The sequence below is a fragment of the Chironomus tepperi genome, unplaced genomic scaffold (assembly GCF_022539635.2).
Source record: "Chironomus tepperi strain 1889 unplaced genomic scaffold, CSIRO-AGI_Ctep_v1 contig_386, whole genome shotgun sequence".
Classification (NCBI taxonomy): Eukaryota; Metazoa; Arthropoda; class Insecta; order Diptera; family Chironomidae; genus Chironomus; species Chironomus tepperi.
Genome location: NW_027226508.1, coordinates 341,171 through 413,259, shown reverse-complemented (window position 1 = coordinate 413,259; position 72,089 = coordinate 341,171). Strand labels below are relative to the sequence as shown.

At 33.2% G+C, this 72,089-nt stretch overlaps 1 protein-coding gene across 1 annotated transcript; it reads right to left on the bottom strand.

Annotated features, from left to right (window-relative positions):
• Positions 1 to 33,009: 33,009 nt before the first annotated feature.
• LOC139096344 (lachesin-like) lies at positions 33,010 to 68,672 on the bottom strand. The gene is made up of 8 exons (XM_070648041.1): positions 67,694 to 68,672; positions 40,464 to 40,601; positions 39,999 to 40,390; positions 39,705 to 39,855; positions 39,107 to 39,261; positions 35,761 to 35,907; positions 35,176 to 35,641; positions 33,010 to 33,654 (listed from the first exon to the last, which is right to left on the bottom strand). Exons 1-8 carry the CDS (start codon positions 67,764 to 67,766, stop codon positions 33,485 to 33,487), a joined length of 1,692 nt encoding a protein of 563 aa, XP_070504142.1. The 5' UTR covers positions 67,767 to 68,672; the 3' UTR covers positions 33,010 to 33,484.
• Positions 68,673 to 72,089: the final 3,417 nt, after the last annotated feature.

Genomic DNA, 72,089 nt, shown 5'->3' with positions numbered 1-72,089 from the left:
GTCTTAGATCGGAACCCGGTCTTAGATCGTTTAGTCGGAACCCGGTCATAGATTTCTTAGCTCGACAGGGCTTAATCGTTTAAAATTGTAAAACCTGGTCTTTTTGATCGGAAATCCTTTAGAAATAATCAACGTGTATTAGATCGAAACTTTACGGTCTTTGATCGGAACTTCGAATTAAATTTTCCACAAACTAGTTAATTCGTGAACAATGAATCGAAGTTGGTATCATTTTCATGGAAAAACAATGCTAAATCTTAAACCATGTTTGTATTTATTTTATGCTCATAAACCAAAATACGAAAAAAAAAATAACATGTAAAGTTTCAAAATAAGCACTCAAAAAAACAAAATCTTTTCATTTTCAACTTTATTCAATGTTTGTATTGCGATGAAATTCATAAACAAATACGTGAGACTACAGCGATGAAAAAAAGCTACAGAAATGAAAAAAATCTTTAAACATAAATTGAGATAAGCTTTTAAGAGAAATAATTTATTTTAGCGCCTGATAACGAGTTGAAATTGCAGCAGAATGCAATAAAACATGAGCTTTAAATTTTTTATTTCCACACGATTGCTGTTGTATCTTTTTTTTGGGGTGTGGAACCAAATAGAAAATAAAATGACTGCTGTAAATTATACTAGCAGATACTTTTTTTGGATGTTCCCGATCAAAGAATAGAGACTGTGAAACAAAAATGTCCACTGCATTTTAAAATGCAAATCTGCTACAACGAACTGAATATATGGATGTGTGTACGAGTGCAAGAGCAAGTCATTTGCAGAGATTATATGCCATAAAGCATGTGCTCTGAATACATAAACATTTATTATTTTTACTGTATAAAATTTATGGTTGAAGAACTCAAAATGAGGAGGTGCACAGCTTTTACTTCCAACATTTATTATTCGTCGTTTTAAACAACAAGTCAAAAAGTTAAGGAGATAAAGTTCTAAGGAATCAGTAGACTTGATGAGCTAGATAATTGCAAAAGTTAATGTATCCGTATAATGGATATTTTATAAGGTTGCACAGCAACAAATGAGGTCTAGTTGACCTGACATTATACTTACTTTTAAATTATTTATTTAGCTTCTATTTATTAATTAATGCAGTGGTGGACAACCTTTTATTTTCAAAGCACACTATGGTAGTAAGTCTCGACTCAAAAGGCATTCGGTTCAAGGTATTCCCAAATGTTTTCGTCAGCACACTAGTGTACCACAGTACACAGATTGCGTACCACTGAATTCAGACCGGACATTCCAATTACAGTCCACTCTAAGATGCCGACTGAACTTGGTCCTACCGATGGCTTCCGCATGCCAATTTCCAATACCAACAACACTGCCCTCAACTCAACTGTTTGGTCAACTCAAGCTGTCTAATGGAATCCGAAGTCAGCTCAGATTATGAATGAATAGAACGACTTAATTTTTGTGACTTCTACAGGAGGATACTTGTGAAATGGACCATCGAGGACAAACTGCAGAAGAGGTCATCTGAAAAAGAAAGACTGGCCTGCACCAAAACCCGGTTTTTGCCAACTCTGACTCTGAATGACCCACAAGACTCTCAATTTTAGAGAGATATTGATGAATGCAACCTCTGAGTTGAAAGTTACGTTTGAAAAAGAGTCTGAGATTCGAACTTATGATGGATATGCAACTAAACAGACAAATCACCAAAACCACTCTGTCATCTAAATTATAAATAGCCATAGGCTTATTCTCTGACAAACTGCTTAACATAACAGCATCGCATCCGCAAAAAAATACTCCAAAACAGTAATTGAGTTTGTTGTACGATAAGATCCTTTTTTATGTCTTTGATTATCGGCACTTTGTTATTTATGCATCAATATATTCAGTCTTTAATCAACAAATATTCTATGCATGGATGGAGAAATCAATAGCCGACATTGTGAATAAAAACGGAAAGCGGAAGCTATTTGAAAATTCCTTAATGATTTTGTTTATGTAGGGCTTAGTCGTTCGAAAACAGTGTCAGAAATGTGATGCAATTGGCTGGATATTTAGGGTAATATTTAAATAGATCTTGTAAGATCTAAAAAACCATTTTTGTATAATATGTTAAATAAAACACTATAATTAAGAAATTTGAAAAACAAACTCGATTTCTGACACTGAAAATTTGTTACTTTCTGATGGACAAAAATCTTGTAAATTTATGATAACGAATTCTAAGGTACAAAAATTAGTCGTAATTTTTCAATGCTCTACAATGCTATCAAAAGTTATGAAAAACTGGTTTATAGGTAAATTAATGGTTTTTTGTAAAAACGTTAAGAAAATTTTGAATTTTTTCATACAAATTTTTTTGTGTTTAGCAACAACAAAAATATTCCACAAAAATTGAAAAAAATTTAAATTAATAGAATTTGTTAATAATTGAACGGAATAGAACGGAGGCTATATTTAAGTCTTTAATCTTTTTGTGTTGTGGTACTCCGATTATTTAACAGAAGTCATTTTTTAAGTTTTGAGTGATTTTTAAATTTTTTTTTCGTCTAAGCCCTGTAACATTTCAATCCCCGTTTCATGTCTAATCCCAAAGAGAACCACTTAATAGCGATGCCATTGAACAAGAAAGAGATATTTTCAAACAAAGACATTTTTAGCAAGCTTTATGTTATATCAACAGGCTGTCGGACGCGACATGACTGGAATTCCTTACAGCATTTTTCATGTAATCGACAAAATTTTGTTCTGTGTAAAATTCGTGTGGGAATTTTCAATTTATTCTTTTGACTGACGGCGAAAGTACCACAAAAAAAATAATAAAAATTTACGTTTCAATATAAGTTGAATTTTGATTGGGGTCATGGATACTTCCGTGACTTCATGCTTGTTCCATATTTTGCATAACATTTTTGTATCAATGTATTGCAGTGGTGGGCAACCTTTTATTTTTACGGCATACTTTGGTATTTCCAGAAGCGTACACTGCAAAAGACACAGAACATGTGATTCATTGTATATCCAGTGTACCGTGGCACACAGGTTGCTCATCACAGTTGTATTGCAGTGTTCTCTGAATTGTTATATGCCATGGCTACGACACGGCACACCTTGGATGGTATGGTTTGATAAAAACCTGGTTGGTCATTCGACCTATGATACATCCAGTGTGTCGCGAGACACAGATTGCTCATCACTGTTGTATTGCATTGTTGTGTATTGTTTTGTCACCAAGAATTTTTGTGTCACTACACACTTTAGCGGTGTGACATTGAAACCGCAAGCGACATATGATTCATAGCATTTCCAATATGCCGCGGCACGCATGTTACTCAGAATCAGTCTATTGCAGTGCTGTCCAAATGTTTTTGAGCCACGGCACGCCTTTGGGGTATGCACCGATTGAAATACGGTTCACGACATATCCAAACATTTATTATGGCACACTAGTGTGCCGTGGCACGCAGGTTGACCATAACTGTTCAATTGCATTAAATTAATCCATTTTCTCTATCCATTACAACACATTTCAGAAGTTCATACTCCCGAACATGAAGGAAGGAATAAAATGTCCTTGTTTACTCACCATGACATACAGGATATGACATGAAAGTTTTTTGAATTTTAAAATTAAATCTGTTTTTCAAATGTGCTATTTACATGAACAAAAAACTAATGCACTTTTGCGTATTTATTTGTATTTAATTCTATTTGTAAAGCTCTCACAGTAAAAAAAGGAAGCGAAAACAGGGAAAATTCATTAAAGTTTTATGCAAATTACAACAATGAATTGCAAAAACTAAAATTAATTTTTCAGACTATTTTTGCAACACACTGCAATAAAAACTCCAGACCAACAATGTTGGATGGAGGCAAGGAACGAAAAAAGAACCTCAATGTTATAGCTGTTGAACAAACGAATTGAAAAGTTTTTTTATTTGTATTTTCCCTTTTATTATTTTGAGTACAGAAGTTGAAATCCTTTCACTTTATGTCATGAAATTTGTTGCGCAAAATAAAATTTTTTTGCATGTTAATGAGGCATAAATGCATGTTTTAGCATGTTGAATCAGTTTCAATGAAATTAACGGTGGTTGCTTTATGCATACAAAATGATATTCATTAGATGCATGCCATCCTACAGTCTGTTTCACATGTGATCGCAGCATTGGTCTACATGAAACGTTTAATGTAATTTTTTTTAAACTGAATATTTTGCTGTTTTATGTTCACATGATAGTCGTTTGATGGGACGTTATGTGATGATGCTTTGATGTAGGTTAAAACATTTGGATCAGTGTTTCTCAAACTATTTTGAGCGCGATACACAAAAATCACTGCATAAACATTGAGTGTCGTTTTTCTTTGTCACGTCACAGTGGTATGTCAAGGACACAAAAGTGTGATATCGAATCAGAAATGAGACATGAACACAACAGTGTGACACGAACACATTAATATGACATGGACACAGTAATGTGACATGGAAACATTAACGTCACATGGACACAATAGTGTAACACAAAGACAGTTGATTAGCATAGAGACACTAGATTGGAACGGAGACAGGAGTGACACGAATACAGTAGTGAGTTATGGACACAGTGTTGTGACATGGACCGAGTAATTCGACATAAACTCAGCAAAATGACACGGACATAGTGGTGCGACACTGTAGTGTGGCATAGACACAGGAGTATGTTACGGTCACAGTAGTGTGTCACAGACACCGTTGCGTCTCACGGACACAACAGTGTGACATCGATAAAATAGTTCGTCATGGACACAGGAGTATAACACAGAACAAAGTAGTGTAACACAGATATAGTAGTGTTCCGCGTAGCATAGTTTAAGAAGCACTGTGTTAGATAGATGAATGCAATGCAAGCAATGGTATATAAAATATATAAAGGAATGCAATGATTCGTAAATCGTATGACATGCATGGAGCTCAATAATTATACATTAGATTGTGCAGGTTGCATTATCCTTGTCGACAAATCTAATATAAACTATTTTAATCCTTTGACAATCATGTGATTCGTAAATATTTATACTCGGCTATACCATATTCAAATGGAGTAGTTTCCTCTAAAATCTAGTTTTATAGTAGCAATCACATCAATCACATAAAAGCTTCCAAAAAATGACATAAATTGTATCATTAATGTAATCACCTCAATATCAAGCTTCAATCAATACAGATATACATCATAAAATCAGAGTTAATAGTTATATATTGTAAGTATCCTGTATCTCATGCCTACCTATTTCACAAATGCATGTATCATTAACTAAAATGACTGTCATTTAATAACAAAACTATATGTGTCCGTAGGTAGGAACTAGCAGTTATCGTAAAACAAACAATTTAACATAAAATCCATACACATAAGCATAAATAACAATCAAGTGCTTAACAAAAACATCAAATTGTGCCATTAACCGCAATAAAATTGAGTGGGCAAAAGTGCGAGAGCGTCCATAAAATAAGGAAAAAGTATGTTACAATATAGGAGATGTATGGGAAATAATCAGAGTTGATGTATCGATTTATGAGGGATAAATAAATTTATTGGCAGTTCCTTTAATGGATGTCGATACATTTTTACATCTAGTAAGGTAATATTTTGAATATTTCCAACTTAATTCTAGTTCAAGCTTCCTTTCTAAAGTATCACAGTTAAGGGAACAATAGCAGACCCTCCAGCACTTCCATCTATGACAACTCTGATGCACGCTATTGATTAAATGACACCAAACAATAACATAAATTGAAGATTAGATAATATGTAGCAGGAAATCAATAAACATACAATATGTACACATTTATCCAACTTTAGTGCATGTTCGATGTGCCAATCAACATTTTCTCAGGATTTAATTATCCATTTTATGATTTGGCATTGCTTTAGACGTTATAATGCGATTCAATTACTGAACGTTTTACGGAAAAGGCAAAGGTAATAGAAATGTACGAATGATCCATAAATCCAATGTTAAATTGCACTAATTGTACGTTCATTAATAAATTTCAACTGCAGCTGATTGTATCATTGGGAATATGTATGAATTTTTACTGTAATTTTGTTGTAGGTACGCAATTATGTCATTATAGTTGTTGCGACTGTGGACGTTTTGAGGAACGTGATTTCAGAAATAGACACAACAATGAGCATTAAAAGGTATAATTGCATTAAATTGGACTTGGCATGTGACTTTAAAATTATCCTCGATAACAGTTATTCCTTCATTCTTCTTTGATAAATCCACAACAATGTAATTCGATGCCATTTTTCCAATAATTGGTATTTTGAGATTTACTCAAAGAATTTCTTTTTTTCATCTCAATATCCTATCAATATGCATTATGCAATATGTTATTTGAGAGGATTTTTTTTGCTTGTTAGCAAGCTTGTTATAACTTGGATGACCATATGGAATCTTGTATAGAGAGTCAAAATTGGCTTATACATTTAAGGAAGTACTTATTGTATTTTATAAAGCTAATGACGATATACAACTTACTCGGAAGGCACATGACATAGAAATGATCGAATATCCGACCCCAAGCCATCATGTCACTGGCTTTAAGCCAAATTTGATGAAATCTGGGTTTAAGCCAGAGACAAGTCAGCCATTTCGTCGCAAGCCATCCGCCATATTTTTGGCATATCTGCTTAGTGACACCAAAAATTTGACTGAAACTTTGCAGTAGCTACAATAAACCATCTTAAGATACCTCGAGAATTCATCTAACTCTAAGCATCTATAGTACTTGTTTCGGCCTGAACTTTATTTTGATCTATTAATCTGTAACAGTATGTACTTCAGTTGAGCGAAGCTCACATACCTTAACGACTTAATGAAGTATAGCGAGTAGAAAATTACTCCGAATGAGGCCATTTAATTACTGTGTTTTCGTTTTTAGGACATTTTCCATATTTCAGATTTGAAAAACGCTAATATTCTCATTTTGTCGTCTTGGCTATTTTTAGTATTTCAGCAAATGTCGTAGACATTTAAAAGCATTTTAAATAAGATTTTCAAGAATCTTCACGAGGACGTCCAAAGAATTTATGAAGAGAAGTTGTTGACTGAAACGGTAGCCAGTGATAGGGTCAGTTTCAGGCGGCATCTGAGTGAGGACATGTATCACAATTGATCTATACGCACAGTGAAGCAAGGAAGTAAGCTGAAGTTTGTTTTTCTAAGCATAAATTTCGATTTCATGAATGGGAAATACGCTTCTGTTCCGCATCTATGAGGACATTTTTTACCAGATTTTTAATACAGACACCGACCACCGTGTTCCTGATTTAATAAAATTGATAAAGATTTTGGTAAAATGTCTACATTTTTCTAATTGTTCTCATATTTTGGTTGTTTACAACTTTAACTAAATCGGATAACTTTTTATAAACTAAAGCCTTAAGCTGTGATGAACTGACAGTCTTAAGAACAGTTCGAGTGCGATAGAAAGTAAAAAAATGTCAAAAATTTATTTAATTTTCTTGATTTTAAATCCAATTTTTTGTCAAAAGTTTATTATAACTGATCAAGAATCTTCATTAGTTTCTCAAGCACTTTGTGACATTGTGGACGAGTTTTTAACAAAACAAAATTTACCATTTTATATCGTCCTCACTAGGCCATTTTCTGACCATTCTGAAAGTGTTCTGACCAATTTTATTTCAAAATCCAAAGAACCGTTTAGTTATAATCAAATAAACATTTATAATATATATTATGTTATAATATTTAAGCGTCCAGCAGTTATTTTTGTTGATACCATCGACATGCTAATCCAGTACCATGAATCATTTGCATTTCTACGTTATGGCAATAATCCAGTTTTATATTTTATTTACATAGCAAATTCAACTTATAGTCAACTTGAAAATTTTGAAATTTTGAAGAAATTCCCGATAGTTACTGACTTGACAAATTCAATTGCTTATTATTCCTTTTATATCATCAATGAAGGAAATTTTGTGACTTTAGCGACAATCGAGTGGTTTGCGACATTTTGTGATAAACCACAATTGACCAGAATCAATACATTTGATAAAACTACTCAAAAATGGACAAAAAAGCTTAAATTTTATGAAAAGTTTATGAACTATAACGGATGTCAACTTGTCAAATTGCTACCAACGAACTTCGAAATGAATGAAAATCACTTTTATTGGGGATATGGTGAGGTTTATCGTAATCGAAGATGGTTTAACATTTATGGCTTGACTCCAGAGATCTTCGAAACTGCAGCTAAAAAATACAACTTTACAGCTGTTTATCAGCTAACAAAAGTTTTGGATCCCAAATACCTTGAAACTTTCAATCCTTCAGCATTACAATATGTAATTGTTAATTATACATTTAATAAGCCAAATGTTGTGTTTTTTGTCTACCCTGAAATGGAATGCCACACAAGTCTTAGGATGACAAATGTTTTTGAAAAAGTAAACCTTATTGTTCTGACTACACCTGCTGAGCTATTCACTCCTTATGAGAAGCTTCTACTTCCTTTTGATACTGAAACCTGGATTCTATTGATTTTTACATTCATTTTGACCTTTGTGACGATTATAATCATCAATCGACTGTCAAAAGATGCTCGGAATGTTGTTTACGGCAAGCAAGTTGAGAATCCAGTTTGGAATGTTATTAGCATCTTTTTTGGAATTTCACAGACAAAATTGCCGACCGAGAACTTTTCACGTTTCATTTTGACATTTTTTATCGTCTTTTGCTTAATTTTTCGGACATGTTTTCAGAGTAAATCATTTGAATTCATGACAAGTGATCCACGCAGATCACCACCAAAGACACGACAAGATTTAATTGATATGAATTATACAGTTTTGGTATCCAAACCAGCCGATAGTCAAATTTATGTTGTGCCGGTGATTTATAATTTGATGCTGGACGAAAAAGATGAATGGTAAGTTAACAGCCAAATGTTTAGGTGCTTGTAGCACCTACTAACCTCAGAATCTTTCTTCAAATCTACAGGCCCACAATCAAACCAATAGACATAAAAGAAGAAGTTAAAATAGTCTTCACTCAATCTCAAAATACATCTGCAAAAATTGCAATTATTGGAAACGACATTACGACTTCACAATATGATACTATATCCAAGGGCCAGCGTCCATGGAATCAACTTGACTATCAATTTTATACAGTTAATCTTGCAATTGCCACTCAACATTCGTCATTTTACTACAGAATGATAATGGATGTAGTCGAAAAACTCGTAGAAGCTGGAATTATTCAGCATTTGCTCAAAACACGGGTGCTGATTCGTCGCAAATACAAACAGGATCAGCCAGAACCAAAGATCTTATACATCGAAGATCTTTCGTTTGGGTTTAACATTTTTCTTGGATTTTGTCTAATTTGTGGATTGACTTTTGCTTTTGAGTTGATTTTGAGCATTAAAATTTTTCGGATAAATTTGAGTTTTGAAAAATTGAAGCAAAAATTGACAAAAAAGAGTGTAAAATTTGAAAAAGTTCATCAAATGACCTCAATTAGAAGTCTAATTTTGAGTAAATCTGAACAAAATGTTGACAATGTGCTTCACAAATTCAGAGTAAAGAAGAAAATTACTGACTTGGAAGATATTGAGTCAATTTAAAGGTTGAAGCTATTAAAATTGTAAGCCTTAAATCCAAAACTAATATTATTGATTCACTTAAATTGCTGCTATGCCGAACATACTAAAGACAAACGTGTAGATTAAGTGATATTTTTTTGTGTTCTATAAAATGTTTTTAGGACATTTTTGTATTCATACCAAGCATAGCTTGATTATGCTTACACGCTAAGTTTACTACAAACCTGAGTTTAATCCCCTTGATACAGTATGAATATATTCACATTGGGTTTCTGCCCATTGCCCATTGCCATTGTCCATTGCCGATTGCCGATTGCCGACTGCTCATTGCCATTGCAAATTGGCCATTGTCCATTGCCGATTGCCCATTGCCCATTATCCATTGCCATTGCCGATTGCCGATTGCCGATTAACGATTGCCCATTGCCCATTGATCATTGCCATTGCTAATTGCCATTACCATTGCCCATTACCATTGTCCATTTCCATTGTCCATTAAAATTGCCTATTTCCATTACCATTGCTTGGTTTGGAGAACGTTAGTAGACAGGTCTATCTTCGGTAACTTCTATTAGTTCGTAATATTGAGAATTCTAGCGTCCTTTTCAACACATTCAATCATGAAACAATTCGGATTTCTATCCAATATACTAGTTTCATCGCAACAGCTATTATATACCTTAGATTCAGCCATAATACTATGGTCACCCTACATCCATAGTTGTAGTATAAATTGAAAATTGACTTGTTTGAAATAATTTTTTTCTTCTTTCCTTTACTGTGTTCAAGTTGTTATAGTTATTGAAACTAATTGGAAACTCTTACCATTCAATTTTTACTCAAGTCTGATGATTACTTGCTCCATCATGGAAAAGTTATAGATATATATATATATTTTAAAGACTGCATTTTACCTTTTTTGAATGGAGAAATGTTATTAATTTTGAAACTTGATAAATCTGATAGACTATTAATTAAATCAATTTCATTGAAATCAATCAATAAAGTTTTGTTATAAATTTTTATGCTATAAAGTGAATTTTCATTCAAAGAGCCTTACATAGAGCATTATATGGAGTTATTTTAATAATTAAATTTCAAAGAAATTCTGTTAGTTAAGAAATTAATTTTGAGAAACTTATTCAATGGGATTCGATAAAGTTTTTAGTTTAATCAGTGATATCACTCAGTTATTGCACTAAATTGGTAACTGGAAGCCGATAGATTCAGTTTCAAGCGACTCTTGTGGAAGGTTATGAATCACAACTGATCTTTATGACCAGAAAACAACAACAGCAACAATGACTAACTACCAGGAGCAAATCTAGTAAAGATTTAGCTGTGTCGTTTGAGGTGCCTCAATTTAGAAAATATTTTCAGTTTTTAAGTTGAAAAGTCTAAACTTTATCAAACACCTAAATAAAGATAAATGCCGAGCTCGAAGTTGATTCAAGTCGACTTTTTCATACAAAATTTGAGTCGACTTCAAGCTTTAGATAATTGTATGCATTTGAATTACCATCATGACATCCACTTTAAGTTCTTAAGCGGCACAATGAGGAGATATTTTTATTTACTATCATAAAGACAGAGATAAAAGTGAATACACTTGAAGTCGACTTGAGTTGACTCAAACCGAAATTGGGCCTCATTTTCTCGACTCGACTTGACTAGACTTTGATCTCTGTATAAAGGGTAAAGAAGACCTGTCACGATGACATAACAATGAGTACATCAACGAAATCTTAATAGTTGTAGTCAACATGACAACGAAGTTACGACATAGTGACATATTGCGCCAATTGTGTTCTTTACATCTAAACCAACAAGATCTCTTAATTCCAAAAAGTCAAAAAGAATTCCAATCGGAAGCCGAACAACTCAAGTGACAACGTTTGTCACTTGTTGATAAGACACCTGTGTTGTCCGCCCTCGGTTGCAATCAATTTAGCAGAGCTTGAGGTTAACTCGTCTCCATACAAAATTCAAACGTAACTTCCAGCTCTGCAATCTTTTATTCAGTTCCAAATTACAAATTCTAATCTACAATTTTCTTCGGATTTATTCCTTTTTCATAATTCAGAGAAATAAAATGCAAGAAACCCATCAAAAATAAATGTCAATTACGTCTACATCAGAACTTGTTCCTCTAGGGATCCTTTTAGTAACAAAGTGTAACATTTTTTAGACTTCCACTTAAAAAAATTTCACTTTCAAGAAGGGAAAAGTAAATATTTTTAAGGTTATCAATTTTTAATGCAGTTCCAAATCTATTTTTCCCTTATAACAATTCTACCAATCACTCATTTATCCGTCAGCTCATTAGATATTCATAAAGGTTTATTTTTCTTAGATTTCTAGGAAGCCATATCCCTAACACATATAAATTATTCATGCGTATGGATAAACTCTCAGGAAAATAATCATAAAGAATTTTTGGAAATTCAAACCCAGAAAAATTTTATTTTTGAAAAATTCATAAAGCTAGAAACAATTTTTTTTGAATTACATTCATTTAACGCATGCCTTAAATTACACGATTAATAATTAATGTTATCACTTTTGAGAATTGCGTCAATAAAAAAAAAAATTTGTGTTTCGCATCTTTGTTCTTTGCTTCCACCCCTACTCATCTACCATCATTTAAATAATTAAAATGACAGCATTTGAAATTAGCAATTTAAGATTGTCACAATAGAAATCAGTGCTGATTGTGGAGGGAAAGAAAAGGAACAAAAACAATTTTCACTTTTCATTAAGAAAATGTGTGAGGGAAATTTTTGGGATTCATAAGGATTAGAGCGCATTTGGCATTATTACATGCTGTTATAATTACAAGATGACTTTCAGGAACTATTAGGTAGACCTTAGAGTTTTGAGTAGTATTCGTATACACAATTGTTTGCTTCACTAGCCGATTAGATCCATTGTGAATATGACCTCCGATAATTATTGCCTGAAGCTAAGTATAATGCTTCCTAGCATTTGCAAATTCTAGGGCAATTAATGATGCTGATCTTTTTGGCACTATGAAGTGTAGTAAGACAGCTTCTGAATCTAACGCAATTCAAAAAGCAGGGCCAATTGCCACTAACATTGTCTAAATTATTATTGGAAAACTTTACTGTAATGAAGCTTCTACAGGTACATTAAAGCCAGAAGGAAAGGCGTTAAATTCAAGCATACAAATTCATTATTATTTTTTAAGAAGAGCTTGAAGTCGACTAAGATATCATTGAATGAAAAGTCAACTAAAGTCGATGTCCATACCTGAACAGCAAAGCTACGTGCCGTAACCTGAAAGTAACGCTTGATAGCACTAAGGACCACTGATTTTGACTAATTTTTACCAAAAAATGAGAATCAGCATTGTGTTGCTCGGAGCTAAATACACTCGAGTCAAAAGTGATAATTTACATGCTGCCAAGCGGTGTAAATTTGGCTACCTGTCAGTGGATTTTGCGCCTTACTTTAAATACGTCAACGTATCGGTGAGTGAATATAATCCTTCAATTGATAATTTCTACAACAAAATAAAATCACCAACTAGTTATTGCTTCAAAATTCTCATTCATTAATAAACGCAGTCAACAGGACAATATAAATACAATAAAATATAAACGTGCTGAAATTTTTCTCCCTTCTTGAATTTGTAATGCGAGCATTAGAAATGTGTGATCTTGAAGACTTTTCTTTTTTTCGTCTACTTGTTCCTTTTCTGCCTCAATTTTTTCGCGTGCAACGCTAAAAGGAATTTCGTGTTATTTTTTTCTCTCTAATGAAACATAAATTGACAGTTGGCAAATGTTCAAATAGGGAAACATACTAAATATATTAAGCGCTGCTACATTTTTGCTCGCCGTGTTGTTTTTCAATTCCTCTCTAATAAATGTTCTCATTTCTCGGCATGTTAACGATGAATTCAAATGTATATACTTTTTACTTTATTTTTCTCTAGAATAAGCAAATATACATGCATTTACGGCTCAGCACGAAATCAGGAATGTCCGGACGCTCTCAGGACCGGGAAAGGCCTTAAAGTGCTGGAACAAAAGTAGAATCACTGCAGTTTTCAAGGTGGATAAGAAAATTTTGTCAGTGATGTCAAATTTTTGTTTGCGAGCAGCATGCAAAGCAGAGTTTAAGGCACGCGCATTGTGGACCCCGTTTGGAGCGAAAGAGTGATGATTGGAAGCCTGTGACGCTAGGCTATGTTTTGCGAGTTAAAGGAAGATTCTTTAACTTATCACTCTTAATGTGTATGCACCAACTAATGATGCGGCCAGACGATGAGAAAGATGCTTTCACTCGCTCCTCGAAAGGACGTATGCCATTGTCCGAGAACTGACATCAAAATCATCGCAGGGGATCTGAACGCACAAATTGTCAAGGGAAAGAGCATTCAGACCAACAATAGGTCCTCATTGCTTGCACCAAGAGTCAAATGAAAATGGAATGAGACTTATCACTTTCGCTGCTGCCATGTTGAATAAGTTCTTATTTTCGAACAACATCCACGGAACCCGCCAGGAGGATCTAAAAAGTGCCAAATTGACCATAACTTGATTGATAGTCGACATGCCAAATATAATGAATGTGCTAATTTACAAGTTCTGGACATTCATGATTCGGATCATTATTCAGTAGCTGCTTCCTTTTAGATTGAGCAATGTTGGTAGAAATTTAAGCCAGCAAAATATGATTGTTCAAGGATGAAATTTTAATACTGCAATTGAGACGAACTTGACAAGTCTGGATCAGGAGCAGGCACGTGGCAAATGTCATCTGCATTAATAACATGCTGCTACGCATTGGGTTCTCCAAACCGGGTAAAGATTATGAAGAGTGTACAAAAGCCGTTCAAAGTATTATTGATGCACGTGAGAAATGACGAGAATGCGTGATTAGAAGACTACAAAGCAAAAAAATGTTGCTCCGAAGAAAGAAGAGAGAGTATGACAGGAAATGTCTTGAAGAAATCGAGGAATTTCGATCATTGAATGAGTCGCGAAAGTACTTTAATGCTGTCAAACTTGCTCGTAAGAAATTCTATCCACGTGTGGCCATCTGCAAGTAAAAAATGGCGAGCTATTATGCAGTCAGAGTAGAGTTCTTGAGAGATGGAAAGAGCAACATTAAATGTTGGAGTAGCTGAAACAAGTGAAGGACCAAAAGTGTACACGAGGAACGATGGAAAAGATTGTCCAGAGCCTACACTGGAGGAAGTCCAGGAGGCCATTTCAAAGCTGAAAAACAACAAATCACCAGGGTTTTTGCCTTCAGAACTGTTTAAGACTGGTTGTAATGAGTTGGAAATTGAATTTCCATTATTGTACACATCTGGAAAGAGGAGAAGTTACCGGATGAGTGGACCATAGGAGTCATCGGTCCCCTTCACAAGAAAGGATGTAAACTTACTTGTAGTAACTTCAGGGGTGAACACTGCTCAACTCCTCGTAAGATCTTTTCAAAGATCTTATCGTCTAGACTGGAACCAGTCTATGAAGACTTTCTACATGACTTCCAAGCAGGATTCAGGAGAGGCCGTTCGACGATTGATCAAATCGCAACTCAGGCACTACACAGAGCGATGACAAAAACGTGGAAACCCTGCATTCGCTTTCTTCAAGCCTCGGATTCCAATTGAGAGAAGAACTATTTTAATGACGAGTTCAAGTTCCCGCACAAAATGATCCGCCTGCTGAAAGCAACACTAAGCAAAGTTTATAGTTGCGTCAAGGTACAGGGTCTTAATTCTGAATGTTTTGAGACAGTGACTGGACTGAAGCAGGGAGATTAGTTGTCAACGAAGCTATTCATCATTGGAAGGAATCTGTAGAAGAGCAAAACTTAAAACTCACAAATACTAAATTAACTACTAGCATTGCAGACGATAAATTGTCGGACGGAATATTCGATCCATCACAGAAACTCATGAGAACGAGAAGCACTTAAGTTGGGACAATGTAAACGAGGAAAAAACCAAAATATTAATGGTTGCTGAAAGAACCAAGCAGCTTATTGGCAGTCACCTTGCTGAATGGAAAGCGTTTCGTAATGCGGAGGAGTTCAAATATTGGATCTTGATCAATTCGACATCGGATGTGAGTTTTTTACAGTCGGGACTTGGTGCTACAATTCTCTGGCACCTGCTAACATTTTATCGAGAGGTAACCAAAAAGAAATTTATAAAACGTTGATCAGAGTAATTGTATTTATGGATCTGAGACCTGGAACACATGAAGAAGCAATTGGTGTTTTCGAGAGACGTGTATTGAGAACGATTTATGGCCCTATCAAAGATGGGGATGAATTCAAAGTAGACATAATAATGAACTTTATGAGTTAAGGAGACCGATATTGTTACAGTTCTGCGAATAAATCGTTTAAAATGGGCTGGCCACGTGAATAGAAGGCCAGAGGATGCTTCAATACTTAAATTGACAACTGGTAACTTTCTGGATGGAAAGAGATCTCGAGGTTCCAAAAAGCTCATGGGATTGCATGTTGAGCAACGATGCAAAAGTTCTGGGAATTAGAAACTGGCATTATCTAAAGACAGATTTTTCGACTTTAAATTGGGCCCCCGTGCGCCTTCGCCAGAATAAGCAAATATACATGCATAAAAAAAGGAACAAGAAAGATAGAACGATGATAACGAAAATGTCACTTTCGCTCAATTTGTTCCATTAAATAACAATTTCTTAAAGTGTGAAAAAAGGGAAGGAAGAAGAAGTTTGAAGAATGTTTATAGACAAAATACAGAATAAAAAAACATTCATCTAACTAAATTGAAGGAGGAAAACTTTTCTTTTTTAGCAGATGCTGTAACAAAAAAAAGTGAAAGACATTGATGGCTGCATTCTGTCAGAAGACACGTAAAATAGCTAAATCTTGTGGGATATCCATTTTGAAGTGTTGATATTGCAATATAGTTATTGTTACGAAACAGGCAATCAGGAAATAGTTTAGTGTATTTAAACACGGAATTTTTAGTGACTAGCCATGTTGCTGATTCCAATGAGTTTCCGAAATTGTGCTAGTAATGTCCATTATGACAGTTTGAAATTACTGTTATTTAAATAAAATATTTTTTCCGGCAGCACAATGCGATGAACAGCATTTTTCACGACTTACCGTTATTACGACGACAAAGCGGTGACCTAGTGAAAGCATTGTGCTGTTCGGGTTTAGATTTAAATGTTTCATGAAAAATACCTGTTAAACTTCTCACATATCCAATTAAATTTATGCAATTCTCATGCAATTTTAGTAAATAACAAGTAAACTAGTGCATAACAAGACTTCTTGGAACTTTTGTAGCAAAGTTATTTTCAGGTTTAGCGTGCATTCAGCCTTATTACAGAAATGTCAAAATAGCATGAATTACCTCTATTATAACGATTGGCCGTCTCTACTGAAAGCCTGAATCTGATTCTAGATTTAATAAAGCATGAAATGATCATCATTTCAATAATTTAGTATTTCCAGCCGAAGTGGCTCAGTTGTTGAATTGCTTAATACTTCACTATCTGTATACATAATAATCGCCTTGCGATTGAAACTCGACAGGATACGATTGAAACGTTGGTTTTTTATTTTTGTTCCATTCCTAATATCCTTTTGTAGCTTTCTTTGTACAGGTTGGGTTCGGAGGAATCAAGTTGTAAGCCTGCTTTCCCTAGCTTTTTTGCGGGGCTGCCACCCTACAAGCGAGGATTTGAGTAGAATTTTAATCTACTCTTTTAAGTACATATGGAGGAACAGCTTCGATCGTCAGTGGTGTGTTTGATGGTAACCATTTGAAGGTCAATCGAACAGACAGTAATTCCAATAAAGGATTCTGATTCCACTATAAACTTAAGTCTACTGAGTGCAGTAGTCTGAGAAATCGTCACTTTTCATCTGGATTTCAATGATCTAAAAAAGGATTTTGCGAAATCTCGATTTCAAGACTGAAACTGGAACCGATACCGAGATTAAAAGAGAATTTTTTAAAGTCTCGGTCTTAATGAATCTCAAGACCGCGACCAAGACTTCCCGATCCTGAACCTTTAGTTTGAATGTCTATAAGTTTCTCTTATTCTTGTTGTACATGGTTTATGGAGAGGAGCATACTATACAAGAATTTAGTAATACCAATGGTTGTTAAGTCGAACTTTATCAAACTAGAGCTCAGGCTGAGAAATTAGGCGGTATCGGCGGTATTTATATGGAATAATGCAGTATTTAGAATTTGTATGAATACCGCGGTACTATCGCGGAGTTTCTCAGCCTGGACTAGAGCTGCATTCTATGTATAGAATCACAAATGTTTGTATTGACCACCATTCACATTTCTCCTATCACAAATTAAACATTGATTCCATAAACAATCAAAATCATACAGTTGCCCCTTTAAAACATGAATGCGTCATTGTACATTGCCTTTAAAAACTCATTGTCAAATATTCTTGTTCTTATTTCACTCTCTCTCATCTCAACATCTCGGCATATCACGTTTCAACTAATGGAAAAATAGGAAATACACATCCACACACACCCACACATACTTACTACAACAAAAAAAAGAGAAATTGTCATGATAGCGAAGACATGTGATGGCAAAAGATGAATTATGTCTTCCATAAAATGTGGAAAAAAGTATTTGCATAGTTGGTATAGGTGCTTTTTGGTAAATTGTGACATTTTCTTTGGGGGTATGAAGAGAATAAACGAGATGTCTCAGTCAAAACTTTTCTTTATGTGATGTATAAAGAAGGAAGAAGAAAATTATAGAAGAAAACTGTTGTAAAAATGATGGAAAATAACATGAAAATTTCATGATGTGAATGAATTGTTGTACGTATCTTAATGGCGGTTGCGATGACGATAAAAACGAAAAAAAGGAAAAAAGCTTTGAGAAAATATTGAATAATGCATGATGTGTAGTCACAAACATCTTTTTCTTGAAATGATTCTTTTAAGGTACAATAAATGGACATTTTGCCAACTTCTTGCCTTTATTCCTGGAGTATGTATGACGTAAGCTATAATAATTTGTCATAAAAGTTCCTTGATTCCTTTTTTAACCTACACAATTTCCAGAGATTTAATGTCCATGAACAAATTTTATACTTCCTTAAACTTATTACATCCACTTGATTTTTTATAATAATTCAATATGATACAATGTAGCTCTGTTATGTTGCACAGGTTATTAAAGTCGAGATTGGCAGAAGGAAGTGTGGTTGAATCGGGCTATACTTTAAGGAAGCATGCAACAGACATTGTGAGACAGGCGTTGTTTTGAAACGTAAAAGGCAAACAGAGTGTTGGCAGGAGAAAAATCACTTGGCATACGACCGGATGGGAAGAAGGCATAGCAACAAGAAAATAAGCTTTCAAAAGTAGCTGTTTTAGCTTTGAAAATAAATCTTTTCAGAAACTTTTTAAACGTCCTGCGATTCACAATGGGTCGATACCCGAACAGCACACTAATGTTCGTTAAGGTACTGCTACATCGCGGTATGAATGGTAAGACATGAAGTTGCGTGATTCCGAGTGACAAAAATATGTTATAACAAGTTGATGAGTAAGTTAATGTCCAGTTGATGACTATTTCTAACGTATATTTGTCCATTTGGGGATGGCACCATTTGGATGAAGAATTTCAACGGTTAGGGCAATACTCTAGCGAGCACGATGTGCTGTTAGGTTCTTATATTGTATTTTGTGTCTATTTATGAAAGAGATCCTCGGCTATCCCTGAAAGCACAAAACGTAAAAATGCCCGAATATCCGACACGATTCTGACTTGACTCTGACTTAACGGCAGATTTCATCGAATCTGGCCTGTCGTCAAATGCATACATTGCTTAGGGCAGGATTTTCGTCGTTTCAATTTTGTTGGCTTTTGGGTACATCCTCTATTCTTTGATATGGTATCTTACTATCTCAATTGACCTTAACAATTTATTTTGATGCAATATTAACATTTAAGGAATCCTTACAATAATTTCAAGTTACAAGTCTGCCAATCGATCCAAAATATGATACCAGACCAGTGTGACTCTGATATGTTCTGAATTTAGACCAATAACAGCATCAAATCACCATCTCGCCGATCTGGGGCTGGATCTTCACTCGATTAACCAAATTGTGCTGTGGCAAATTGTGAGCACCAAGTCAGTGCTTATATAGCTGATTAAATCTTTAATTGCCATTTAATTCAAAAGTACCACAAAATTCTCACAAAAGTATCATTCTTGCAATACCCTTTGAAAGAGATTTCAAACAAAAAATTCCATTTCACCCCATAAAAGAGCTTGTAAAATTATTTGCAACAATTTAGCAAATACTTACACAATTTCAGATTCCTTTAACTCGTATCATTGCTTATATAAAAATCTATTACATGAATAGATAAAAAAATATTCATTCACATGAAAAAAAAAGACGAAACTTTTACAGTTCATGTGCGAAAAAAAAGCATACAGAGGAGCTGAGGAGTAAAGCAAGCAAATTTTGCAACCCACATAGATAACATAAGCGTTGATGTAGCAAAATTGATTAACTTTGCTAAACATAAAAAAATTATTTTTAAGGAAACTTTTTCTTTTGGCTTATAAACTTTTTTTCTTCCTTTCCTTGAAGACAGGCAGCATGAGTTGAAGTCAAATTTCCTGAACATACTTACCTCTTTTAATCGCTAACTTCCTTCTGACTACAATTTTTTTTACTTCTTTTTCTTGGTTTTTCTTTTCTTCTTCCGGTTATTATTAAGGATTTTAAGCTTTTCTGTTTGTACATAATTTGTCGGGTTGTCAGTTTATAATTAGCCTACTTGATTTTAATTTGGTATGTCTATAATGTAGAACAGATTGCTGAGTTGCTGAGTTGAAATTTCTACAATCTCATTAAATGTTATCAGGGGAGTAACCAAGGGGGCTAAATTTCTAGATACGCATGTGAATGTTGTTCGATTAAACCTTATTGACACAATATATCCACTAAACCATGATGTTCCATAAGTATTATTTTAGAATTTCTTAAGGAATATCAATGTAATACGAAAAAAACATTTTGGTTATTTGAGTAGACGCTTTGGTACCGCTCACCTAATTTTGACGGTGAAAACCTAAATCTTCAAGAGCATGCTGTTCGGGAAAGTGTTTTTATTCAATAAGAATGGGTCAGATTGATGTGACACTTCATTTTAACTTACTTTACAATTTTGATCCATGACCTACTATAGACGTCGCCTAAAACTAGTTCTTTCACTAGCTAACGTTTACAAATTCTTGATTCCAAGTGCATTACTGTCTCGAACAGTCACTTAATTGTGTGATATATCTCACACTCAGGATCTCAATGTGTTCTATTCCAGATTGACCATTCGCACAAATTCAAGTCCATTCTAATTTGAATTTTTTACTCTATACCATTTTTGACCCATAACTTTAAAACTACAAATAATTGTTGATAGCTAAAGTGTCATAAGTATCTAACTCAGTGGTGATTAACCTGTGTGTCAGGCACACTAGTGTACTGCAAGACTTTTCTGCATTGTCATGATCGATTTTGGTCGAGGATCACTATCAAGATATGCTGCGCAAAACCAAAGTTTCCCAACAACTGATCTAGATTATGGTGCTACATAAGTTAACAAGTTGTTGTTTTCCCCTTGAAGGAGTGAAATAGTAAAGGGGATACAAAAGATGTATGTATAATTTACATATATATTACACTTTGCCATTTAGTCGAAAAATCCTCGATTTGTAGTTCAGTAGTATCAACTTGCGAATGGAAATCGTCAAGGAGGGTTCGATTCCTATTCGGGATCCAAAATTCAAAATTGCACTTTTCCTCTTAAATTATCACATTCAGTTGGAGATGAGATAATGAGATAACAATACAATTTGTCGTCCTTGGAACTAGACATTCTACTAAACAAATTAGAATACCAGACACTCAAGTCGTCATTTGTAAACAATTAATTATGAAGAAACTAAAAAATCATCATAAACGAGTTTCTGCGTTGCTAACAACATGTACCTCCAGAACGCCCATAATACTAGAAACAGAAAAATGTTAGAAAAAAATTCCAAAAAAGCCAAAATCTCTAAAGAAACTGGAAGGAAAATACAAAAAAATTTACAAAATTAATTAAAAAGTTCTCTAATTAAATGAATCAAAATAAAAAAAGCTTCGCTTTGGTTTTTTGTGAATAATTCACTGAAGACTGTTTCGGAGAAGAATTTTTTTTCAGCAGTTCCTCTTCAAAGGAATACTTTTTTTATTATTTCCTTCCTCGCTCTTTCGCTTCACCGTTTCTTTGTCTATTGAATTGAATTCCAATGAAAATTTTTTTTTCGTTTACTTTTTCCTCCCTCTCCTTACTGAATAGAAATTCGAATTGATGGAAAAGCTTGTCAAATTAAATTTTCTTTTTGCCGTTTTATGTTTGAATAATTTATGTAAAATAAAATTCAATCAATGAGCATAAGCATAAAAGCTGGTGAGGAAAAAAGGAAGAAACGAAAAGTAGAAAAATATTTAACTACCTACTCAGAAAATTTTTTTAAGTTAATTCAGTGCTGAAAAATTTGCATCTGAAACGCTTTTTAGATTATTATTTTTTTACAAAAATTTAAATTCAAATAATTTTAATATTATGAATTTTTTGAGGGACGACCTAAATTTTATTTAAATATAAATTAGAATAATTCCAGCATTTTTTGGTGAAATTATGTAAAATTGAATTGGATTTATTAAAAAATTAGATTTGGAATGCTAATATAAAATAATTTTTAAGACTGGACTCAACTTTATTTCTAGAATGATAGAATACTAATCTACTATTTGATTACACTAATGACAGTAATGGGTTGTTTTAATGATGAAGATGATGATATCCTTTTAAACCACTACGAAATTTGAATATAACACAATTACTGGGTGCTGGAATGGAATTCTTGTCAACGGTATACTATTGAGAGTGCAGAAGTAGTTTATAATTTATTTCTTGCATTTTACCAAATAGTCAAATAACCCTAGGGTTTCCAAAAACGGGAATTTTCACGGGAATTCCCGGGAACGGGAACAGGAATACAGTTTGCTTTTCAGTGTCCTTTTTAGTTTTCAAGATTCCAATTTTGGTCTTATTTAGCTTCACATTTTTTTAATTGAGTATGACCAATCCAGTCCCATCCCAATGCAATAATACAACTAAAGCTTATCAGAGTAATGCACATCAAATGTGTAGTATTTAAAGAGTCGTCTGCAAGCTTCAATTCTAATTCTTTCGGTTTGGAAAAATTTACTTTATTCAAACTTTACTGAGAATCTTGAACGCAACTTGAACGATGAACTGTTGTATCAAGTTATTTGCACACTTCCTTGCTTGAGGTGCATCCCAATTGTACGCAGAGTAAACGTCTGAAGCCAGTCGTATCTTTTCGAATCTTCTGTTTACTAACTTCGTTCGCCATAAAGATTAGTTGTGATCCATGACCTCGCATAAGTAGAACTAAAAGTTGCCTTCCAAGAGTTACTACTTGCCCTCTTACTATATTCTGCCAGTTTAGGATACTAAGGGTTCAATCCTCTGTTGAACTTGATTCTACCATATTTCAAAAACTGAAACGCTTAGCCATTGCGTCATCTAGTAAAAATTTCATCTCATAACTCCAAAATAACTTAAATTATGTATGAAAGCTACTCAACATTCTTCAAGTCTAAATGTTCCACATAAAATCAATTCATGAATATATTTAAACAGCAAATATCCAAGAAAAAATGTTACAGACACAAAATCAAAAGAATAAATCTGCTGTGCCGTCAGTCTTGATTACTAAAATTGCCAGCACTCACAGACAGAAACTGTACCATTTGCATTCATTCGATTGCCATCAATCAGAAGTGGATTTTTTTAACAAGCGAAAAATGAGATTGAATGTTAAGAAAAAGAAATAAGGAAGGAATAAAAAAAATCTTTCCTCTTTCGAGGCTTCCAAAGATCCGAAGCGTAAAAGCTCTTTATCATCGCATGAATTAATCCTCACTGTTATGCATTCATGATAGAATTTTGAATGAAACATACTTTTTGATAAGAAATTTGTCGAAACAAATTCCTTTACATATTGCTGAGAGGGAAGTAAAAAAAATCTGAATTTGTTCATGGGAAATGAAAAAGTTTTAAGCAATGATTGTGGATGTAAAGAGAAGCAAAAAAAAAATGAAAATTTCATGTAAAAAAGTTTAAATTGGAAATGTACATTTTTTCTGCTTAAGCTTTTCTGTGAATTGGAAATGAGAAAAAAATATTCAGAGCTTATATTTGTCTAGTGCATATTTTATGCTGTCTTATGGTTATTATAGTATGAAAGCAGTGCAATGATCTTGATGCTTTGCTTTCTTCAGGCCAAACTTGAACGTCGAATAGTATTTAACTAAAGCAAAATGTTTCGGAACTCAAATATTTAGCTTCTGATTTTTCTCCTTTATGCAGTGTTGTTTAAACTGTGTGCTGCGGTACACTAGTGCAGAAGTTAACAATCTTTTATTTTTGTGGGACATCTTGGTGATAAGCCTTGAAATCACACACATTGCATTGATTTGTAGTTGGTTCCAGACATTTTGGGTCAGTGCCGTTTCGCAGCACACAGGTTGCCCATCACTGCAATAGTGTGCAGTCGAATCATTTTGAAAATGCCATGATACAGTATTCCATGTCGGCTTCGGTCGAGGCTTGGTCAACACCAAGGCCGTGGTGCAAAAATATTTAGCCTGAGCGACACGAGTAAGGAAGGCTGCGATTAGCTCTTTTATTAACACCAAATAGAAGCCACTTCCATTTACCAACCATGTTAAGTATGTCATTATGTATTCCGCGGGTTAAACACCTTTAAATGGTCTTAATTGTGTTAAGGATATACTTAAACAGCGCTATTTGGACATCATTGGTTTCATCAAGGACATTAGCATTTCATAGAGGCTTTGAATGGTCAACTGATCATCAATCGCAGTGTCAATTGCTACATGCAACACCAAATGGAAGCTGCTTTCATTTACGTCCATAAGGCTTCCTATTCCACCTTAATATCACCACAAATCACACATTAATATTACAAGATGGAACAAATTATTGACTTTTGTAAATAAATCTTATTTAGACTGTCATCACATCATATCTAATAGGTAATGAAATTGATACTTTTTTCACATTCTCCATCATTATTGTTATCGTCGTGTCGTTCGCTTTTACGACTTGTTAATTCTTCTGTAATCTGATATTTTCCTAATCATTTACCTTGAATTAAATCGAGTAGATAATTCGATACTTAAAGTCATGTGATTCTCGGTAATGTGGAAATATTAACGTAATGGTAAAGGATTTTTTGGAAAGCAGTTGGGGGTTGCTAGACTCGAATGCTTCATGCTACATTGTAAAAATTTATTTGGTTGTGATGATATTTTGGAGATGAAGAATTCCATTGAAAATATAATTAGGTTTGATGCTTGATATTTACAAAAGTGATATTTTCGTCATAATAGACACGAAGGTCGTATTATGTTCGGTTCTAAGTAAATGTTGAACAGTAAGTCTGTCTTTGTATATGCTTGTTCTCAGCTTGTTCAAAGGTATGAATAACATAGTCACCATTAATGAGTTAGCTGTAAATCTGACACAAACGAAATGCATTTTTTGTGAAATATTTCAACAATTCGTAAGGGGACCGTTCAATTGTTACGTCACGCAAAAAATCCACTTTTGACAACCCTCCGGACCCTCCTTCCCTTGCCTTCTTAACAAAATGTCCAATTTTACATCGTTTGAGACTCAACAATCCCCACCCCACCTCCCTCCGACCAAGAGCGTTACATAACATGTCATCGACCCCTTAAATTCAATTCCGCATTTTTCCGCATCATTATCTCATTCAGATAGTGCAAAAATTTAATAAAAATAAAAGAAAATCAATTATTTATTTTATTTAAAATTAAATTTTTCCGACATCAATTATTCGGCATATTTATTTATGTCATGACACTCAATTCGCAACAGATATTTTCAATTTCATTATCATTGATAAAAGTATCACATTTACTGCCAAAAAATTTGCGTTCTGAGTAAAATGGACTGACATTTTATTCAATTTTTCAATAGAGATAATAATTAAAGTTAATGAGTTTATTTTAATATTAATATTAAATGATTTATGGGTGATGGACTTATGAAATGGATACGGTTGTAGTAAGTTTGGTAATAAATACAGATTCCTAGTTATTGTAAATATATGTCATCGTTTCCCCGGGGCAGGCACAATGCGGTGAACGCTTTTTCGTCGTAAAATTGGGTCAAATTAGTCGTCATGGTGACATTAGGGTAACTTCGAGTCTTACCGTTATTCAACGATGTAATGGGGTAAGAAGTGGAGCTGCCATATAGTCAAAGAGAATTTGTACATTTGTGGCCAAAGAATCAGAAAGAATTTTTAGCAACCTAGGCATGGAACATGGTTCCATAAAATGGTAAATTTGTTTTGTATGGACCGCCAAAACTTAATTGTAGTTTTGAGGTTTTTTCACAAAATTCTAGAAAATTGACGATTGTTTCCAAAAAATGGAGGGTATTTTGACACCTACGCTCCTAGATTATAATAAGCATGATAGTCATTACCCACTCCGAATGACACAATATGGGACAAACCCCTAGTTTGGCCTCAAACAGTTTAAAATTTATGCCATCAGATTAATTTCGGGCCTTTCTTTTAATACGAAGACTTAATTTTGCTAAGAGGAATAAAGTAGAGGTTTGATCCTCAAAACCACCATTTGAATACGCCTGCGTAGCTCTTACACTAACAAATAAGCTGTCCTGTTCGGATATCGAATACCAAACATCGAATTATTCCCTAACAACAGGAATTTTTGCAGCGCAATAAATCATCAAAAATTTTCAAACTTGCCCAAATAAATTGTGCTCAATTTACTAATGAAAATTCAACTTCCCAATCTCACTCTCGATTGACATAAATTTAATTTGAATTGTCGCTAATTGATATCAATTTTAAACATCACCGCAGTGTTTAAAACTTTTTTTTTCCTGATTCAGGCTGCACAATTCATTTAACGATATTGATATTAAATGCAGAGCTTCAATTAGTCAAAGCATTGAGTGATTCGATTTTGTTGGTAGAGTGAAAATTTTGAAAAATGAGCGACTTCACGTGGAATTGAATGTGTGAATTAATGAAATTTTATATCCATTCAGATGCAAATTTTTTGACAGAATATCTTGATTTCGACTATCACACAATATGTGCATGATTACGTTCACATTCGATGTCTATTCATCAAATATGTACTTTTCACTGCATTATAAATTCCATAAAATTTAATTTAAAAATTTCCCAAAAAAGGAATTAAATTGAGCTCAACAAAACTCATAAAATGCATTCATTGAAGGATAAAAGAAAAAATCTTCTTTTATTAATAAATTTCATCATAATCAGGAGCAGCTTTTTAGCGTCGAGTTGTTTAATTCAATAAAATATGAAAGAGAGTTGTTTAGTTCCAGTGACATTTGAATAGAATTTTTTTTTATGAACTGAATATGCAAAAACATAACCACTGCCTTTCATCCGAGACAATATAAAAAGTAATAAAGGCATATGGACTTATGTGAGGGATATGAGCGCATTTTGTGTAGTAGTTGGGAATTTAAGCTGATTTTTTAATGATTTCAGTTTGAATTTAACAGATTTTTACAGAATTTAACGATAAAGAGATGTTCAGAGTAACCTTGACCTGGATGTTTCTTTTCCTTTTCTGTTCATAAATACACAACGATCCATATAATGATAACGACTTAAAATGGTCTAATGATGATATTTGCTCTAATGAGGTTGATGTAGCAACGTTATGCAACTATTAGTAATGAATAGGATATTTGATTCTGGTTAATATTCTTCATTTATAATACAGTATTCTAAAATGACCACTATACTTCAAATATACTGAATTTCATCTCAAAATGTCCAAATTCAATTGAAATTTATTACTAATGAGGGTTGTTGTTGTTTCAATTTCGAATCATATTGTCAAGATCGAGATTAAGACTGTCTAGGGTTATCTCGATCATGTCAAAGACCCTTAATTAGAATTCTTAATGCCTAGTCTGCAAGATGTCCCGGTATTGTAATCCAGCAACACATCATGACCATTATATCTTATATGCATTTGTTATTCACTTACTTCCTTTGCTTACCATACAGATCAATTATGATCTCTCATATGGCGCCTGAAGCTGGCTCTATAGCTGGTTTCCATCTGCAAATTTCCAATATCAAGGGGAAAATGCATTTGTTATGATGTCTTAACGACAGTTAAATAATTGTCATATGAAGAAAGCTAGTCGCAAAGTCATCACAACGTCATTAGGATGTCGTAACAAAATGTCGAATGCATCATGAAGAATGCATTTTCACAAAATTTACAACAACATCATCATAATATATTGCCCAAAGTCTCAATCTTACTACTGTGTTGAAGAACTTCCATTACTAAGTAATATTCCTGAAGGCACTCAAATGTTAAATTTGCAGCTAAACGACGTTCGCTTGGCTTTGACATCCGAATGGAAACTGCTTCAAATTAACTAAAGGTCAACATGTCTCAGCTCTTAGTTGCCTTGTGGACCACATATAACTATGTGTCAATCGCCTATTTCTTAAATTTCAATGCTTCGCTCTTTAACTCTACTCAGGCTCTGCTTCATAAAATCCATAAATACCTCATAAAATTCCCAGAACAATCCCAAACAGACCGACAAAAATTCACACAATACCACATCATTTCATTATATTACATTCAACATAAGTCGAATATATGTCAGAGGTTTTAGTCACGATTATTATTATGATTATGATTTTTAATAATGCCATTTATGAATACAATTCCTTTCCCCTTTCCACATTAATGCATACACAACAAAAAAAGAACTGAAAAATATTTTCAAGTCTCTCTTCTATTACAATTGATTTATTAACATCCTTTTTTCATGCTAATTAAATAGACGTAATAAATTCAAATTTCAAAACACACCAGCAGCGTCAGCATCAACCAATATATATTTTAATATACACACAGAGCAGTTGAATTGTTAAAACCTTCATAGGGTTCAATTCTATTGAATTTCAGTCTAGCTAAATGCACAAAAATATTGTGTTGAAGGATAGAAAAGGACGGAAATAGAGAAACAAGAATAAAAAAGGGTTTTAAATTTCTCGTGCCTTTGTTGTGGCTGCTTCATTATTATGTCAAAAATTTATGAACACAGACACAAAAAATGAGACAATTCTGGTAAAAAAAAAGATTTTTCATTTAATTCATTTAATTAATCATTCAAAATAGAAATTCTTGAGAAGGAACCACTTGAGTTATTGCCAATGGTTAACAAGATGAAGACAGCCTTGATCCTTCTTGTTTTTTGTATATAGTATGACAGATGCACAGAGGGGTTGTTGAGATGACAAATATTAGAGTTGTGTACGCTTATTAAAAAATTGACATCTGTGATGAATAAAAACAAGCTGATTAAAGCGTGTAAAGTAAAACGCAAATAGTAGGCAGGTTGAAGGAATAAAAAAAATGTGTAAAGAATTAATTTTTTAATTGAATATTTCATGAATAAATATTTAAAATTTTTTCATTCAACCCCTCAATGATGCTCTTGTAGCTTTAATCAGTTCTAATAAGAAATATGAATCCCCTTGCTTAAGGACTCTTCTGGATATATTGTTTTTAAAAATGAAATATTTTGACTAAAAATATATTTTGTTCGAAAGTATTTTCCAAACCCTTTCAATCTTCAACCGCAAATACCTGTAAAAAATTCATCTTCAAAATAATAACAAAGAATTTTTCTCGAACCTGCCTTGCCAGTTTTATTCTCAGAAAATGGAATTGCGTCATTCCTTACAAAACTTATAATTATTTGTTGTTCTTCGAGAAATTTCAAAATTGAGCGTCACGCATCTAAAATAATCTGTCTGATTTTAGATAAAATTAATGAAACTAGTCTCTCTACTTCCACAAGCTATTTGGTATTGTTTGTTTTTAAATTAAAGCTAATTTTAAGAGCATTTGAAAGATTTAAGACGATGACAGCATAATTGGGGCGTTTTAATCTTAGAAAAAATAAGCATGGCAACAGAAGAGAAGTGTATTCAGGTGGAATATCTTAAATAATAATTGGATCATAACTTTAAGGACTTGTGCGTTTAGGTAAAATAGAAACATATTGCTTTACTTACTTACTTTGCAGCCGTATAGATCAGCTATGATTCATCTTTAGATGACGTCCTAAAGCTGCTGGCTCTATCGCTGCCAATTGAAAATATTATCGCATTTCTAAATTTTAATATTGTTTTTTCAGGCAACGACACCAATAAAGCAATAAAGTGGAATAAAATCGTTAGTACAAAATATTAAAATATAGCTTGAAATCTTAAAATACAACCTATTTATGGATTTTTAAAGGCATATCAGTATTTCTCGACGCACAGTTTGGACAATACTGCAATACCGTATTCAAATCATACTGCAGATTTAATTTAAGATTACAATTTTGACAGTTTCGTTTTTCAGATATTAAGCAGACAAAAATAGGTTGTAATTAGTTAATAGCTGGCTACTGTTCAGTTAACGTATAGTTGTAACTTGGTTAAAACATAGTATTGTACATTCAAGCTAAATTGATTTTGATGATATTGATCGATTTTTTCATGTTTGGATATTTTCACACTTAATTGTCTTATTGCTGAACCGTTCGTTAGTCCAACGATACGCATGCATTTCATCTTGCTCTCGTTCATTGAGTAGTTTAAGTATCAAAACTTCTGAAAAATAATTAATTTGAAAATAGCTGGAATCAAACCGACGACTTTCGACACCAAATTGTAGCATGCAAATTGCCGATTTTTTCACAAAGCACTTAAATGTTCAGGTTTTTGTGATAATAGATGGATAATAACAGTACACATAATTTGAATCCGAACACATCAGATTTGAAAATAGCTAATTGAAGACTTTTATCTGAAATGAGGAAGGATATTTGAGCCAAACTCTCAGGATACGCCAACTATGCAAGTAATCTGACGACCCAGAGAAAACGCTACTTATTAAAAATATTATTTAAAACCAAAAACTTCTGGCAACTTCTAAAAAAGATCCACAATGTATTAAAACCTTCAGATATTTTATTGACGAACAAAGAATTTTCTCGAAGCTTTACGTCTTGCAAATAAGTAGAAAAAAGGCCAAAACCGAGAAAACAAGAAATTTGTTGGATCTGGTGATGGTATTAAATTACAAAGAAATTTTCGGTTCCTTTTTTGTCAGCTCTGAAATTCACTCATCTGAAACTCAATAAAAATAACAAGTAATTCAACATGCTTCATACATTTTATCTCACCATCATTTTCATTTATTATAGCATTTTTCATTTTTTTTTATTTTTTACACTTTTTCATCATTTTTAAAGAAAGATAGAAATGACTTAAAATTAAAGCCTATAAAAACAAACAAAATATTCTTCTTTATTATACGTCTTATCAATTACTTAGCAGTTACATGTAGGAAGAGATGCAATAATTGAAAGAAAAATAATGTTATGGATAAAATTAAAAGCTTCTTTAATATCCTTTGTTTTTTTTGGAATGCTACAGATTGAGAGAGGAAAGGAAATAAATTTTTATGTTTCTTTCAACTTCCATTTATTTTTTGGATAGAAAAATCACGTGGTCCCATACAAAAATAAAGAAATTATTTACAAGGTTTTAAAATTCATCTTCTATCGATTTTTTTTTTTTGTCATTATAATCTTGTCATCTTCATTGCGCTCATCGTTCACTCCTTTCATGTAAAACAAATTTAAATTTTTAACCTTTAATGCAAATGGCGTACATGAAAATTTTCATCTATGAATATTTACACGAATTTTATCATCATTTTTTTATATGAAAAACAATTTTTTTTTGCAAATTTTTTCATCAGTTTTGTGTGGAAACTTCTTAAATATTTTTTATTTTGTGAGTGATTTTCTTTGTGTGTATTTTATGAATCATAGAAGATATCTGATGCAGATCCAAAGCGGTCATATTGCAATGTATTCAAATCTATTTGATGTCAATCAAATCTACTTCTAGCAGGCAAAAAGCAAGCTCTCAAGAGCAAAGTGAGCTAGAGCACGTTTTCGAGCATACCTTACTAGTATATTTAAGAAAAGCAAGCTCTTGAAAACATGCGCTTTGTCTGTTAGTGTACAATAAACTGCATAAAAGGTGTCGATCAGTGGGAGTGTCGATCAATAAATGTTGCTGCTTCATCTTTTGTGTTGATTTTTGTCAACAACTTGGGGGGTCTTCAGCATATTATTTAGTATGGAATCTGAGGTGTTCGATATATTTTTTTGACAAAACTTAAAATTAACTTGAATTTTTCAAACAGATCGAGTTGTGTTGACTTTTCATACAAAATTCTAGTCAATTCCATACTTTTCTACTCTGTTTTTCAATCTTTTGTTACAAATTTGCTTAAAGTCTGAACTTTAATATTGCAGAATATTGCTAAATTGTAAAAAATCATGACTTCAAAAATTATTGCTTTTGTAATGGAAATGCTAGGGCAAATCTAGAAATTTCTCGATTTATAAGTTTCTCAGTTTTTGAGAAAAATTTAATTTTTTCTTTCAAAAATCCTATCAAATTGTAGAAAATATTAAGCATATTAAGTCAGATGGTTTGACACCAAAAATCCTATAGCAACTACTCAAAAGATGGAGTAAGATGTAGCAATAATTCGACAGAATTAAAAATGGTAATTCTTCATTAGTAAAACCAAATCAGCTCAACTCAATCGCTAAGACACCATTCCTTAGCTTTGTTAACGGCAACACGTGATGTTATCCTGAAGTGGATGTTTTTGGCCGTTTTGGTAGCAGAAAATGAATTCAGTATAATGACGATCGGGAGATTCATTTTTCTACATTATATATCATGCAAAATCCGTCTTTACTTTGATACAAAATCCTGCATCAGAATGACGTGACTCTATTAAAGTAACCAAGTTCTGCATGCATAAGGTCGGAATTTTGATCGATTTACCGATTTGTGTTATTTAGGTCTGTTTGCTAGGGCAACGCTTCGTCGTCGTATTAACGGTAAGATTCAAGGTTTCCTTGACGACAACGTGATGACTGATTTTGGACCATTTTTATAGAGAAAACTGCGATTCGCTGCTTTGTATTTCTCACTATAATATGGTCAAGTAAAGCAAGATCGAGGACTAATCGGGATAGTAAATGAACTACCCCCACAAAACTAAAATCTCCCCAAAAATATCAACAGCAACAGCAGTTGGATTTACATTTACAACAATCATTGCACTAAGAACAGTTTGCATCCCCATCAGACTTATTTTTATCATTTCATGCGTTGTCACTTAATTCCTATTTAGTTAATTATTAATCTTCACAGTAATAATAATTATAATAATTTACTCTCAATATATATAATTAATTTTTTTTTTCATCTCTTTCTTCATTACTTTTTATAAATTTTTTTCAGAAATGGTACACTTCAGGCCAATTTTGCACGTTAATTACTTTTCACTATAATTTTTTTTTTTTTGTGTTTATTAAATTTAATTTCTCCTCTCAATTAAGTTTTAATTTTTTATTAAATATTTTTCTCGTTATTATAAACAATCTCTTGGGCATTAAACATACACTTATGTTGCTTTTATTCCATGTATGCAGTTTTTTTTATCATTTAATTTTTTTTTGTTCACATTCACAGAAAAATATAAAGTTGCTAAAAATTAATTAATTAATTAATTTGTTGTGTGCTGAAGAAATGAAGCTAACAAAATACACAGCAATGCGGAGCAAATATTGATTAATTTATTCGTTGATGACTCACTACCACTACTCAACCAGCCCTTATCCAATAGGCCGGCACTACGTAGTACTGTCGGTGTGTGTGATGCTTCAAGTTCCATGTCTAATTAAAAATGAAATGAGAAATATTTGTTGTTGATTAGCAAAAAGTGATAACAGAACCAAATTTTTTTTTTGTACTTCATGACATGAAATAAATTGGTGCTGACAAAAAAATATTGTGAAAATGTCATAAAAATAGACAAACATATGTATGTGGCTTGTTTGCACAGCAATCAGAGACAGTTACAAGTTATTTTACGTGGTTTGCCTCCTTTTTTTAGGCAGGTATGAACAGCAACAAATATACGGTGAATTATTTATCAGAAATTACACGTGGTTTAGATGATGGATGAATGTTTTTATGTCTTAAAATAATAATAAATGGAGTAGGAATACAGACATAGATAAATTTATCATTAGAGATTATTATCGACGTAAACAAGTCAATAATATCTCAGAGTTGGCTTCTTTGTAACATTCTTGGCAGGATTATTTGATGAATTGGAGTCAATAGATTGATATGTCAGACATTGATGATTGCTTGAGCAATATTAACTGTCAAACTTTTTTGGCAATGCCCAGGACAATGATTTGATGTTGCTGTAATTTTATGAATGGTTCTATTGAGCTCGAATAGAGGAAATGCCGATTAATCGATCCAAAATCCGCCTTCAGGTTGGTGTGACTCTGACTTGGTGTCGGATTTAAATTAGTTTTAAAAACACGGAACCAAGCAATAGTCATCCCAACTTGGGAACGGATTTTGAATCAATTAACCGACTTGTCTCATTTGAGGAAGACTGAAACAAGCAACATAATTGCTCTAAGTCAGCAATTTGATGAAAATCATTGCCGCTCGACTTCTTTACTTATGATTGCAAATTCTAAGGGAAATCGGAAGTCTTAAGCTTTGCAATACATTTTCAACTAATCCAAACCCTGAAAGTACATGGCGTAGAATGGGGCGAATATCCAGTTCCAGAGCAGCTTGACTCCATTATCAAACCAAATTCGATGAAATCCGGCCTCAGATCAAAGTCTACTCAACATGGGGTCTGATTTTAAGCAATTTCTACATCGTGTGCCTTTCAGGAAATAGCACATAATCCATCAAAAATTCGACATCAAGCTGGCGTGACTCCGGCGTGGTTCTAGATTTAAACCAAATTCAGCACGAAGCTATTTGTCGGATTTTTGATTGAAAAACCAATTTGTGCTATTCGACTAGCTTTTACTAAAATTGAAGTTCACGATCCCGAAAAATCCCGGAATCCCGAAAATTTCAAAAGTCGGGATCGGCATTGAAAATTGCAATTTATTGCCAAAAATTTATCGGGACCGGGATTTCGAGAAAGCATTCATTTTTGAGCATCCCCTACCAAATCCCATTCATCTTATCTTTAACAAGAATGTATTTTTTATCTCACAGAACATAACAAGCCAAACTCCTGCATATAATAATTTATTTCCCATCAGCTTCAAAATCATGTAAACTTTATCTTTAATCTCCATTCATTTCATGCCACAATAGAATTTATACCCTAATACATTCCCACCTTATGGATAGATATAGATTACTCACCCTCTGATCGCGTCGAGAAATGAAAAACATTAGATAATTTGTTCCATCCATGGTCATTACGCGCTTGTACACGTGCCTCATAATTGGTATTTGGTGAAAGATTTTTAATTAAGTAACTCATGTGATGATGAGTATTCACCATATGATTATTATAGCGATAATCATTGAGATTGAATGATGATGCTGACGATGGATAGTACTCGGGAAAATTTTCTGGTATGACAACATTCTCCCATTGATCAGATAAGCCAGTCGAGTAGGGTGGAACATAATGATGTGAACTACTTCCGCTGTTTGCACTCACAGTATTCTCATATGACTTATCAAGATGCTGTTGAATTTGATGTGTCATCATGTATGATTTTGGCGTTTGCTTACGATAGAATAGACGATATTCACGTATTGGTGAGAAGCTTTGTACACTCCATGAAATATTGTATCGATCTCGATAATCGCTGATTGTTTTCTGTTCATTTATTGTAGATTCAAGCATGTAAGAGAAAGAAATGTCAATATTTATTTTCAATTTTATGAGAAGTCCCTGCGGAATCAGAAAAAATGTGCTAAATCTGCCTAAAAACTTACCGAATCAAAATAGCAAACAGTTGGTATACCGCTCAATGTCAGAGAACTTCTATCCTTTCCCAAGTTGTTTGATGCCTGACATGTGTAGTTGCCGAGATCCATGTACGTAACATTACGTATTATTAATGAATGTTTGTTGCCGCGTGTCTATATAAAAAAATATCCATCATAAATATTATTTTTTCATAAATTTTAATAATTTTCATCTTCTTGTATATATATATATTATGTTCACGCATGGTTGCTTCCTCTTGGTATACAAAAAAGTATCAAATATTATTTTAAAGTGATTTAGTTCCACGGGAGATATTCTGCGAAATGATGTTAATTAATAAATGGTATGCAGTTGAACGAATGATTTGATAGGAATGTAAATTTTCCGCTCGTGTAAGTTTTTGAGTAGGATTGAAGTTTTCGGGGAAGTATCGTGAATATTTTTCACATGCCATTTTGGAGAGTGCAACCCAATCGTCCAGTGGAAACAAGAAAAATTAATCAAGCATTCAAATTTTTTTTAATAATTTGCATAGAATTGCGGTATTAATGCTGCATAATGTAAATAATTATAAAACGGAATAATATGTTTACCCAGGGGCGTACTCAGTTATGACCAATATCCAAATACTCTACTATTTCTGATTTCCAGAGCTCGAAGACGATGCGTACTTTGAATGGAAAATTCAACTTCGAGTCAATTCGTACTTTGTACGGGAAATTCAACTTCGAATCGATGCGTACTTTTTACGGAAAAGTCGACTTTCATTCAATGCGTACTTTGTACGGAAAAATCGACTTTGAATCGATGCGTACTTTGTACGGAAAAATCGACTTTGAATCGATGCGTACTTTGTACGGAAAAATCGACTTCAAATCGATGCGTACTTTGTACGGAAAATTTGACTTCAAACTCTGGTCAATTTTGACTAAACCTCTATTCTCATCTGTACCACATGTGAATACATAATCAAAACCCCCTTAGGCTCCCATTACAACAATTCCATCATTGATATGGCTTCAATTTTCAAATTTGAATGAATTCACTTTATATGTATTTAAAATTATCATGTTTCTGATATCTCATCAAAGTCCATCAATGTCATAAAATGAGAGGAGTTTTTTATTAAAATATCATGAAATTGAATATATATTTTTAAACAAATAACAAAAAAAAAGTATGAAGCTTTACATTTGTTTTTATGTTAATTTGATTTGTTAATAATTCATGATTCTTTTCTCTTGTTGAATATTGTGTCGGATTTATGTATTATGCCGGATTAATGATATGTTTGGTATTGTTATTACACGTGATATACACGAATAATACGATATTTTATTTTGTAGGCACGTGGGTATCATACATTGTGCTGTAAAATATATTATATTTCAAAAGTATTCTTTTGTCATAATTCTTGGAACTTATTATTCAATTTATGCATAATCAAAATTTTGTTAATGCAGGTAACAAAAAAAAATTGGGAAAATTCAACAATGACAAGTAAATTGAATTTCCTCATAATTGCCTTGTTACTTAATATGTCAAAATGAAATACATTAATTGGTAACATGTTTCAATCAAAGGTATTCAGCCCCGAGCGACACATCATGATGATTACTTTATTAATGAATTCACGATTTGTCATTAAACCTTACAGGCAAAGAGACAGTTTTTAGGTACCGTAGTGGTCTTTTTGTACCACAAAAGCATGATCTTTGCCTGTTAGGGTATATAACGGGTAGTTGACGTCGTCAAGATGTCATGATGAATGTGCTTACAACGTCATCAACGACAAAGCTAGCAGGACTCTTCTGGAGTCCGTATTTCATTGGTAAGGTTTCCAGAAGTCTAGGTATCGACGAATTCTCGACCAGAGAAGTTTCGATCTCGGTGTCGGTATCAGGATCCCTAATCCAGTATAGAGCGCTCTGCATTGAAATCCTGACAACTTTGAGAAGATGAATCACTCGGATACGATTAATATTTTATGAAGCCTTTAAAAACGTTCCTAGAAATGTAAATGCTGTAACATGGTAACATTTACCTATTTAGGCATCAAATAAGGCTTATCCAGGCGTAATCACTGTCTTTGATAGATTTTTTAGAAAATATACTAGTTGTCAACTTTGTGCATACCTCGAGGTCGGTTCAAATTTTATATGCAGTCGAGTCAACTTAAGTCGAGTATTTCATAAAAAAAATCTGAGTCTATTTTGAACTCTGACTCACTAAGCATCCCTGCAGGCATAGCAAGTAAAATGTCACCTGATCAAGTGACACATAAGCCGATTTTAAGGGATACAAAACTTATAAGATTACCTCAATCTCCCTCACTGCTCAATATCATTTACAGACGAAACAAGTATGGAATTGAGTACTTATATGTAGCTTGAGGCAATTTGAAAATTGAATAAAATCTCAATGTATTTATTATTCCAAATCTGTAATCATCCGAGATTAAATTATTATCTACATGATTCAAAATGGATATACTCTCAAATTAATCAAATCAACATATTTCCACTGTCTATACAAGAATATATGACCTCAAGTGGTATCCAAATTATTACCCTACCTCGAAAAAAAAAAATTTATATCCGAATGTAATTATTGCACAATGAATTAATAAAATTATGGCCCTATTAAATTTCCTCTAACAGCCTTACCAGAAACAAAACATTGAGTGCTATTATAATACAATTAATTCATGTATTATATCTAGTGGAAATTAAATTAGGTCTATCCACAGTTAGATTTATATTGTGGATATTGCTAGTTGAATAATAGCTCCACTAATATGACCATATTAGGCATGTAGCTAGAATTAAATGTGTTTTATCTCTTCCCATACATTAATCATGTCCTGTAATGTTTTCATGCGACTAATTAATTTCTGGCTGCTTTTATTAGTTATTAATGCTATATTATGTTCTATATTATATCCTTCATATTCACAAACTTCCTCCCTTTCTTTGATCTTTTTACAAAATCTCCGTCCGCAAAAAGTCCCTCCTATTCATCAACAATCTTCTTTATTCTGTGTATAAAATAAAAGACTCGATCTCTTCAATATTTCAAAACATTTCATATCCCATGTCATTGTTCATGTTTTAAGCATCTATCAAATATCATAAATAACCATAATAACATAAATAGGTATGTAGCATAAAGCATTCATTCGTTCAGGTATAAGAAGATAAAACGAAATTGTGTATAGAAGAAGTAGAAAAGGTACAAGGAACAAAAAAAAAAAGGGAAGACAATGTTGCGTGTTTTGAAATCATTTTCCAATATAAATAAATACATGAAAAGACATAAAAAAGTAAGAAAACATAAATCTCTTCCACATACCTGTTGGGAATGTTGTTCAGTTGTTCCCAACTGTGTCGTGTCTTTATACCATATGACATTACTTGGCGGTTCCGAATGAACTAAGCATGTCAGTTGTGCTTCATATCCAACTCCCGTATGTATGAATGCTCTGTCAACTTCAATCTCAGGCGCAACTGTTGTCAGATAAAAATAAGAATGAACATTGTGATGATTGTGTTTTAAAGATAATTTTAGCAGGTCCTGGATGTGACTTTGTGTGGAATGACTAGATTGTGGCATGGCTGAGGCACTCTCGAGTGGCACAATGCTGTAAATTTAAGTATTTGACATGAAAATAGGCCAAAAACTGACGTCAGAACACTTGCACGTCTTCCTGTTAATACAGCATGTATATCTCAAGATTGCCTTCAGTTCCTGCAGCGTAACCGACTCTAAATTGTAAATTTAAGTGCCTTTTTATCAAAATGCCATGAAACATTTATGAGCCATCCACTTTAAGTAAGTCAATCATCTTACACAAAAAAATCTGTTGACTTTAACTTCCGTTCTGATTTAAGAATGGAATTTAAAAAGACACAACTTGCCAGGAGGTAAGAAAATCACATAAATAACTCACATAAAACATTCACGAAAATCTCTCTCATATCAGCAGCACCCACACGATTGTCGGCACTACATCTATAATGTCCGGCTGAATGACGATCTGCGTGTGGAATTTCAAAAGTATTTCCCGTCACATTTGCTTCACCATTAGGCATCACATTGTTCTATATATGGCGAGGAATGAAAATAATAAAAAAAAAGGTTAGAAAATCGATTTTGAGGAGCATAAAAAGGCATTCGGTCCTTTTTGTTGATGTTTTGTTTTGTGTGGATTTTCTTTTATAGTCACTGCTGTATTTTTTTTTACCTTTCTCGACCAATAAATTTTCGGCGTGGGATTGCCAGATCCTCGACATTCCAAACGTATTGGTGATCCTTTTGCAACATCTAATCTACCGCCACTTGGTGATATAAAATCGATTTTCGGTGGCACTAAAACTTCCAATTTATGTACGATTTCCTGTGGCTCTATCGTACCAATTTGACATGCATAATCGCCAGCATCTGTGACACGTACATCACGCAACTCTAAATTGTATCCCGTTGGTGATTTATGTGATGACATCGATGTTGATGATATTTCAGGTAGTTCGTGGACGGGAATTAGACGTATTCGGGGATTCATTGTCACTTTTACGGAACCTGCTGTCAGGACTGCATTTCCTCGTTTCCATGCTAACACATATCGACTATTTCTGTCTGTAAATATCAATTGACATATTTTTTTGTTAGAAAATGGGATATGGAATGTTGGATATTTGTGTCTACTCACCAGTATCGTTAATTTTGCATGGTAAAATTACTGTAGATCCAATGGCATAGCTGTACTTTTGTCCTATTGTTAAAAAACCCGGTGAAAATCTATCATCCTCTAGATGATTATCTTGATATGTTGGTATAGCTCCTAGTTCTGTGAATGAAGCACAAGAGAAATGGAAAAAAAATGAAAAATTGTCCAAAATGAAAAATTGCGAAACATAAATTGAAACTTCTGAGCATCCACAAAAAGAGTTGGATCCAATTATTTTTACTAATTAGATACATATCTATGCCTGACACAAAAATGTTCCTCATGACCCACGAAAGGTTCATCACTGTATCTTGATTATGTGTCTCAAATGAGAACCAAAAAAAAAATTGTACAGCAATTGGAAAGGAAACAAATTTTTCCCACAGCGATTCTCAAAGAACATTTTTCATATCACGCACGATGGCTTCTTCTTGCTGTTCATCATCATAAAATTGTGCCTTTAAAAATTATCCTCATGTGTGTATTTTGTTACTTTGTTTGAGGTGCTTTTTTTTGTGTGAGCATTGTTGAAAATAATCAGCAGAAAACGGCAAAGGAAGGAAGGAAGTAAAAATCGACTCATGATGTCACACAAAGTTTTCGTCATTCAGCAACAACGAATATAATTTAGATTAATGTGAGCTGAGTTGAAAATGACGACTAACGAGATGGAGATGGTGAGAGAGAGAGAGAGAGCTGGCAACAATAGGAAAAACAGAACCAACTGTCAAAAACACTGAAGGCATTAAAATGAGCATAAAAATGCCTTTGAACCTTTGTCATGTAAGGCTTTCTATCAACTCACATGTGAATGTAAATTTCTGTATTCGCCATATAAGAAGTATTCATATGGAAGAGCGGAACTAACATTGACTGAATAGCATGAGAAACCTTCATTGACTCAACATGACGTTTCAATTTTTTTTTTCGTCTTTCTCTTCAGGCACTGTTTTTGCAACTCCGCAAAATAATGAAATTGTTGGAAAATAAAAAATGGAAAGGCACACAAAAAAAAAGAATTTTTTATCGCATGTTGAAAAGTACTTGAGTGAGTAAAGGAAGGTAAATAAAGCAGAAAAAAAGGAAGACAAAGCAGTAAGTCATTGCGAGCTTGTAAGCAAGCTGTCGGCAAACATGAAAATAAAAGAAGATCAAGTAAAGGATAATTCAAAGATTTACTTCGTATCATCGCGTCCTATCCAAACAAAATGCGAGACGATGGAACCAATAGAAATGACTGACTCATTGTCGGTGTATCCATCCATCAGTCATCATTAACATGTAGATTTTTCATTCTTATAACAGAAAATAATTAAAAATATGTAAACACGAGATGTAATGAAGAGCAGAGTTAAGACAGAGTTGGGGATTGAGGTGCAATTGGTAGGAATTTTGTCAACAAGGCATGGATCTTAACAGGCACAGAAAGCATGTTACCGAGAATTTGCTTTAGTTAATTATACCATTTGAACATGCTCACGAGCATTATTCTCAGCTTGATCTGCAGTCGAGAACACACTCTTTGTCTGCTAGGGATAATGATCAAGGTGGAATCTAGGTAATGTTGAATTTTGTATGACTAAAGGACTTCCTTACAGATTTACAATAAATGAATGATACTGATTTCCGGTCTAATGTCTAATCACTTGGCCTTAAAGGCCAGATTCTACTCCACTCAGACTCTACATATTCCTGAGCGACATGTACGTCCCTTTGGCTGCCGGTTTCCAATTGGTGTCAATAAAACAGATTAAGTGGAGCTTTCAAAGTTCAGTGATGGAGCCTTCTTTATTGTGTCGCTCGGTTTCTTATGAAGTAGGTGGGTAAAGGTAAGGATAAATATGAAGCTTCCCTTGCCGTTAAAAAACTCAAGATCTCCCAATAATGACAATATTTGGAATAAAGACCTTGACACAATAGTCTTCATAGCAATCTAATTACTTCCAGCAAATCATTGCTAAAGCAACTCTGTTCAAAGAATTTCACATCAAAAACCATCAAAAAATGAGAAAAAAATTCAATGCAAGATGATAAAAAAAAATATTTCACAAAGACGCCGAAACGAATTTTATGAGCTCAAATGAGTTCTTTCCACTTCACAGTTCTTTCAGTCATTTTTATAGGCATTGTTTTCTTTTTCATATTTTGATGAGCCGTGAGCATTGTAAATTAATTTTTGTTTTTTCTTTCAATTCACATATTTCATATTTTTGAATCTTGACTGGATGAGCCAATAAGTCGAAAACGAGATGGAAAGAATTATTAATGAAAAATAATCAATAACTCTCATGTGTGTGTGCCGGCTCCACATGTTTCCCAATTACATACAGATTATACACCTTCTTCATCTCATCTCATCTGTTCTGTTCTGTTCTCTTTTGTACTTCATTCCTTTCTTTTCTTATTTAAACTTGCCATAAAATGATCTTCTTGTGCTGTCTATGGAGATCTTGTTCTGTTCCATGAAATGAAATAACGAATAATCGTATAATAAAAAATATAATAAGAGATGAAATGAGAAAATTGAATTTATGCGGAGATACTTCTTCTTAGTTCCTTTTGTTGTGACCTTTTATAGAGGCTTGGTATCATCACATCAATTTAAAAGACCTCTCACACAGCACCAAAGCAATGGTAGTAAGTGTGTATAGACCAAAAAAGAAGATGATAACAACAGAAACAGCGCACAAGACATAAACAAGGTATGAATGATATGACAGCAGGTAGAAATTTCTTCTCATCTTCAACGTTCCATTTCATTTGAATTTTAATAAGTAATATTTCTCTCGATGACTAACATTTAGTGGGAAATGAGATAAAGTATTGCTTGACGTTTAACGAATTATGATAAAAACAACGGCATTAACATGAACATGCTGATTGTACTGCTGTGAAGATTTATGCCAAGAAATTTTTTGGCTGTTAAAGTGGATATTATTCTTTCCAGAAATGTCATTAAAGAGTAGATGATAGAAAAAATCGGAAGTGAAATTTTTAAAAGACGGAAGATTTTGTGTCAGTGAATTTTGAAGACATAAATAGGAACTGACTTCTTGAAAGTGGGATTTTGTATTAAAATCTCAATTTCTCAGTTTTTCTAACCTGTGTTCCACGGCAAATTACTGTATCACCGAAATGCTATGTTACTTAGAAGGTAGCTGTTGATAGAGACATTGTAGCACTTAGAATTAACAATTGGCAAAGAGCAGCTAGCGATAAAGCTTGTTTTAGACGTCAACTGAGAGAAGTCATGAATCTTATCTGATATGTACAACCAGCTAATCAAGTAAGTAGTAGTGCTACAAACCGTATCTCGTAGTTTACCACCAAGATGTGCCGTGCCACAAAAAGTTTCACCAATACTGCAATATCTTGTGAATATTTGCACACATTTTGACCTTCAATTGTATATCCAATGCCGTACAATAGGATAATCATCCCCAAGTCACCTTTCCATCATTTCCATAAACTTTCTCACGTTTAAATTCACAAACAAAAAAGTTTAGAAGTGAAATAGCAAAAAAGCGGCCATAAAATCGTGTCATTCAGCAGTTTAATTAAAACCACAATATGGGTAGCAATAATTCATTTGAATACACAAATTTTAATGGTTAAACATTGTCGTTTTTTGCCGTGCATTTATGCCGCGGATAAAAATCCTCTGCTGAAGCTTGTTTTTTAGACATTAAGGAAGTTGTGGGCAACCTGCGTGTTGCGGCATATTCATTTGTTGTCAAAAATTGTTAGAAATTCCATGAATCACATGCCGTTTGCGGTTCCAGTCGAGTATTACCACCAAGGTGTGCCGCAAAAAATAAAAGGTTGTCCACAACTGCATTAAGGATTAAAGTGGATTGAATAAAGGACTGAGCAAACAACAAAATGAATTTTTCTTACTTTTTGCTGTTTGTGGAACAAACAAAAGATTGGAAATGGAAGTGAAATGAAGGAAAATTAGGAATGAAACATGAAAAGGCCGCGAAAGGTCAGAATTGGAAATTTCACGTCCCTTTTTGTAATTAGAATGATTTTTTTCTGATTACTCACATTTTGATGATTATTATTGTACATATCTATGACTCATGCAGGCATTGCAACCCCTAAATCCATAAAAAATATAATTTTATGAAGTGTATGAGGCTCGCCTCCTTTACAAATAAACCATCACTATTGATGCTTATTTTCTATATTGTTCGTCTAATAAAATAATTACAAAAAAGGAACCGACCTGAATGAACAAACAAAAAATGATTTTTTGAAGCCAATACGAGTTCTGTTCAGGTTTTAGATTAGATCAAATCGTGTAATTTCAATGCATTGTTAGGAAATTTTTTTGAGGGTTGAAACCAAAAAGTTATTGAAAATGCAGTCACGATGCAGTCATGCAATGCACCCCTTCAAACAAAAATTCAATTCCATTCAGCCTTTAGTTATTTTTATAGCTCTAAAAAAATGTGCAGTTTAAAGAAATTAATTGAAAATCACAACACATCACAGCATGTGCATGCTGAATTTTAAAATCACTTCCATTAATGACTGAATCATTTTTCCAGACTTTATCTCCACTCTCTCGAGAAATTTTACTCCCTTTATGCTACTTGGCACACGTAAAAGTTTAATTAGATTTTTTTCCTTTTTTTAAGCACTGAGCATCTCATCACACGAGTGCATCAAAAATGTAGCATAACAATCTCCAGAGTAGATAAATCTCACTCATGTGACTTTAGAATATTCTCTGCTTTTTTATGACTTAAATTTATGATATATTCGTACATATTGCCTTATTGCCACGAGTTTTTAATGGCTTCATTTACATAATATTCTACTTTCTGTATGGCTTGATACACGTGAAGAGAGATTAGAAGACAAATATTGTGCAGGCCGTCCGTTTGGTACTGTGTGTGAAAATGGGTTTGTTTACTTTTACATCTGCACGCCCTTTACATTTATGATTTCATAAATGAATATTTAGTAACTGATTCCCACAAAAGTACCATATTAAAAGTACATAAAAGGCTTGTGGCAAGAGAAGCGTGCTGGATGTATGGTAATCATATTTCATCAATAACGGCAATGTTTGGACAGTAAATAAATATATCTACCGAGCGACACAAATGAAGAAGGTTTCGTTCAGGAGCCTTAAAGGCTTAAAACAGCAGCGTACGTTTGGCATCCATATGGCTGCCATAAATAAGCAGCTTCCATTTAGTCTTAATAAAAGTGGTTTAGTGGAGCCTTAGGCGCTTCATGGCGGAACCTCCTTCATTTATGTCGCTCGGGTCCAACAATAAATTTAAATGAAAAACTTAGAAAGTTATTGGATGTGACCTAAATTCCTTATCATCCTTATCCAGATAATTTATATGCTCACATAAAGGATGAGTAAAAGGTGCAAAAAGTCCTTTTTTTCAGCTAATGTGTATGTTAATAGATATATATGGGACAAAAGAGCAGGTCACACAGGAACGAAAAAAAATGAATGATGTACACAATGGCATAAAGGGACAGTTCATGAAAATATGTGAAATATCATCTAAATAAGATAATAAAAAGGGATTGTAATAAAATAGCAGGGATCAAGCAAGTAAGATTGCATAAAAATAGACAAAAATTGGGACAATAAAGTCTCTTGAATTGCTGGTGGTATAAAGTCTCTAAAATGTATGTGCGATGAATGAACAATGAAGAAGTTGAATATGTTTTAGTCATGCCTAATTTTACAACCATACACAAAACATATTGATTTATGAGACGGTAAGGTTGCTCATCTGGGATTTCAAAATATTTTTGGTATATACATCAAAGAACTAGACCCGAACAATTGTTGACTGTAAAACTTTTCGACAAGACAATAAGAAGTTTTTAAGGTAAATTAAATGTTTTAAGGCTATATCGAAAATTTTGTACAAGTTTTATAAGGAACAAGAAGAACTTAATGTCGTGAGAACTTTTTAGTTTCCACGTGTATGCTTCCAATTTTCTAATATTATGATTTTTTCGGATAATTATGGCAAAAAGAAAGTGAAACTTTTTAAAAACATAAATTTGCCTGCTAAAGAAGTTAGCAGACGTTCTTTTTATTAAATTAATGCTTTGGTTTTAGTTTCGGTAAATTAGCAAATTATATGGCGATGATGGTGACTGAATGTATAATTAAATGTTTATTTTAGTCAGCTACATATACAACGAATTGGTTCCATTTAAAAATTAACTTTTTAGGTTTTTATTGTCTCATTTACTGACAATTTTGAACAGACAAGGACCATGCTCATGAGTATACTTACAAATATCAGCATGTTCAATTATATTGATCAGCATGCTCATTTAAACAGGTGAGTATGTTCATTATCTGTTGGGAAATAACTCAGTTTTGTGAAGAACTTATGAACATGCTTCTTATTCATTCGAGGTACTTTGTATGGAACAGTGATGAAAGGTAGTCAGGTTGATGAAGAAACGAGACAAGTCTTAAATTATTGAGTATCTAAATGAAATTTCAAGCAGCAATCTTAGGATCAGAGATTGATAATCGATCGGTTTTTAAATACTTGGTCAGTTCTCATTGAGTATGCGTGAAGAGTCAGGCCTTTAAGCCTCAATAAATAAAGGTCGTTGGTTCAAGTGATTTTCGATGTTCAAAAATAACCAAACGGCTTATGTAACCCTTTAGTTTGGTACCAATTGGGGTCGTTCGCTTATTAAACGGAAAAAGGAACGTCTTTCTTGAAGAGCACAAATTGGATAATCGACCAAAACTTCAGTCCCAGACAAGCATGTGATTTTAAATTGCTGCCAGATTCACTTATAATCTCTAACGGATAATGGACACACTCATCGAAATGATGAAATGTGATCTTACCGTCCATGCTCCTAGTCTGTTAGGGAATCCGACATCATGCCATAGTCTTGTCAGCCAAGTGCTGGAATTTGAATCTTTCAACTGATTTGTGCTGTTTTGGAGTCTTTTTTGCTGTACTTCATATTAGAATTTGTGAATTTCTGTCTTTAATAGTTTATATCAAGTACCACAGATCATTGTCCTCTTTTATCAGTTAAATAAAATTCAAAAAACCATCTTCAACACTGCACATCCTGTTATTAGTTTTAAATTATTTAAAAAAACCACAAAAAAAATTAATTAAAATGTTATTTAAGTACATCCAAAGCATCATTTGTTCCAATAATGAAAAAAGCCATTGTTTTACTTTTATCACAGCACAAAAAAAAAGCAAAACTTTCTCTAAACTGCTCATGATCAAATTAAATTTTCAACATTTTAAATTGAAAAACTTTTCGTCGAACAAGAAAATTTTCCAAAAAAAGAAAATTTTTCTTATTTCGATAAATTTTCAATCCCAAAAGTTTTTCCGAAAAAAATATTTGCTGGATTTGCTGCAGAAAATTTTCACTTCATTACATTAAGTGATGTTAAAGGAATAACATCTGGAAAAACATGGCACATACTCTTATAGCTGTGAAAAAATTCAACAACGATAAACTTTTGTGTTGTGCATTAACATATCTGATATTTCAGTGAATTTCGCACATTACTTAGCACCAGCCCATGCCTCCTGTTATATAAAATTTTCAAGAGCCACTTAACTTAACGACTTAACTAATGACAATAAATTAAAGTCGGACATTGATTGCATGCTGACAAGGAAGAAATAAATGAAGATATCCACCCCACCCGGAAGACATAAAAACTTGATAAATTGTCGATTGACTAAGCATGAAACATAAATTTTTGCAACTCTCCACATGATAATGATGATGATCCTATCGGCATGACTCTCTTCATTCCCCCTTTGCTTGTAGATTTTCATTTGCCTAGATTTTGAGGGAATAAGAAGGAATTTGTGCAATAAATAAGACAAGAAAATTCCTTGAGTTAATCTCAGATTGACTTTCATTTTCCTTTCTATGCTGCTTCTTATTTTTCTGCAAATCACATCATCATCATCGCAATCTCTTTTGTATGTTAAAATTCATCCCCTCATAAAAAAATTATATTCTATTTTCTCGTCCCGCTTTTGTCGCTGTTCTTATCGGCAATGAATACTTTTTTTTTCAATCCCCAGAAAAAAAAGATATATAAAAAATTTAAGATATAGTAAGGAAGAATAAGAAATGAAACATTAGAACTCATATCTACTAGTAAAGTGAACATAAATTATTATTATAATTCCATAACATCGGCAGCAGACACCATCAAGGAATCAAGTTATGGTGAATCTTGTAAGGGTTGGAATTTTTGAGTAGAACGCATATTTTGATGCAGTTTTTAGTGCTTGTAAGGTTTTGTATCAAAGGGAATATAATAAGTAAATTGAGTCTCGAGTGACGCAAAAGAATAAGGCTCCGTCACGGACCGTTTTAAGGGTCTGTCATGGATATATTTATTAGTAGCAAATTAAAATCAGTACTTTGTGCGAATCGCTTGAGATGGGCAGGCCATGTATACAGAAGGTCAAGTGATGCCCAAGTTCTTTAGGTAACTACTTCAGATTTTGTGGGTGGCAAAAGTTCGGGAGGAAGACCGAAGAATTCCTGCATTGGATCTGGAATAAATTGGACACTAGAGACTGGAGTCCTTAAGATCCCTTACTGGAAGAAGGTTTCGAAAGATAGAGCTGTCTTAAGACATTTCCTACGCGCAGCAATGGGCCCTCGTGCACATAAGCCAAGGAAGTAGAAGTAAGTAATTGAAAGCCACCTACATGTTGAATCTATATGGTCACCAAACAGAATCGGCTTCTATTTTGTGTTTGAAGGCCTATACATAACGGACCTTAAGGGATCTGTGTAGAATCTATCATTTTATGTTGCTCGGGAATGAAGGCAGGAATCTTTTTTAGACTAGACGGAAACCTTATCATTACTAAAACAGTCTGGAGCAGATTTAGGACATTCTATTACCAATATTTTGTATATAAACCAAAAATGAATACCACAAAATGGAATCGAGTCGACAGTAATCAACTCTTTGACACAAATTTCGAGTCATCTTCGAACTCTGCTTAACAGACAAAGAACATGTTAACCTAAATGATCATACACATCATGTACTCATGAGTAAACTGAATCAGTACACAATTTTGTGAACATGTTTAATGCCAATTACTGCACTATACCATTGTCAATCGCTCATCTAACTCAAAATATACCAAAAAATCAACCAGCAATAGAACATATCCTAAACAACATGAGCAATGATCTCCAACATCTCCTAAAATTCTACAATAGACGTCCTACAGTCATTGCAAATGGCAGACTAACTATGCTGCCAAAAAGTCAGAATAATAAACATCCAAATTTACCCAGGCATACAGCAAAAAAAAAATCATGCTAAGTTTCGGAAAGATGAGAGTAAAACCATTACAGCGATATGTCGGTATCAGTGAAAAAGAAAAACATCTGTAAGGGACTAATGCAAAAAGTGAATGGCATATCTATGCTGGAAAAATCTATTTCCTTTCACCGATTTTTTCTTTATGCTTCCTTCACCCTCACACATTTTCCTGCTTACTGTTTTGCTTTTTTTCTCTCGCAATAATTTTCACGCATGAAAAGCACCACCATAACACAGTAGATTCATGATGTGCTATCAAAAACCCATAAAGCTCGCTATATATATTCTCAACCGCATTTACAATCTCATACATATACACAGAGAATTTTTTTTATTGCTCTCTTTCATCGTCATCTATGTCCCAATGGAAAAATTCTTATCTTTAACAACATTTCTATGCTGCTTATGTGTATATATTTATTCTTATTCTTATTCTTATTTTTTTTTTTTTGGTAACGGATCATCATTTAACTTATCTCATCAGTCGTAAGCTATCATATATGTGAGGAGAGGGAGGAACTTGTGCATACATCCCGAGTAACACAAAGAAGATGGTTTCGTCATCAAGCTGCCTCTGGTTGGTAGTCGCCTAACTTTGACAGCTTCTTCCGTTTGGCGTCCATATAGCTGCTAAAATAGCAAATGGAAGCAAATTTGGCAGCCGCCTCCGGTTGGCGTCCATATAGCTGCTAAAATAGCAAATGGAAGCAGCCGACCTCCGTTGACGTTCTTATGGGTGCCAAAATACCAAATGGGAGCAGCCGCCTCCCGGTTGACGTTCTTATAGGTGCCAAAATGCCAAATGGAAGCTGCCGACCTCCGTTGACGTTCTTATGGGTGCCAAAATACCAAATGGGAGCAGCCGCCTCCCGGTTGACGTTCTTATAGGTGCCAAAATGCCAAATGGAAGCTGCTTAAATTTGGCAGCCGCCTCCGGTTGGCGTCCATATGACTTCCAAATTAAGGCTCCATTTAGCATCCATATAGCTTGTGTCGCTGAGGGTGAAAAAGAATCTCAGAGATTTTCTCTTTTGATTCTCTGTGTACTTTATCTTGTCTTTTAATTCTCGATGGAACTCGAGTAACGATCCTAGTAGATTTTAACTTAATGGAATTTTTAATGAAGACTTTTTTTTTTGACACTGACAAGCGTTCATTACACTTTTATGAAATTCATGCAAAATTCAGACGAATTTTCTTCTTCGGTACTTCCGAAAAATATTCTTCGTCTTCATTAATTTTTGCGAGCAACGGGGTATGAAAAATCATTAAAAACATTTTTTGTTGGCCTTAATGCTTGGCTATAATCATGAGATTAGCTTTAAAAAATTTATAGACATTAAATTTTGATAATATTTACGGTAATTTAAATTAAATATTTTAAGCAAACTGATGGAAGATCCACATCTTATTAAAAATATGCTAATACTGGAAAAACAACAACTGTATGCTTAAAGAAATTTTTTTTGTTGATGCTCCTTGTTTAATTTTTAGCGAGTTTTTGTTGGAATGAGTCACTTATAGCTTCACTTTGAACTGTGAGTTGGGTGGCTGGGTAATCCGTGAAATCTCAGCAGCTAAGCATCTTGGAGAGCTCGGATTTGAAGCATTGGCTTCGAAACATTGAGTTACTAGCTTATCAATTGGTTTTGTAGCTTAAAACTGTAGTTAAATGCTTTAATTAGTGATTTTTCTGCTGTATTTTCAAAATCTCTTGGAAACTTTCTTCTTGATTAGAATTTGAATTATTTTTGACCGTTAATTTTCAAACCAATTTTGACCGTTAATTGTAAAAATTCCGTATAAAATTGAGTGAATTTTGTCGTAATTTCAAAACTTAAAGTTGTTATAACTCTTAAACTAGATAAAGCTGCAGAACTGCCGACCTGTTAGTTTTGGATTGAACTCTATTAAATTGTGGAATTCACTACTTCAAATGGAAAAAATATCACTAGAATCAAATTCTGAACGCTGGACTTAAAATGCGCTTATGTCCCTCAATTAATAACACCAAAATTTTAAACAATTTTTCTGTACCATTCTTCTTTTGGGTCGATGCAAACAAAAAAAAGAGAGAGAAAACTGGAAGGGACTTTAAAAAGAAGCAAAGTAAATTTACGTTCTGTATCCACTCATCTGGCTGTAATTAAGTATAATCCTCTAAAGCTGATCCGGTTGTTTAACTTTCTACTTTCATTTTAGACTCATAATGCTCTCCAAGTTGTTTTTCTACTTATTCCGTTGTCAGAATTTTGATTTTTATTTTTCGGCAATTTTAAGCATAAAATGTGCTTGTAAAATGAATTTTGAAGATGTTTGTTTTGCTGAATTAATTTTCGGTACTTAAAATCATAATTGCTCTTTAATATCAACTTGTTTTTCGTTCTGGGAATTCAAAAACAATGCTTTCAATCCATTGTATGCTTTGTTTAAGTATGCATTACACTTCAGTTATACTCAAATATTTTGATTCGCAAAAATACAGAATTACAGATATAAATTGAATTTTAAAGCTATTCGTTACTTAGAAATGAAGATAGCTGATGGTATTATAGGATTCAGATGAAATTTAGATTGTTGAAGATTATCGAAATTTTATTAAGATTAATGACATATGGAGTGTGTATAGAAGTGTATGGCAGGCAATCTAATGTAAAATATCTTTGATACCATAGATACAGCTTACCAAACTGGACAATCAATAATTTAACTAGTAGTAGTACTTATGTTGGAGTTTGAAAGGCTATCAAGGAGATGACAAGGCTGTCGAGGAGATGGTTCGTTCAAAGGCTGAAACCTGACTCCGTGGCTGGACCAAACGTCAAGTTATTCACATTCATGTGGTAATTTTTCTGTTTTCAACTAAGAACTCTGCTTGTAACCGAAGCTTCTGTCGGGTATGAGTACTTTAAAAAGAGAGAATTGATTAAGAGCTAACTCAAACTTCTCGCCTGTAGGGTGACAGTATAATCCACGCAGATCCGGTTGTTTAATTTCTATAAATAGGTCTACAATCTACTTATTCCGAAACTTTGATTTTTTTTCGGCAACAAGACAAAATGAAAATAACAAGATGTACCTGAATGGACACAATATGATTGATCTAGTTAAGGTCTTTCAAAAACAATGTCTATTGATGTTTAGTTCTAAGTGTCTTTTGTTATACTCAAATATTTTGATTCGCAAAAATGAGACGATTAAATTGCATTCTAAAATCATTCGTTACAACCTTATAGCTAGACATAGAATTCTAGGAAATTGATGGTTGAACCTTATTGATTTATTAAGTGGCTCATGGAGTGGTGGTTATCATCGACCAAAACCGCACATTTCATTCGGATCATGGCATTTTCAGTAAAATATTTTGTTCGCAAGCTTGTGTGTCCTAAAACTAGTCATAAATTGCCCATTACTGAACTAGACAAAGAACTATTGAAGGTCAAATTGGAGAACTCAACTCAATTTCAAATCAAATCTAGTGACGACCAATGATCAATAAACTCTACAAATGTGGCTACAGAAACTAGACTTACTGCCGAATAGACTTCTGAGGAACTAAATTCACAAAAATACTAGAAAAAGTCCACAATATTTTCTCATTAAATAATTTATTATTATTTCAATTGAAATTTCATGTTTTTCCAAACTTGTTCTTAAAACAAAAGCCCCAAATTGAAAATTAGAAAATGAAAAACTTTTTTGAGTTCAACATTCAAACCCTAGAGAATAACAAATATATACAAAAAATAAAACCTCATTAAGAAATGTCCGTTATATTAAATTAAATTTCCATTTCCCTTCACAACATCAAAAAATAAATAATAAAAAGAAGTGGAAGAGATCCTCATCATATAATATTTATTTATTAACCCATATCACGATTACACTTCAAGACTATGAAGAAGAATGGAAATGAAAAAATAAAGTGGAGATCCACTCAAAAATGAGTATTTTATTGAAAAAAAATATTAATGATACTTTAATACCTTTCATGCTTTCAATTAAAGAATTAACAGCAAATAAGAAATGTGTGTTCATTTTGATGCCGCATGTAGGGAATTTGAATGATTGGGATATTCTTTATTTGGATAAACAAAAAAGGCAATAGGCACAATGGAATAGTTAACAACTTGAAATATTTTCATTGAGAATGTTCTTAAATATGATTTATTCTATCGTAGTTAGGTTATGGCTTGTTAATAAATTATGTCTAACTATTAAGACAGGTTTCCTAGAGAGAAATATTGAGGACCACCACCGTGAACAAGGACCGACACCGAGATCGAAGATCGACACCGAGAACGAGGACTGATACCGAGATCGAGGGCTGATACCGAGATCGAGGACTGAAACCGATATCGAGGACTGATACCGAGATCGAGGTCCAAGAGCCTGAGATCGAGAGTCTGATATCGAAGACTCGAGACTAATATTGAGGATTTAGACCGATATCTAGGAACTGACTCCGAGATTGAGTACCGAATATGAGGAATAAAATATCAGGGTTAACACCGATTGAGACGAAGATCCAAGTACGAGACTACAAGGACCAGAACTGAGAACAGGGATATAATCTCGGACTTAAGTACATTAAAAATTCAACTTAGATGCTCTAGCATTACAACTAGTATGCCGCGACAAAAAAGTTGCTCACCGCTAGATTAGCACGAAGAACCTTCAACATTTTCACATCCAATAATTTATAATTTTTTGAATTTTAAAACCAAAAGTAGAAGATTAACGTCACTTATGATCGACCCCCATAACCATGAACTCATTTATCATATCAATCAAAATATAATTATGGGAAAGAAAATCAATTTTTTAAGCAGAACAAAAAAAAATAGAATTTCTTGCGCGTCTTATAAGATCACGTCTGTATCGTAAACTGCTGTGCTCTGTATGGATGTTAAAGAATGCATGAAAGGAAATTAAGGTAAATAAGAAGAAGAAGAAGCGAGTGAAAAAAAAAGCGCTAATGATCGAAACATTTATTCTCGTCTCATGGCTAGCAAGCTAGCTAATATCATTTAATGGTAATTTAAATTATCCCGTAATTAATGTTAGGAATACAGACGTAAACTTAAAAATAATGATGATTTTGTCACACAATTTTCAATGGAATCAGATGAATTTCAGCTGAATCAAAATGAATAAGCTTTAAGTCCTTATCGCTTGTGTCATTGCTATCACAAAAAAAAAATGTTGGACTCAAGTCTCTTCTTGCTTCATAAAAATAAATTGAGCATAACAGATAGTTGAAGCTTTAGTAGCAAAAATGTAAATGTATACGATAACTGTGTATGGATAAATGATTTCAAAAGGACTTGGACGCCCCATGAGAAGCGGAAATAAATGAGAGGAATAAAAAAGGTAAGCAGCATTAGATGATAGCTATTTTCTGCTCAAAAAAATTTAATTTAAGCAAAGGTATTAATTTAATGATATTTAACAACATCCGCCTTCAAAATATTGTTATTATTTTTTTTTTTTGGAATTAATGCTGTGGATGTAGGAACTTTGGAAGACGCTTCTGTTTAATATGTAATGTTGGCTGTCTAAAGTTTATAAATATAATAAGGCTTGCAATGAATTATGTAGATGATTTTTAAAGAAATACAGGGTTCAAATCCTTAAATAGAATTTCAAGTACTCATTTACTTTAGCATTGGTAAAACACTATTCCTTTTGAATTTATTTCTTTTTTGGCAGAATAATCCAAGAAATTGCATTTACTCTATTCATTTTAAGAATCCTGATCAGCATACATGTTGCCTCAGAAGCGTCGTTCCGGCAATATCCACGAACAGACAAAGAGCATGCCCACAAAATTGAGAATATTCAATTATATTGATTAAGTATGCTCATGAGCACGCTCGTTGAAAGTGGACAAAAATACGTTAGAACTAGTCATCAACTAAATACACTGGCCATCAACGGTTTACAACTAGTTATAAGGTATTTTTGTTCACTCAAGCTCATTTAGCTGAGTATATTCATTGTTTCACATAGTCGGTCATATTGTCATTTTCGTCAATATTTTGCCTTCTTGGCAATATTTGAATCTGTACCGATCTGGATATAGGTTGATTGAATCCCTTTTCTTTAATATACAATTACTTTTCCTTAATAAATTGTGAACTTTCTTCAATCAGATTTATCAAATATGCTATGTAGTATCCATTTAGTTAAGCAGAGCTCTTAGCTGCCTCGAATTTGATATGCAGTCGAGTTGACTTAAGTCAAATTTTCGCAAAATTAGAATCGACTTCCAGTTCTGGTTTAAATTATCGTTACATTAGTAGATGTTTATAGTGAAATTCAGATGGGATCAACAATGGCATAGCCAGATATGAAAAGGTGTATTGATCTAAGATTGTGTATGAATCTATGGATTTTGGAAATTTTGTCACGAAAAATTCTAGAAAATAAAAGAATGGGGAAGGGAGGGGGGTGTCTTGACTCTCCAACACCCCTTCCCCCCTCAACACCCCCCTAGAGTCCAATCAAATATGTAAAATGTAAAGCAACTACATCAGAGAAATAACAAGAATACATAAAATATGAATAATAAAACGACCAGCATTAATACCAGCCAAAAAAATGGCGGTTACTTCAATAAGCCAAGCCAAGCCAAAACATAAATATGGACTATGGAATGTTTTGTAAATAATTTTTAAGATGCACATAAAATTATTACGGAAAAAGATGGGAAAAATAGAAAAAGAAGTGACTTAAAATGATAATTCCGAGGGGGATTTGGTATCATCATCATCATAATCATAAAGTGCAATAGAGGAACAGAGAGAGAAGAAAAAAAAGTTACTACAGAAATTATTATATTACATTATATCCATGTAATGACACTTAAATAAGCAATTGAATGAAATTTCATTTCCATTTTTATAGGCATATACTCATAAGTATCATTTCATGCTCATCAACTTTAATTTTCCTTCTTCTTTCTCCTCGTCTTTTTTTTTTTATTTTATTCTCAACAAGAATAATCATGAAGTTTTTTGTTCACTTACGTCATGAATTTTAAAAAGAATACAAGTAAATGAAATAAAAGCTTGAAGGGTGGGGGAATGGATGAAAAATTTGTAATTTTCATTACTAATTTACATAATAAGGTTGATAAAAGGAAATTTTGTTCATGAATAATTTCTCAGCGAATAAATTTTGCTATTGCCGTCGTTAGAGTAACTTGTTGTATGTGAGTAAATTGCTTATTTAGTTACTTTGCTGGCTGTACAGATCAATTATGATCCATGAACTGTCTTAGGTGGAATTCGGAGCCAGACCAATATTTGGTTGCCACTGACCAATCACCAATTCCCCTAACACAGTGGTGCACAACCTTTAATTTTCCGTGATACACCTTGATGGCCTGGAAGTAAAACCACACAAGATTCTGTAGATATTTTAAGGTACATAAAACCGGTTTCATTGCACACTAGTATTCCGCGGACTCACAGGTTGTTCACCAGTTTCAATTAACTATGGGATGCTGTTGATCTAACAGAAAAAGTACCACTCCTAAATGGGACTCCCTTAAAGCAGTTTCTTTGTTTGTTATTGGATAATTCCAACAAAGGTCATGTAACAATCGATCAATATTAAAAGCAAGTGCGCTTGGAATCGAGAATTTTCGGCAAGTACAAGCCAGTTTCAAGCGATATCAATGAAATGCTGTTGATCTACAAGATCTTTTCGTATAATTCTGAATAATGGATCCCAAATGGGACTCGAACCTACGTTTATGATTTCAAAATGTTTATATAAACTCCTACAACTGAGCTATTAGGGGTTATTCGACTATATGACAATGTTCCATATATAAACCATGTAAATTTTGAAGATCATTTTTCAAAAATACTTCAATTTAATATGATATTGAAAATCTGGACTGAATTTATGCAAACTGGTCAAAATAACTAATTTTATTTATACAATAATAATTTTTCCATTTATCAAGAATTTGGAACTGAATCTTAATGAGATAACAATTGAAATTTTTTATGGTCAGCAAATCAACTAAGTGCTTCCAAAAATTTCATAAATTGCGCTATGAAAAATGAAAACGCAAATAAACCGCAAAAGTTTTTGCAATGGATCACCGCAAAACCGCGGTTGATCTTTTCGGTCATCCAAGCAAGTAAATGCGTTGCTGCCTCCATCAACGTTCTCTATTTGTGGGAAATTACTTTATATTCCATTTTACAAAAGTAATGCTTATCTTGACTCTTTTTCTTTAATTTAGCAATTTCCTCCCACCACAAAAATAGAACTAAACATTCATTGCCCAAGTTTCACGATGGTTTTATATCGATTTTAGTAATTTCCATCGATCACTGTAATTTAAGTTGGTCTAAGTCAATAATGAAACTTTTATCAGAACAAGTCAGTGGATTTCTTCTACTTTTTAGCTTTAGATAGTTAAAATATTCACAATTTTGACGTCAAAATGTACTGAAAGTAGTAATTTAATTCTAAAATTGTAAATTCTATTAAAATAGCAAGTAAGGATGGGTAGGTGTTAAATTTCCATAAGATTTTCATCTTGAATTTTAATAAACTTGAATAATTTTGAATTGATAAAGGAATTATCTTGTAATTTTCAGGTATGTGACATTCAAATTTCAACATCTTGACAATGAATTTTAAATTTTGAATAAATTTAATTCATGTTAAATTTTTAAACATGGATTTTTTTGAGAGTATTTTAGAATGACAGATGCCTTGAAGAAGGTACGGAACAAGAGTTTTAAGAAGTTAAAATTGTTCCGTTGTAAATTGAAAAATGAGTTAAAATTTTGAACAATTTAAAATAATTTTTTTCTTCTTTAAATGCCTAATACATTCAGCAATTTGATATTACAAAAGCCTTGTTCTACCCAACTGTGTGACGCGGCATCCTAGAGTGCCGTAGAGATAGCTCAGGTGTTGCACTAAAGCATCAAAAACAGCACTTAAAGTCGACTCGGATTTTGAATTAAAAAGTTGACCGTTTCGATATAGAATTGGAATTTTCTTCGAGCTCGAGGTCAAAAACTTAAGATTCCAAGTTTTCCCGAGCAACACAATTCGTCAAACTTCATTTCTCGATGTACATACGAGTTGAAATCGACTGTCACGGTACTTTCAGAGCAACATAGGTTCTTAGCATTAATACGACGATGTATCAATGAACTAGTGGACACATTGTGTTGTTCGGGTCTAATTTTAGATTTTAGACTTTTTTAGGACTCCATTTTTATTTCACATATCCAGCTAATTTTGAGCATATTTTCCATTTTTAAACAATATGTCGCTTATCTACACCAAAGTGTTCTAAGACCGGAAAATGTATCAGATGTAAAGCCTTTTGTAGTAACCTAGATAGACCTACATTGGTAGCATCGGATTCCAGTAGCTTAGGTTAATTATATTGTGCCGTGACTCAAAAAAGTTTGGACAATTTTGAACTAGAGTCATATTATCAAGTATTGCTGAATTATTTAAATCATTTGAAATTCCCAATGTCCTCAATATGCCATTAAACGACATTAGTATAATTAAGCCATAAAATCTTCATCACATAACTTTAAATTTCATTTGCATCAATTGCCTTATCTAACTGCATTAGTTCTAATCTCAAATAACATTCATTATTTGATGAAACTTTATTGGCTCTCTCTACATTATCATCATAACATCCAATTTATAATTAGGAAGTGGAAACTATCCAATTTAAAAGGCATAAATATGTCAAAAAATTAAAGTGACAATCGACCCGAGTTGATAACGAAAACATTAAAAAACTTAAAGATATTTTCCCAGAACAATGCCTGAACCCATATCAAAAAACTTTTCTGCCTACTTACAGTTCTAGTCGGTATTTTATCAAAAATAATACTTTAGGTCATGGAATTTATGTAAACAAAAATTAATTAACGTCCTTTTGTTGGATGTAAGCTGCAATTCTTCATAGAAGGTCAACAGTCTTTATCTGACATTTTTAATAAATTTGCAGACTGAAAATTAAATTGGAGTGACTACCCTTTAATGAATTTTTTTCTTTTGCCTTACTCATCAGTCTCACTTAATTCTTTATGCACTTTCCAATTCATCTTAATGAGTAATAAAGTGAAGGAAGGAAAAAAAGAAGAAAATCATTTTATGGCACAAACAGAAAATTGTAAAAACGGGCATTAGCAGTAGCACATATAAATTAACTTTAATTGATTTTAATTAACTATTTTTTCTCTTTTTCTGTTCTTAGAAAAAAACAAGTTGAAAATACGTTAGGAACATTGACTGCTGTTGAATCGTGTTTCATATGGGAATTACAATTTTAAATGTCATGCTGTGCAGTGCTGGTATTGGAGGGCTTGATTTGTAGTCAAAAAGTCATTTTTTTAATAAATTTGCTGATTCTACAGTCAATCATGGGCTCTTAAACTCGACAAAGGCACAAGTCGGATTATCAATCAGAAATTCGATACGAGACTGACTTGACTCTGACTTGGTCCCGGATTCAGTGTAAACCCGTGACCATCCCAGACTGGTGTAACTCTGACTTGGCACCTGATTTGGTTGAAATCCAGGACCATCCCAGAGTCACGCTGGTAGGGATTGTCCCGGATTTAAACCTTATCTATAAAAAACTGAGAGTCACACCGGAATAAGGTTAGATTTTGGATTAATTACCCGATTAACCACTATTAGGGTTACTTACTGCAACCATGTTCTTCAATGGAGTTTAGGTTGCAACAAACTGAGTTCAATCTGACTCTGTCGCTGGTTCTGTTTTCAAATTTGTGTTGATTTTCATCGCTATCTTGAGTGTTCAAAAATACGTTATGTCTAGTTATAGGCAGTTAATCGGGTGTCCAAACCTTTTGGAGCTCCTGGTCGCCCTTTCCCTTTTTCTTACGAATTGTCCGATTCCCAAACCTCGAATTACTATAGTTCTAAATTATTTTCCCTTGAGCGACATAAAAGGTGGAGGTCCCGTCCATATGAATTCCAAAAGGACTCCGGAACTCTTTGTACCTTTCCAAATGACTAGCACATAGAGCCTTAAGTCAGTTGCAAGCCTTACTAAAACTAACAAATATCAACTAAGTTCGTCATTACAATTACATAAAAATGTCGAAAAAATCAATATTTCATTCATTAACGCCAGCAACTCCACAATGACAATTTCAAACATTTTTCAAATATTGTTGATCATAATCAGCATACTCATAATGTCAGCATTTATAAAATTCTCAGTAACACCAAAGTGTATAACAAAAACAAGCGTTTTGTCATTTTGAGTCAAAACACATAAAAATGGTAAGCGAAGCAATTATTGACCGCACACAAGCACACAAAATTGTATTAGGCTCCCTTCGCATTTGATCCATGACATTAATAAGCATTCTCTTCTTTTCTCCCCTTCTCTTTATCGTCATCACTTCCTCTCTTAAAGCTTGACATTCATTTAACATTTTCCAATGAAAATTTTCATATTTTTCGCGTGCCAATCTTAATTTTTTTTGATTATGTGTTATGGCTTTCAATTATACATTTATAGCATATTTTCATTATTATTATTATTTGTAAAGCTATGTGGGGCGCGAAAAAAGGTAAGCGACTGGCAAAAGGAATGGCAAGCATACATAAAAATACCTTTCAATTATCGGCGAAATGGAAAAGGTAAAAAAAATTTTATATTTTTTAAGGCTTTCCACAAACATTATTTTTGTCCAAATCTTACGTCACTCATTCACATTCGATTATCAATATTTGTAGAAGAAATAAGGAATGAGAATGAGGATATTTACTTTTTATAAGTGGACCATAAATTCAAATAACAAACCAACAAAAATATTAATTCTTGTGCTGCATTTAGAGACTCTTTCCGAATAAAAAGAACCGAGACCTAAATAAACATTCTTTTCATGAGTCAGTCATGATTGTTGACTATGGATATGCCTGTATATATGTATTCATTTTCATAGATACAATTTAAAGTTTTTTATTTTTTTGGGATTTTTCTCGTTTTTGGAGTTGAGTTTAGAAGTTAATTGTGGCCTTCATTTGTCTGTTTGTCAGGTTTGGATGGTCAATTTTTGGTCGGAAATCTTCAAAAGTAATGAAATTCTGATTAATGTTAGCATTAATCTCTGCAGATAATTTTGGAAAATTAGAAAGATATCGTGAATTATTGATGGAATCTAGGCATAAACTTTCTCTTTATTTCTATAAAATATTGAAAGTTCTCTTGGAGTCGTGAGACTTTAGTGCATTTTTGTCCACAAATCGGTATTGTATTAACAAATACGGTAAGTAACAAATTTTTGTATAGTACAGATTTTTGTCACATGTCACGAACAGCTCTGTAATTTTCGAATTTTCACACAGCTCTGCAATATTCGAGTTTTCTAACGATTTTCAAAAATTTGAATTTCTAATGTATTTCTGTAATTCAAACTTTCAAATCGTTTGATTTTTGGATATTTTCTAACAAAATTACAAAATTCTAATTTTCTAACGGTTTACTAAAATTTATATTTTTAACAATTCTGTGAAATTAATATTTTTTAACGATTTTGCAAAATTCAAATTTTTGAAATTTTCACTTTAAAATTTTTCAAAGTTTTGCAAATTCAATTTTCTAAATTTTACAAATTTAGAGTTGATTGTAAAAAATCTGGAAATTCACTCAAATATTTGAGAAAAAAACGGTGAAAACTTTTTTTGAATTTTTATCGGTCAAAAAAATTTCAAATTTCTACCAAGGAGAAAATTTCGGAGAAACTTTGTAAAAATATAGAAAAATCATGTTTTAAACCATTTAGCATTTCTATTAAGCTACTCAAATAAACGTTTAGTCAGTAGCTCAATAGGTCGGAGCTATTATTTTGAATTGAAGAACTCTATGATGTCTGGTTGATAATATCACGCGCCTCAGCTAGCCATCCAACCAGCCTTTCAACAAGCCAATCTTAGTAACATTATAAGCGTCATATTATTCTCAAAAATGCGCCACAAATGCTTCAGTCTTTACCCCAAAAAATATTAATATGTGTCTTATTTACTTCAAAAAAGATGAATGTCCATCTCATCACTCCTAAATATATTTACACTAGAAATTATAAATTATTTTTTCTAAAAACTGTCCCTTCAAGCTTCAAGAGATTGAAATTCAATTTTCATATATTTTGACTGAAAAAAAGTTTTGTTTTTCTTTCATCACGAAGGATGATCAAGAACTTTTTTGTAGGACAATAAAATCTCAAAACTGTCGGACAATACACGTAAAATAAATAAAGTTGTTATAAACACCAATCAGGAGATGGAGAAGAAATGTTTTTGTGAATGGAATGAGAAGTATTTTTGTAGCCTTAGGAACGAAAAAAAATGGAAGAAAATTCTATGACATAAAAGAATTTTGTGTAGATGGGGAAAGTATTTCCGCTATTTTGTCTGATGGAATATTTACAAGAAAATTGAAGAATTTATCAGGATGATATAGAGGTCTTGTTTGGGAATTTTTGGTTTTCTTTCTATGGGATTAATGCAGTGGTGGACAACCTGCGTGCCGCGGTACACCTTGGTAAATCTCGATCGAAACCGTATACGGCATACGGGAAATGGCAATTTAAAAGATTTTTTTGTATCACACTAATGTACCATGGCAGTGGTGGGTAACCTGCGTGCCGCGGCACATTAGTATGTCATCAACAATTTTTTGAAGTTGCATAAGCAGGATGCCGTGTACGGTTTAGGTCAGTGCTTACTGCCCGGTTATGTCGCGAAAAATAAAAAGGTTGACCACCACTGGATTAAAGGAACTTCCTCAAAACTTAGACGTTTGCCTTCTCACCCAAAACTTAAATTAAATATCATTAGTAAATTACTTCCATAAAATCTATTTAATTAATTTTCAGTTCCACACACACAACTTCTCTAACTCTTTTGTTAACCTTTAAAGTTTATGTACATCACGCAAACCTGAGCATATATAAATATTACTATGGACACCTCCATCCAGTAAGTTTACTAAGGAAATTAATCTAATAACTCCAACTCAGTTAAACGATTCTAAATTACCCCAAACATAAACAAAGTAATACATTAGACCCGACCAGCACAATTTAAGGATGGTCCGCCTTCTAGTGGCTTTAACGCAATCGAAGCTGCTTTCATGTGGCTCCTGTATGGCTCTCATTGGCTCCCATATGAATGTCAAATAGAGACGGTTCCCTATCGACGCCTCCTTCAAGTATGTCACTCGGTACATTCTTTATTATATTTATTTCACCTCGTCTGACCTTACAATTTACAGCTACATATTACGCAAATCAATACCACAGATTTTCACGATAAGACCAATGCCGACAAATTTGTGTTTGCCTAAAAATATATTCAAAGTAATTTTCCTTGAAGAGAAAATGGGGGGATAGATGTGATGTCAAATAAAGTGCAAAGGTGTTGTGTGGTGTACGAAAATAGATCCTAAATATACATGGCTTTTTGTTACTGATTTGCTGATACGTAAAGATTGTTACGTGTCATTGAATTTTAATTAAAACCTTTTTGTATAGGATAGAGAAGTTCTGAGGAAACTCCTTGTTTGTTGGATTGGTATTTTAATATATTTGGTAGCATTGCTTAGTAGTTTTCAATTTTAAATTGAAATATTCATGACAGATGAATAGTTTGAGTTGGAATATTGATGTGATGCTGGTTGGGGAATGTTTGTAAATTACGTCACAATGCCTTTTCATTACCCCTCCCCCTCAGTTCCATCTACATCTCTCAAACTCCATAAACAAGAATTTATAGCAAAATTTATTAAAAAAGTCAGTCCTTCTCGAATTATGGTCCGCGGCACACAAGTCCCTCTGTAGTCTTATTGACTTATTTACTTCGCTGGTCGTACAGATTAATAATGATCCATAGTCTTCTTCCGTAAGGAATTCTTTCTCAATATTAATGAATAAACTGTGAAACACTCGAAAAACATTGAGAAACATTGAGCTATTTAGACAATTTTTATATTAATGACAAATCGTAATAGGCAAAGAGATTTTTAGGTACCATAGTGGTCTTTCTTATCATAAAAGCATGCTGTTTAAGCGTTAGGAATCCCCAACTCAAATTATAGTTCCCTTAATCCAATTGTGGACAATCTTTTTTTTAATCATGGCACACCTGGTTAGCAAGTCACAACCTAATGTGTCACGACACACAGCTTCCCACCACTGTGTTGATCATGAATTAGACATGATTCTTCTATCAATAATTAATTTCCAACAACATGTTTAGTCTTTTCAAACATCTCAAGAAGCACTTGAAACATCCGCTGATATGACTTGACAATTTATGTCAAACATCTATTTTTGGAATGTTTTTTAATAAGTCACGATCGTGTCTAAAATAAACTCAAAGTGTCCTCATTAACTTAAGTTCTTAAAAAAAAGAAGAAACATTTTCTTTGCTGTATGTCCATGAATTATTTGTGTCTATTTATTGCCAGAATTTATATATAGGACACAACAAGACGTGAATTTTTTCAGACATTTATCGACTCTTATTGATTTATAAGAAATGTTTTATATTCTGTCGATTCTACTCGGCATATCGAACTCTTTGCTGACGTGAGTCAATAAATTCATCAATCCTTTATCGTACATCCTACGCGTACATTTTATTAAAATTAGTATTGCGTTAGCACAATAACTTCCGTTTTAAGCATAAAATTTCATTTCTTTATTACATTTTTCAGACTCATCACTTGTTAATGCCACGAGCGAACTGAATGTGGCGTAGGCGAAACAGAACTGAAAGATGTATTAAGAACCTCGAGGTAATTCACTGTCTGTTCTTAGCTGTATTATTTAGCACAATTACAGGACACAGCACAAGTCATCCATTAAACAACGTCACCATCTTCACTTAATAATTAAGTCAAATTTTACTTCCATCACCTAGACACACAATTTCCACAATTTAATTATTTCAAAAGTAGCTAATGACGTTCTGTCATCGTCACATAAAATATTCATATCGTAAAGAAACAACATTTTCATTATTAATCACAGCTGTTGATGTTACGCATTTAACCATTATTAGCATAAAATGAAAAGAAAACATATTGACGATGATCAAAGATAAACACCTATCAATAAAAAAAAATCGTGCTTGCTATTCTTTATTTATGAACCTTTATGAGAATTTTGGGAAGTATTTTTTGAAAGGTTTTGAAGGTTGAGGATTTTAGAATAATATTTGATGGGTATGAAAATGTTATTTTTGCTAGAATAATTACAAGAATCTTGAATTTTCAGTTCCGACGAATTTTTGAGACCGAGACCGAGAAAGGGTCCAGGATCAATAGGTAGACAAAGATCCTTACCTTAATCAAGACCGAGACAGAGATCATGACTATGATCAAGACTGAAACCAGGAACTATACCGAGATTACAAGAGAATTCTTTGAAGTCTCTGTCTCTTGAGACTACTTGAGTTGACTTTTTCATGCAAAATCCAAATCGGGATCGATCTCGATCCGAACATTAAATATTTTTAAAATTCACTTAGCTGGTTTCAATCTATGAATTTTAATAATTTTGGACTAAAATATTCTTTTGTCATGATAACTTAAAATTTGAAGTATTGACTGTAAGCGATCGCAAGTTCGAAGCACTCAGGCATTAAACACTTGATTGTTGAACAGATCATCGATTGAAGTGCCGATTCGCTACAAACAAACCCGATATTAAATAAAATTCTAAGGCTCTTGACTAGAGTGGCCAGCGAATTTTTTCGGAAAGAACTACTATCCGTTTGTTTAAAATTGATGAAAATAAAAAGCATAAAAGCTATAATAAATAACAAAATTTTCAAAAAATTTATTTCACTTCCTTAAATGCTTCTTAAGATCGGGAGTGGATCATCTGGCAGAAACTATGGATTCCATTGAATCCATGGATTTTGTGGAATTTGTGGAATCCATGGATAAATTTATGGAATTTATGGATTTTTTGGTGGAATCAATGGAATCCATGGAATAATTCGTGGAATCCATGGATTCTATGGATTTTTTCATGGACCACGGATTTATCATCAGGACTCGAAAAAAAAACTGCAATTTTGCATTTTTGACTGTATCTTAAAGTTTGCCCAAGACTGCAGGCCTGCATTTTTTATCTGCAGACCTGTAATTTTTGAAAAACCATAATAATAAGCAAAGTGATTTCAAAAATCATGTTTGGAAGTGCAGGGATTTTTTTGAGGATTTTTATGATAAAAATCAAAAAATTTAAAGCACAAGAAGTTAGAATAAAATTGAAACTGAATTAAAAATGCTTAGAAGTTGTCAGTCTACACTTGGCAATTTTTATTCAAATCATCAAGCACAATATTGAACCAGAATGGACATAAATATGATATAACTATTTAAATTCAAGTAAATATCCATTTATTGGATTTTATCCAATCTAGAAACACAGTCACAATTCACAGTATAATCCTCAATTATCAGATATCCCATAAACAACCCAATATTCATCCAATAGTAAAATTCAATTATTTCAAGATTTAAAACCTGCTTCAACAAAGGAACTAACTCAAAAAATAACAAAATCCTGACAAAAGCATTCTCAAGGGCCAATAATTATTTCTTTCCTTCCGTTCGCTTCATCCTTTGCCATAATGCTAATAATCCATCTATGCAAATATGTATTTAGTTAATAAACAGCCAGCAGGCAGGTAGGTACAAACAAAAAAATTAAGGTAGACCCGAGATAGAATGCTCAGATTATAATGATTATAAAAAAAGTAAGTAAACAACAGTAATGTGTGAGAGCACAGCATGACTTACCTTTAACTACAAAGGTATTTAGAAAAACTAATATCCATTTAATAATATTCCTCATTGTTTGCTTCTGCTTCATATTTTTTTTATGTACTATATATTTTTTAATATATCTGCTTATAATCTAGTTAAAGTTTACTTTCTTATTATATGCAAGGAGAATTGAATTAAATCCCTAAAGAAGATTTTTGGTAAATAATCCAAGTGGAAATAGTTTGAAGTAGCACAAAGCACATATAGATGCTAAACGGCTCTTGCTGTATCAACACAGATAATCACAATCACAGAAACATGAAATGATAAAAAAAGTAAAGTTCTTGGACTTGAAATATCCTTTTTTTATGCTATATTCTCCTCATACAAAGCACAATCTTTGTCCTGTCTTGTCTTCAAACTTGCTTGCTTAAATTAAATCTTCCTTTTCTTTCATAACTTTTTCTTTTTTTTGTGCTTCAAACTTTTTCGTACTTCCTATTTTATATTTTTTCTTTGTCGCATAAAGCTCTTCCTTAATAAAAAAAATTCTTTGGGATAGTTGTTGTTATGCTTAGTTTTAGGATGTTTTCTTATTTATATCACACACAAATATTCTCTTCTTGCTTGTGCTTGATGGCAACAACAAAAAAAATAAAACTTTTTTTTATCCATCCAATTTCATCTTCTTCACAATTTACACACTGCTCCTTTTTGCCATATCCTTACTGTATATTACACATTGAGCATTAAGAATTATCCTTCTTATTATTTTTGGTCTTTTATTGATTATTTTCTGTTATCACGCAAAGGTAGTTAATTAATCAGATGATTTATGGTGTGGCTATATATCCTGTTTTATTGTTATTTCTCTTACACCACATCACTTCCTTTATTTATTTTTATTTTCAATTTTTTATCAAATTTTTTTTGTTCTGCATTTTTTTATTTGGCATGTCACTAAATAAAATTCAACATTTAGAGATTTTATGATTTTTAAACCGACCGGAAGAAAGCATGAACAACGACTGAATTGAATGAATAAAAGACCGAATATTTTTCGATATTTCTTGTCATAAAGGCAAGCATGCTTTCTTTTTGTACAAAATAAAATATTGAGAGGGATGAGAGAATCAAGAGCAGAATGGATATACTCTCTCATGAGAAACAACATTTGTTCCATATTCAATCTAGTTCCATACATTACAACTGCACTTTTGGAGGGGAAATTTGGTCAATGCATGTAAAAATGGAACAGGAATGAGAAGAAAGAAATGTGCCGCAACTATAATGATTTTATAGCATAAAACCAAGCTATCAAGTTACATGTGAAGTGGCACTATTAGAAAAATATGTACTCATGAGAAAAACACACACGTTCAGTTAAGGGAGCGTGTGGATGGATGTAAAAGAAACAAAATTTCCGCATACAATAAAATTACGTCTTTAATGTTGGATATCCCTTGTAGATGATGCATTTTCTGCTTGTGACTTTTTATTTTGTTTTTGAACCACGAAGGGAGCACCTTGCTTCTGAGAATCGGATATGGAAAATTTCCACAAAAATTTTCCTTTAATGTAATTCAATTGGAAATGTATAAAGTTCAAAAGAATTTTAAATTACGACAATTTCTCGGGAATGATACGAAATGTAATTTATTCAAAGTTACCGGGGCGATATGACTTCCTTGAAATTCATAGGAACTTGAAAATCGGTAAGCTAAATATTAAATCGGGAAGGCAGATTATGTAATAAAATTTCTATGAATCATATTAAATTTTGATCGTAAAACACCTGAAGGTTGAGGCAGCACACTTTAATGTTTCATAGATCGTCATTTGAAGAGCACTGCCTTTAGTGGTGTATTATTATTAGTGTCTATTTCGATGGTGTATAGTCAGTGTTATAGAAACATACTGGAAGTTACTGGAAATGTTTCAAATATGCATATACGTACATAAGGACATAATGTGTATATATAGCATAATTTAAGTTAGTGGTGCGCAACCTGTGTGGTCCCTAACTGGTAATGAGACCGTTTTTAGATGTCGTAGTGGAATTTCTGTTCCAGGTGGTTTGTAAGAGGTTTTGCACTTTATAATTGTTTTACCAGTTAAGGTGCGCCAGACCTCTGCACTCAGTAAACCTATTGGTTGTATGTGATTTCTTTTGCTGACAATACTGTCTGTAGCATACAAAGGAAGACTGCAAGCTGTGCTTCCAATTCACAAGATTCGTAAAAGGACATGTCCAATTTCTACTGTCGAGACTCGAACCCACGATTACAACATCCTCATTGCATTAACTAGGCACCGAAGTACTAAACCATTCCCCCACCGAGCCACTTCGACTTATTTAGTTGACTTAAATTTTTTAAGCTCCTTAAATTTAATCCTTTCCAAAATTTCAACAATTTCTCATAAATAGCAAATATTTAAAGCTTTCTCCAAATAGACTAGATCATATGTCACCTCCAATCAAATAATCAATCTATTTAAATTTAATTGTATAGCAACAAAATTTTAAAATTCCTTACACAATATTAGCTGCCACACAACATTACACATCAAAATCGAAGCTTCTGTAAGTTCATACAACATGCAATTGTTGTAAAATGTGAAAATGTAAAAGCATGTAGGAGTTGACCTTCTTTTGTTATCATTATCAAAATATATCATGATGCGTCATCGAGACAGTAGAAATTTATTTTGGATTTAACTTGAGAGTTTGTTCATATATAATGTCAAACTTTTGGAAGTGATGAAGGTAAATTATTACTGAAATTGAAAAGTTTTGAATCATTACTGAATCGGATTTTTGGGGGTAGTTCACAAGTGACGTTTTTTTGAGTAAGGAGAAGTGGGAAGGAGGTGTCTTGAGAATTGGATTGCCAAAATTTGGGGAGTTTCAGGATTAGAAAAAGTTGTCTATGGAGGTCAGGGTAGTTGGCTGCCAATCTCTTGTTATGACCAACCCTCTATGCACCAACTCTCTATCGTCACCAACCCTCTATGGTCACCAACCCTCTATGGCACCAGACCCTCTATGGTCCAACCCTCTATGGTCCAACCCTCTATGGTCACCATCCCTCTATGGCCACCAACCCTCTGTAGTCACCAATCCCCTGAATACACCCTTAAGAAGTTAGATATGTAACTCAACTTTTAAGGAAGAGTATCTAAAATAATAATTTCATGGATATTGTTTATAAGGAACTCCTTAGGATCCATTCACTTATTACGTAACGTTATTAGGGGATGTGGATGCGGTAGGAGATTTAGTTACGATTAATGATTTGGCTACAAATTGGGAAGAGTCAAAAAGTCAATTTTCGTGCTACAAAATAAGTGAACAGCCCCATAAGCACAAAAGCACAATTCATAATAAAAAGGAAGAAGCTACATCCCACAATACTCTATAGACAATTCCATTTCTTATGAAATAACCATAACCACAACAAAATCCATTGTAGCAAAGCTCCTTCAAAAATATTCTCATTAAAAATGTCTGAGTGTAGAAATGAAGCAATACAAAACTTTCAAGGACCTTCCTCCAACACTTTATCTATAAATCTACTACCTAGACAACACATTTTGAGGACTATAATTGAAATTCAAACCTATATCATTAGCAAATCAGCATTGGTGTTGATAACTTTCATTAAAATTTCTCCAAGTTAAGGCATAAAAAAAAAATAATTTCACCTTGACAATAAAAGTCACGCAAAGTTGCATATATGGAACTGACGAAAGGATAGTGTACAATCGACAACAAGCACACATTTCTTCGGGCCGGAAATTTACATTAAATTAAAAAAAAATTTATTTACTTCACTTCGGAAGTCATAAACCGTTCATAAAGCGGCACCTGTTTAGCATATTTCGTGCAATTTAATTTTTTTTAGTTCCTTTAAATTTATGGTTGAAAATTTTTTATTAAAAATTACACGCTTGACTGGATAGAAAAGTTCATTTCTTATGTTATTTATTGATATTGACAGCAATATTTCATCCATTCTTTGAGCTATGTCAGGGGTGGATAACCTGTGTGACGCGGAACTCTAGTGTGCCACCAAGCCAAACCATGAACCATGCCGTGTGCATTTTCTGCCTTGGCTTATCACCAAATTGTGCCGCCAAATCAATCATGAACCTTGCGTCATGTGTGTATAGTCGTGATTTACTGCCAAGGAGTGCCGCGGCACTCTAATGCGCCAAGCCAAACCATGAACCGTATGCCTTGTGCATTTTCGATCATGGCTTACCTCCAAAGAGTGCCGCGGCTATCGTGTGTGCCACCAAACCATGAATTGTATGTCATGTCCTTATTCAGTCGTGGCTTATATCAAGCCGTGTCGCGGCACTTTAGTGTGCCACCAAACTTAACCATGAACCATATGTCATGTGCATTTTCGAAATCTTTGAGAGA

Bases quoted from the DNA above. Each gene is read 5' to 3' on its own strand.
- LOC139096344 (XM_070648041.1), bottom strand. From the start codon at position 67,766: ATGAAGCAGAAGCAAACAATGAGGAATATTATTAAATGGATATTAGTT. The intron at 40,391-40,463 runs GTGAGTAGACAC...TGATATTTACAG, and splicing joins ATGCAAAATTAACGATACTG to ACAGAAATAGTCGATATGTG. The intron at 33,655-35,175 runs GTGAGTAATCTA...ATTTTTAATTAG, and splicing joins TTTCTCGACGCGATCAGAGG to ACATGGAACTTGAAGCATCA.